Source organism: Megalopta genalis, chromosome 18 (genome assembly GCF_051020955.1).
Source record: "Megalopta genalis isolate 19385.01 chromosome 18, iyMegGena1_principal, whole genome shotgun sequence".
NCBI classification, from domain to species: Eukaryota; Metazoa; Arthropoda; class Insecta; order Hymenoptera; family Halictidae; genus Megalopta; species Megalopta genalis.
In genome coordinates, this window is record NC_135030.1 from 2,597,089 (window position 1) to 2,669,177 (window position 72,089).

Below are 72,089 nucleotides of genomic sequence, written 5' to 3' on the forward strand. Positions count from 1 at the left end.
TATTATCTAAACTAACTTATCCAAACTCTAATTATTAACTAATTATTAAATATTATCTAAACGTTATCACCTAATAGAGAATTTGAATAAAATTTTTAGATAATATTTTGGTGTCAGAATATTGCAAAAATAGACGTTCCGATAAGAGAAGCTGTACTCTATCACAGGATCCGGGTAAATAGATTTGTGGACAATCGACTTACCTTCTGCTTGTCGATCATCTGCATGATTTTATCGACATCGCCGACAACGACAGCCTGTTGTCGTGACATCTCTTCTTCAACTGTCAGCCAATCACGTATCTGAAACAGAACGGATACATCGAACCTTGCTAACTTTTCTTTCACAATCGCACAATAAACTGTGCATCCCATCCAAGCTAATTTAATAGTTGCATGCATTACTTTCACAATTCGCCCACGCAGCGTTCGAGATAATTATACCAAATATTCACACGCAAATCGCAGATTCGCTCTGAACAAACTGCCTGAACGCGTAATACTAATAAATGTGGCTAGACATCGCTCGCTGCTTCTGTTTGTATGAACTGTACACGAATCATCGCGGCAAATAACAAGAGATACCGCACTGCTATCCATGTTTGTTAACATTGAGCAGCGTGTAAATAATACACGAAATTCAACGATTCTTCCCGTGCAAGATATTTCTGGAAATATTTCTTCTGGAAAATATACTCTTGTAATAATCTTAATAATATCATAATTAGAACTACAATAATATTTTCTAAAAAGATATTTTCTCTGAAATTTAGAATAATCATCCAGAATATTAACAATCTCACATAACTGTGTGTTTACTAATGTAAGTAAACTAGTCCCACTAATTCTTCAAAAAATTCAAATCATTTCGTCGAATTTGAAGAAAGTTATTCTGTTTTAAAAGATGTTCGAATATAAGTGCGAATCATTGTGTACACAGGGTGTCCCAAAAATGTCTCGCAATCCGAAAGTAGCGAGTTCCTCGGGTAATTTGAAGCAACTTTTTCCTTTACAAAAATTTTTTCCGAGGCACCGTTAACGAGTTATTAACGGAAAACAGTGACCAATGAGAGGCGAGCTCGACTGGCGCGAGGCGACCGAGCCAATGGGCGGAACTGGGCTTCGCGCGCTGGTTGGCTGGGCCACCTCGCATCAGCCGTACACGATTCTTATTGGTCACTGTTTTTCGTTAATAACTCGTTAACGGTGCCTCGGAGAACATTTTTGTAAAGGAAGAAGTTGCATCAAATGATCCGAGGAACCCGCCATTTCTGGACTGCAAGACAAAGAAAAAATATATATATGGAGGAAAAAGGCGACGCTTTCAAACAAACACTAGTAACACCCACTGTCAAACACTCTGGCGGGAATATAATAATATAGGGTTGTTTTAATGACAAATAAAATAAATTTGTCAAATAGGCAAATAAATATATTGAATTATTAATGAAAATTGATTTCAATCAATTGAAGAATTTGGAACCGACAAAAGTCTTATGTGTTTCAACATGATAACGATTCGAAGTACACTGCAAAAATAGATAAAAAGTTTTTCGGAAAAAAATGATATTTCCATGCTCTTGGCCACCTCAGAACCCGGATTTGAATCGTACAGAGCATTTATAAGGTGAATTAGAGCGACAAATTCCAAGAAATGAAAGATCATGGTAGTACTATAAAAAGCAAACAGAATGAAATTATGACAAATACTTTAGGTAAAGCCAAGAACTATCAAATCTCTCATAAATTAACATAAAATTTTTGACGTTGTATCTCGTAGAAATATTCGTCGTCAACATAATCTCCGTTATGATGAAATACAAAAATTAATTATTTTTCGCTTTGTTCTATTTGTCGTTTATGTTTATACATTATGTATCGTCCCTATTATTGTTGTAACAATGAAATAAATGTTTCTGATCCTAATTCAAATAGTGTTTAGATTTATTACAAATTTGTTAGCTTCGATTTCCCGAAAAGTGTAATCGTCAACTTAAATTATAATATAATATAATATAATATAATATAATATAATATAATATAATATAATATAATATAATATAATATAATATAATATAATATAATATAATATAATATAATATAATATAATATAATATAATATAATATAATATAATATAATATAATATAATATAATATAATATAATATAATATAATATAATATAATATAATATAATATAATATAATATAATATAATATAATATAATATAATACAACATAATACGACGCGACTGTTCATCGCGTTCCAACACCGGTTTATCCTGCGAGGGAATAAATAAACTCGGTAGCGACGGAACGGAGATAGAAAGAAACGGCCGATCGATCAACAGGGGACCGAGGACAAGCTAGACGGGAACGAATCGACTATTTACAGCCGGAAATTAACTGGGAGTGTCCGGCCGTAAGTGGCCAACTCTCCGTATCCTAATTTCGGGCGAGGAAGGGAACAGATGGACGCGCGGGGTACGTACGTCTGTCACGTTCGAGACATTAACGCGGCCCCCGCGTATTGTTTTCCAAACGCTGTCTCCTCGATTACCGTGCATTCTCTTCGTTAACGAGATTATCGGGGCACGGTGCGCGCGCGACAATTCGACCCGCAAATACGCGCGTTTCAATATCGGAGGAAACAACGCTCCTCTCCCTCACCCTTCCTTTTGCAAATGGGTCCCCCCCCCCTCGAGCCATGTAATGAAATATCAAGAATACGGCAGTTAATTAATGCTGAATGAATACAAACAATCGAGAGCCGGGTGCGTACAGTTCGATGACCGCCGAATTGCGTGCGATGATTCCTCCGGGCAAGAGATCAATTGGCAAACTGTGCGCTGCGAACCGGTTAATTACGTTTGCGAGTCATGCCCAAGTTAAAGGGTTACGCGAACAGTCTGCACCGTATGCAAACAGGTTTTCTAATCACCAGATTCCGGACGACTATGGGTTTATGGCACGGATCCGATCTATCACGGTAACGCAAGTAGTTTAATTAGGTTTTACCTTGTCCGAGACCTAATTTAGAATCGAATTTCATTCGAACCGGTTATTACGGGAGAGATCGTCCAAGTGTCTAATTTATTTTTGAAAAAATTAACGATTAGAAGTCATATTCGATCAATCGGAACGTTATTATATTTCGTTCTTTCACGACAAATTAACCCTTCGCAGTCGGAGCTATTTCAATGCGAAATCCAAAAGATGTTTTCTGATCTGCAGTATTTTCGTTTTATATGATTCGCTGCAATTTATGCATCCGAAATTGTGCCTATTGGCAAGTACAATAATTGCAATTTTAACAGTTCTTTAAATACAACAAATCGGGCGCTGTTACAATTATTCGATGAAAAGTGGTGTAACAATTTTTCGTGGCGCCTCAGACTCGCCGCTCGAGTGCAAAGGGTTAATAGACGATTTTTTCGTGTTCGGAGTAAAAAAAAGCACTTCGTGACATGTTTCTAGTCGTTTCGAAATCTTACGCTCGTAGAAGTCCTGTTCTGTATTGGCAAAATACTGAATCAAGTGCTTTCTTAACACTTCCACGACCGCGCTAGAAACCTCGAAAATGTTTGTATAAAATTAAAATATTTCATTCGATTAAACACAGAATTACGAAGCAAACTCATATGACATCAATTGACTTCTTCAGCATTCGTACCTCTTGTAAATCTTAATTAAATTAAGCAATCGTTCTTAATCTTTCGTTAAAAAATCATTCATTCGGTCATCAATCGACTGAATTTAAAACGGGGAGATCTCCCCGTTCGGTTGGCTAAGTGTTAACGAACTTGCAAAATGAAATTTGTTTGTAAAACGAAACAGCTATTTAATTAACTAATTCATTTTTTTAAAAAACGAGATTGTTTGCACCTAAAATGCTATGAAATAATGGCAAGTTTAAATTGGATGTACATTGAATAAATACACGACACACGATTAATTAATTCCTTTTTTTGAGAAATACAAAGAAAACGATGCTTGTAAGAAAGTATTTCGCCAAGCGAGATCCTAGAAAAAAAGTATTTGGTCATTCAAATTTCCATAGAGACCAGCAATAATTTGCTTTACATTCGTACGAAACGTATATTAGACAATATAAATTAATATAAATTAAATTAAATATATATAATTGAATAAATATAAATATAAATATATAATATAAATATAATATAATATAATATAATATAATATAATATAAATAATAATATAAATAATAATAATAAATATATATAATAGATAATAATATAAATAATATATAATATAATATAAATTAATTGAAAGATAGACTGCAGATTTTAGACTATCATAAATAATGTCAATAAGTGAATTCTTCTCTTTTCATTTGTTGTTGTGTGCTTAAAATCGCATCAACGTTACAAGTGTTATTATCAACTTTAAATCGTTCTAAGTTCAATTTTCCAAATGAAATTACTCTGAGGTGTGTTGCATAAATTTTCATAAAATTCAATAAAGATTCTGTCTCATTGTTCTAAATCAATGTCATAAATATTTGTACAAAGAATGAGATACAAATCATTATTATTTAATACAATTATTTCATACAAATAATTATTTTAACATACTTTGAAAAATATACAACACACGCGTTTCTCACCCCATCGGAAACATCGCAGAGTTACGATTCAAAATTTGGAGCCACGCCGTCTATAATATCCCAAGCTACGGACCAAGTAGCCTACAAATAAGGAGCGTAAAGTTTGTCACAACGTCGGGGTTTAAAGCGTTACGACTAAAGACGTGATAGTATAGACCGTACTGTCGGGGGATGTAAAAACACAGGCCAGGGAACAGGGGTTGAAACGTGTCCTCCATAGGAATAAGTTCGGAGACTCTGCTGGTCCCATGAAGTGTCCGTGGCTATTTCGACAGGATTTGTTTAGTATTATCGGGGTACACGTGTGTGTCGGCGGAGGGTGGCTGGAAATATGCATTTGGGAAAAAGTCAGTCGTGTGTAAACTGCGGAATAAAGAACCTCCATGGGATAGAGTTCAGTCACACGGGACACAGATTTCTTGCGATACCACCATGTATATATGGCATTTTTTTTCATCTTTCGCGCGCAAGCTTGCTAACGTACAGTGAGACACGAAATTGAACGAATGAACGCCAGATCCTCATAGTTTCTCATAGTTCACTATGATTGGAAACAGGTGAATTGCCATTATATTAGGTTGACAAGGATGAAATTTGTAGTCAATAATATTGCCAACTTTAACAATTTATTATTTGACGTTGGCTTAATATCTTACCGTTCTGTTTTTTTTTTTTAATTGGACAGTTACAAATCTCGCTTGTTTGAAGAAATTATTTTAAGCTCTAAAAAATATTGAAAACATTTTTAAAAATTAATTTTGATGAAAATGGAACGGTCGAAAATTCGCACTATTATGAAGTGTGAGTTCTTACGTGGAACTACGAAATAGACGCGTGAAACATTAGTATTTGGCTCTAGTGTAACTAAACAGCAGACAGTGTCAAATTGGTTCGCCAAATTTCGTACAGGTTATTTTGACCTCACAAATGAACCACGCGGTTGCTCAGAATCAAAGGTTATCACACTGGCTCACCGATCACAGCAGAAATATACTGCAACCAACTGGACGAAATGATGCAAAAACTGAAAGAAAAACAACCTAGATTGGTCAACAAATCGACTCCCATCTTATTGCATGATAACGTTAGATCACACACTGCACGAATGACTGTGGCAAAACTACAGGAATTGGAGTTGGAACTTCTTCGTCATCCTCCATACTCATCAGACCTAGCCCCACTGTCTATCACTTCTTCCACAATTTGAACAATTTTTGAATAGGAAAACAATTTCATTCCGACAATGCTGTAAAACTGGTCTGTCAGGAATTCATTGAACAACCTGCCGCTTAAATGGCAAAAGTGCATAGACAATACGGGTGCATACTTTGACAAATAAAATAATTCCTCATATTTGTAAGTTACGAAGCAACTTCGCCTTCTTTTCTACAAATTTCATACTTGACGAACTGATATGAACCTCCTGATTGCGCGAACCAGCTCGTCTCCCGGCAAGATTCGCCGAAATGAAGGTCTACCTTCCACCATATTCGAATCTGACGCGACCAGATCGAGGAACGAATTACAATCGTCGCGACGCCGCTCGATAGCTAAGAAAAGCCTCGCACACGTGACACACCGGTCGTCAACGTCGCTAACATTGTTACTTTCCCCGATCGAATTTACGAATAGCTCACACTTGTCTACGTCGCGACAGGATCTTCGATCCGCCGCGTCGGTCGCCTTCATCTTCCGCGGCGCCGCGTCGTTGCTGTTTTACGGCACTCTAAATTCCCATGCGACGGACGCGTAACAATAATCACCATCATTCCCCATATTTCAGCGGGTCAGATATCAAAGTTACTGTCGCGTGAAAAGAGACCCGTGGCATATATACGAAGACACGCTCGAACAATTCCTTACACGCGCGTACACGCATGTATGTATGAATACGTATGGAATATGCACACATGTATATATGTATTGTATCTGTCTACACATGTATGCATGCATTGCATGTATATACATATATGTGTGTGTACGTATTTATTATAGGCATATGTGTGCACGCGTGTATATGTATATATTTTTCTACCCTCTTTTCGCGGCGTGGTCCCCCGGGACACGGGACCGGGATACCGAGGGGGACGACGTCTAGGTCTTTCATTTTCATCGGGCTTCCCCGTCGGAGTCTTTTCAAGAGGGGGGGAGGCAAAGGGAAAGACGGAAAGAAAGAAAGAAAGAAAGAAAAGCGGGGAAAGAGGAAGCGAGGTCCACCGCGAGGAAGACCACACGAGAGAGATATGATCGTTCTTCGACAACATGCACTTAATCAGGCCGGCTTTATGTGGGAACCGGGGGCTAAGGTGAAAGCCAGAGAGTGGAAGGACAGTGGCTCAGAGAACCCGAAGCCAGAGAAGAGTGACTTGGGGGAAGTCGAACCGAGCCGAGACCTTAATTTCCTGTAGCATACCGACTTATCTCTTTCTGCGATTTATCGACCTAACCGAAACTTACACGCTTCCGCGCTGGCTGGATACACCGCCGCGAACAGAACGACCGTTTCCCGTTACCCTTAAAGAGGCGAGCCCGCTACTAATTCCTCGGTCTCCAGCCCCGCCGTTTAGTCCGAACAGATTTAATTAGGGCTTCGTTCGTTACACGGGAAATGACGTTTCCCGCGCGCGGCACAATGGAATTTGTCCGCTAATTTGCAATTTAAGTCTCCGGCCACGAGCCCGTATCGCTCGTTTGCTGTGTCAATAAGGCGCTGCAGTTCGCGATAGCCTGCAGCCACGCGGATCGATCGGCTTGCGTCGCTGCACCGGCATTCGAAAAATGTGGCGATAAACCATTTCGCATTAACGTAATTCGAAGATCGAACGATCATTTCGTCGAGTCGTTTGATTGAAATGGTGAATTGTTGGATCAAGTTGTTGAAAAAGACGAACGCGTTGTAATTTGATTTTGAGCCTTAGGGTGAAGGTACCCAATTACTATGGGTGTATGTATTACCACGGAATATTTTTCTATTTAGATTAAAATGCGTAGAAAATTTCTTCTCTGGAACAAATTTATGTAATTGAAAAAGAATATCTTGTTGCTCGAGGAATAGAAATATTGTTCTGTCATTCTCATATTTTTCATGTATTGTATAAATATATATATTTTTTAATAAATTGGATGTAAAATACATCAAAATTTGCTCCTATTCTGACTATTATAATAATAATATATAATAATATATATAATAATATATAATAATATATAATAATATATAATTATATATAAATGATATATAATAATATATAATAATATATAATTATATATAAATGATATATATATAATAATATTATATACATAGTATAATAGTATAGTATAATAGTATAATATATAGTATAATAGTATAGTATAGTATAGTATAGTATAGTATAGTATAGTATAGTATAGTATAGTATAGTATAGTATAGTATAGTTAAGTATAGTATAGTATATAGTATAATATATACTATACTATAACTTATAATATACTATATAATATATAGTATAATAGTATAGTATAGTATAATGGCATATGGTCGTTAATGAGAGCATACGGTCGATAATACAATCTTATAACATTTGCGTTATACTTCGATTGAAATGGAAAAAAAAATATTTCAAACCATTTTAATTTTACTTTTAATATTAAAAGTAAAAATATAACATTTATAAAAGATATGAAATATGCGGGAAAGGCAATTTTAACCCTTTGCACTCGATTGCACTAAAATTGTTATATCACGTTCCAAGATAATTTCTTCACTAACTTAGTTCAGATTTTAAAAAATTGCTGAAAGTGTAACTGTTGTACGGATCACCGCAACACACAATTTCATGTGCATAAGATGCACTTTGTCATATAAAATGGAAATAAATTATCATTGTATATATTATTATTGTATATATATATATATATATGTATATATATATATATATATATATATATATATATATTCGATTATAATATGGTATTAATTGTATTAATATTGTATTAATATTGTATTAATGCAATAATATTGTATTATATATATTCAATTGTCAAATCAATTATTTATGATTTACAGTTAAAATGGCTTCGAGTGCAAATGCTTAAGACATGATCGTTGACAGTTCTGTCACGTCATCTCACCACTGCAGTTCATTGATTACAGAAATATCTGAACGGAAAAAGTAATCAGTAGCTCCAGATTTTTAGTAATTTCTTACGCATGGAAAACGGGACGAGGATGTTTTGCAGATAAGTGTTCTCAATGATCGAGCGAACGGTGATTTAATTAATAATATCGGGGACACGAGAATATAACCAGAGTTCGGTCTGACCTATATCGCAGCACCTCTACTTTCTCAGCCGCGCCACTTCTAATAAACGAGCTGCTTTGTTTGAAACAAAAACACACAGTTAGTGAAACGGACTATTGGCGATGAGAAGCAGATCATAACCGTTTCAACAGACACGACGATAATTAAGCACGGCGAAGAAAAGTGGGCGCAGCGTTCCGCACAGCGTGAGGAAAGTATTCAGGATTGATAAATACGTTCGGGAATAATTTTTAATCACGCAGATGTCATTATTTTCTCGAAACATTTATAAAATAAAATATATAATAATAATATATTATATATATTATTATATTATTATATTATATATATTATTATATTATATATATTATTATATTATTATATTATTATATTATTATATTATATATATTATTATATTATATATATTATTATATTATTATATTATTATATTATTATATTATTATTATATATTATACTATATATAATAATATATAATAATATAAAATATTGGGACACCATTTTAAAACACTATGTTTTAAAAAGCAGACCGAATGACTTAAATCGTTTTAAGATATTAGAGGCGAAAAAAATAAAAATGTTAAAGAAAATAATTTTTTTAATAATGATCTAATAATATAATCATAATTATCATCATTTTTTTAATAATAATAATAATGATCATAATGATCTCGATAACTTAGATGTTCTTTTTATGTAAATATTAAAATTCTAATATAAACGTATGTTGCATCGTAAAAATCGAAGCTAATGTTTCGATGACCTGCTTCAATCGAGACACTCTGAATTGTCACACATGAGCCCAAGTTTCATCAAATAAATGTCACATAATGTTTAAACATCACAACCAAACATCAAAATTGTTTATTTCAATTATTCTAAATAAATTTCTCACTAAATAATATTAGCCATGATACGACATAAATAAAAATATACGTTATGCCAAATAAATTCCTCATTAAGTGACATGACACAGGCATTAATACGACATAAATAAGAACACGTGTTTTTAGAAAACTAAAATATTTAAATAACCATGAAATCCTTTTTGCCGAAGATAATATAATAGATAATAGATAATATATATGATAAAAAAATGATGATATATAATAGATAATATATATATATATATATATATATATATATATATATATATATATATATATATATATTATATATATATAAATATATTATATATATATATATATAAATAGATAATATAATTGCTACTTAATTAAAAATCTCGTTCCGCAGGTACATAATTTCTCGAAATCATTACCGTCGAACTTTCCGACAATAAAAGTGGTTCGTGCATTTCGAAACAATGGGGTTTCACCTCAACTACAGCCCATTTCGGTTTACCATTAGCTCGCTCACAGCTGATACGGTCAACCACTCAGGGAATCGCGCAACAATTATCCGCATCGCTGCGAACTACTTTCGATTCCCTTTCCAATGACCATCTCCCTGGTCAGAAAATCTCCGTACGTAAGATATCTGTTAACCCTTTCGCTACGGAGCCCTTTAAACACTGCTACTGTTCTATGGATAAAGATTCTCGTCGAATAATTTATTATTCTATTCGGATAATTTATCACACTTAGACTGGTATCTGGATTTCACTGCTAAATGCCTTCGAAGAGAAGAATATTCGTAGTGCAACTCGTGTCATTTGCAAGGAAAAGAAGTTAGATTCGGATGGATTTCTTCTTACGATTTTAACGAGTCGAAAATAGTGCGACAATATTCTTAAATCATAGTAATGTCTTCATAATTTGGTGTTTTATCTGTCCATTGTTGTCGTAAATCCATCGAATCGACGGTCTATTAACCCTTTCGCTAAGGAGCGCTTGCGTCAAAATGTGATCGCTGTGAACGGAGCGTATTATCGAGTAGTTGGCACCGAAGTACGGAATATATTTCCGGTTCCAAGTTTTCCGTAGTCCAAATATATTCAGATTTTCGTGATCTCGAGCACGTTACTGTTTGTCTTGCCTGGCAAACGCTTTCGGTATCGGTATTTTCACTTTCAGTATCTTCACTATCACTCGTGAAAAATATTCTCCTAAATTTTCTTTTCCCCGTGATTCGATAATGGGTCTACAAAAATGAAATACTTAAAAACTCAACGTATTATCGCAAAGGCAGAAATTGAGTATTTACCCGCGAATTATTAAAATTGAGCCAACAAAATTATTTTAGAATTATAAATTCGTGTAAACCTTTTAATCGCTACTATTATAAATTGCTGCTATATATTCGTCGCTGGCAATGTTCTAAAGAAGACCGAAACTGTGTATCGTTAGAATAAAACACAATATCGTCTTGTCGATAGCGTTATATTTCATGATAGTCAATTGTTTAAGGCATGCAGCGTTGCCAGATACTCGATTAACAAAAGTATCTCACGTAAAGTATGAAATAAAAGTATATATATATACGGTATGGACGTATATATACGCTCTTCGTACCCGCGCGCCCGCAATGACTTGAATTGTTTTAAAAGCCGGGAAAAACTGCGATTTTCGCAATTTTCAACCGTTCGCAGTTCACAACCAGGACAATCGATATCGATGAAATTTTTAGCATGCATAGATCAACAAAATGCATTGTTTAAGTTTTCGTTATAGGCTCGGATGGAAAGTTAATCAGTTAACAATTTTCCTTTTTTCGTCGTTGTAGGGCAATTTCAATTTTCGCAAAAGCTTTTGTACTCGTTATTCAGCAAACAAGTCCCTCGAACATCTACAAAATTTAAGTTACTTGGCATAATTCTCAACAAATTACAGTAATTTCTTCCAGAAATTTTCGGAGATCAGAATTGAAACCAGCAGATCTGAGAATACTAAGTCGCGATACTTCGAGCCTCGCGGCTCGTTTTTATAGAAACTCAGTTCGCACTTTTCCAGAGCGTATATATACGCTCTTCCTATATGAATGGTCATTCTTCGAGGGCGCATATATACGCCCATCGGAGCGAAAGGGTTAAAACAGCCGCGACATATGCAGCAAGAGACTACGAACAGCCTTGAAAGATCAGTCGAGAATCTCAGGGAGCGTAAATAGTCGCGAATACCATTGGCACGTCCGATATTAAATTCTTTGGTAACATTCGGCGAAGTTACTTTTCCCAGCTTCGTCCTAGCACTTGTTCGATCTCTTTCTTTCCAGCGGAGGCTGCGAAGCCTCCGCATTCCGAACATACCTCCCGCAGAGTTTAACAACTAATTCTTCAACCATCGGCCGCCTACCATCCAGCATCCCGTTGTTTTGCCCCCGGCGCGCCTCCGTGAAAAGGAACGAAAAGTGGAAAAAAAAATGAGTTGTCCCCCGACGGCACCGGGTCCGCCCCCGCGACGAAACGTTTTTGAGGCGAACAATAAATGAAAGCGAATTCCAAGGGAAACAGCGAATTTAATATGGAAAAAAAAGACCAGCACAGGGACAGTGTCGCATTCTTGGAGTGCTGAGGCCGCGCGTCCGAACGTCGAATAGGAAAACATTTCGCTGCGGCGGCCGGCAAGAGAATCTAATAAGCTGGATACCACGATCGACTCAAAGGAAAATGGAGTACGAAATAGTTCGTGAACGCCGGCGAGACACGGGGACGAGATTTTTCCACGGAACGCCGAACCGAGGAGACGCTGCGCTCTCGAAACGTGACGCTCGATTGAGAGGGAGCGGACGAAGTTGCTGCTGCAACAGGAACCGGGGTGTATCCGCGCGTGTTTTGCTCGGACGAGGACCTGGAAAAACCTCGGCCGAAGGAACATAATTTCGGACGAAGGTTCGTCTAACTTTCAGGGAATCGTGGATCTTGAATTCGAGGCTGCAAGGACGGTACCTCGATTTTCCGATCTCAATGTTAATGAAGTTTCCGGAGACTGCTGTGTGTAGAGGGTAGTTTTCGCTGTCGAAAACTATCGATTCTGCTTCGATGATATATTTATTTAAAAGCTTCTACTATTTATAAGTGGATAGAAATACCTTAAACCCTTTGAAGTCGGAGCTCTCTCTCTCTCTCTCTCTCTCTCTCTCTCTTTCTCTCTCTCTCTCTCTCTCTCTCTCTCTCTCTCCCTCTCTCTCTATTTGAATTCGAAATACAACAGATGTTTTCCGATCTACAGTATTTTTATTTTACATGATTCGGTGCAGTTTATGTATCCGAAATTGTGCCCATTGGCAAGTGCAATAATTGCAATTTTAACAGTTTTTTAGATACAACGGATCTGATACTGTTACAATTATCGAATGAAGAATGGTATAGCAATCTTTCGTGGCGCTTCAGACTCGCCGCTCGAGTGCAAAGGGTTAAACCCTTTGCTGGAGTTATGAAAAACGTATATTTGCAAAAGCAATAGTTGATGTCATAATTTGTAAAATAGTATTGCAGATATTTGTATTATATCAGGTCTACCGGAAAGTGTTCTGTCCGCTTTTGAATCGAAATATAACACAATTTTCATACATTTAATAATATTTATTGTAGAATATACTTTTCATCGTTACTTATGACTTCTTGCCAGCACGATGGCAGCAATCTTTACTCGATTCTTTAAACTATTTTTACTTTTATTTTAGTATCTCTATATTTATTTCCATTTCATGCACGTATTATACTTACCATGTTTATTTATACGTATGTATCATGTTTGTAAATAATTTTGCTATAAGATACGTACTCTTCTTGATCTCCATACTCCGACCACGTAACGCTGTCATATTATTCATTAAAAGTACAAAATCTTACGTGTGCAGAAGTTCGAAACAGCATACACGTGTGCTATCTTTTTGAGTGCATAGCAGAACTGTCATATTATTCATTAAAAGTACAAAATCTTACATGTGCAGAAGTTCAAAACAGCACACACGTGTGCTATCTTTTCGGCTAGGAATGTGGGCACAATTCTCTCGTGACAGAATAAGGCGAGCGTATGTTACGGAAAAATATTGTAATATCGAAATATTAGGTCTATCGGAAAGTTCTGTACGTCTTTTAATCGAAATATAACACAATTTTCATACATTTAATTATATTTACTGTATAATATACTTTCCATCGTTACTTATGGCTTCTTGCCAGCGCGATGGCACCTTGTAAATGCCATTTTTAAAAAATGATTTATTTTTAGAGGCGAGGAACTCGACTAGTGCTTGGTTGACATCAGCTTCAGTTCGGAAAGTAGAGTAGTAGTTTTAAGTAGTAGTTTTTGGATTGAAATATAACACAATTTTCATACATTTAATAATATTTATTGTAGAATATACTTTCATATATATATGTATATACTAGAATATACTTTGAATATTAGAATATACTTTGAATATTAGAATATAGAATTTGAATATTAGAATATACTTTGAATATTAAAATATAGAATTTGAATATTAGAATATAGAATTTGAATATTAGAATATAGAATTTGAATATTAGAATATAGAATTTGAATATTAGAATATAGAATTTGGATATTAGAATATAGAATTTGAATATTAGAATATACTTTGAATATTAGAATATAGAATTTGAATATTAGAATATACTTTGATATTAGAATATATTATATATATAGAATATACTTTGCCATTTTTAAAAAATGATTTATTTTTAGAGGCGAGGAACTCGACTAGTGCTTGGTTGACATCAGCTTCAGTTTTGAATTTTTTTCCTGTAAAAAGTTTTGCAAAGAGAGAAACAAGCGATAATCGGAGGGTGCTAGGTCCGGGGAGTATGGTGGATGCGACAGAATTTCCCAGCCTAGCTCTGCGATTTTCTGACGAGTCGCCAAAGCAGCATGTGGTCTGGCATTATCATCGGTAGCCATGTTTTCACGATCGCGTCTCGCTTAATAATGACATGAGACATCTCTGTTTCAGTTTATTTAGGAGAGTACATGTGTGTAAATGCAATGATAAAGAGAGATAGTCATATATGTCTCGAATCAACGTGTGCATATGGATTGAAACTTGAAGCGACACTATCGGACAGAACTTTCCGGTAGACTTAATATATGAGCATCTTATTTGACAAATCTCGTTTCTTAGTATTGTAAAAATTCGACATTTGCTTTATCGTTAAACTTTTCCTCGAGGATTTTTATTTCTTCGACTTTCCAGTGTACATCTCAATGACCTTTGTACCAAGAAAAATGCAAAAAAAACTTTCCGGTAGACCTAATAATAAGGAGCCGAATTCGCGACAGTAGATTGCAAGAGCCGCCCTGGTTAATTTGGAAATAGTTAACGAAGCTCTTCGTACAACGTCCACCGTCGTGCGCAACAACGTGCAACAATGTGCATATGGATTGAAACTTGAAGCGACACTATCGGACAGAACTTTCCGGTAGACCTAATATTTGTTATAGTGGACACATCTTCTGGAACCCGATATCCCGCACGAATTAACCGTTTACGCGGGCAATTTACTTTCCGCCGCTCTGGCCAGATTAAAATCCGTAATCATTCTCCCCGGGCAAGTTTTATTGTCGTCTAGCCTATTGTGTCGACCCTACCGGGGTACGGTTTTCCTATTTGCCGAGTCAACAGACAGACTCCAGCGAGTCCGACGTCATAACAGCTATCTCCCTTCTTCCACTTCCGGCTACGCTGTCTCGCTGACAAGTATTGTGCTGTTTGCATAACGCGATGAGAGGCACCGAGGTAACGAGACCGGAGCAGGAATCGAGTTGCCAATGAAATTCTATTTCGCCCCGTACCGTGATACGTCCTACCTGTAGAAGCGATTGCGTCGGCTCGGTTACCTTCTCGAGAAGACTCGAAAGACTATGCATGTTGACACAGAGCACAAGGCATCGAGTAGATCTTCACGCAAATTACGCGAAGATATTGTTCGCTTTTAGGTACAGCGTAGATGCGGGGTTGCGCTTTGATGTTACGCTCGTTGGGTACAGGTCGTGCGGCGTTACGCTAAGAATTTGTACGAATTTTAACGCAAATATTATGAAGGTCTCGAAACACATAAGAAACGCGCGAGCTTTAGCAGATTATTTAATATCTTTAGTTTTGATATCTAACTCGCGATACGGTAATATAACAAGGTAGTAATAGGAATTTCAAATGATTTTGTCATCTTTTAAATTTCGAATGTGACATAAGAGAGAAATGTGATCTAAAAAGTACACGATTCTGACAAAATTTTACATCGAAAATGTCATTAATGTTTATAAATAAGCATGATTTGCAGACGTAATTATATAAGTATAAGAGTTATAATAATACGTACGTTATTAGATACGAATAAGGTAGACTCGAGAAATTGCCAGTAGTACAAGCATATAATAAAGTAGGCATGGTAGATTCTCACAAGACGGTCGAGATTTAAAAGTGAGTAAAAGATTGCAAATAGAAAAGAAACACAAGATAAACGAATAATGCTATGAATTGTTCATATTTTCACTTGAAATGAGATCAGAGAATGTTAAACTAATTTAAACTCGAAACGTTTAATTTTAATGAATTATTGCAGATATATGTGTATGTTGAAAAAAACCATGTTATACAAGAAGATATACTAAAGAGTATAGAAAACTTAAAACCATGTAGTACACCAAAATCGTATTTCACCTCATTGTAAGTAGAACAACTGTACCATGAGGGAAACCTGATCCACTATAACGTTGCAAAGTAGAATTATAGTACAATAAATGTGTAAAAAAAAGAAACAGTAATACAAAAAAAAACATTTACACAATATTTTAGAAAATTAAAGTCAATATCGTGTTGAGCAATCTTTGTTCATTATTTTACACCTTACAAGTAGTATAACCATATAATAGAGACGACGGAGTTTGTGTTATTAGGCTATGAAATTCATTGCTTTCATATAACGTCGTATACATTTTCACATATAAGGTTATTATAAATAATTATATAATAGGTATAAATAATTATTCTAACAAATATAAACATATCAATCAATAAACGATTTAATTTTTTCGACAGTAAAGATAAAACTTTTTGTAAGTTCTCGAAACGTTTCGCGAATGATTTTTATAGTGATATTTTAGTAACCAACTTATTTATTATTTTTTAAAACTTATTATTATTTTGTACTACATCCAAACTCTGCCAAAAATGGCAAAGAAAAACGAAATAAAAACCAATTCCTTGTTGAGTGGATCTCAAAATCCAATTTCCGAGAATTTCGGGCACATTTCGAGAGTCCTCTCTTTGCGAGGGTATGAAGATTTCATCGTGGTCATGGGACGAATGAAGATCAGAACAGCGCGAAGGCAGAGGAATAGGCGAGTAACTCGATAAAATTGACCGAATTATACGGCTACGCGAGCAGTTCGGCTTCCCTGGCGCCGCGACACCGTTTCTGCGCTGTCCACCGACGTCACACAAATCTAATTCCTATCCCTGATAACCGAACTCGTGCCGACCGTGGCAGAATATTCTGCCAGCCTTACGTTTCCCGGAACTCTCCGACGTATACAGGGTGTCTCAAAAATATTTCGCAATCCGAAAGTGGCGGGTTCCTCGGGTCATTCGAAGCAACTTTTTCCTTTACAAAAATTTTCTCCGAGGCACCGTTAACGAGTTATTAACGAGAAACAGTGACCAATGAGAGGCGAGCTCGGCTGGCGCGAGGCGACCGAGCCAATGAGCGGAACTGGGCTTCGCGCGCTGGTTGGCTGGGCCGCCTCGCGTCAGCCGTACTCGATTCTTATTGGTCACTGTTTTTCGTTAATAACTCGTTAACGGTGCCTCGGAGAAAATTTTTGTAAAGGAAAAAGTTGCTTCAAATGACGCGAGGAATCCGCCATTTCCGGATTGCGAGACATTTTTGGGACACCCTGTACATAAACGTTTTAAATTCAAAGGGACACTGTACAACCTACGAAAGAAAATAAAAACTATTGAAAATGATCAAGTTATGACTTTTTCAAACACTTCAGTTTTTTAACGACCAACCTGTATAAATATATCAGTTCAATCAAATCAGATTAGTCTCTTGATTTCGATAACGTTCGATACCGTTACATTATGTTCAATTTATTAAAGTTATTAAAAGGAGAAATACATTTTTATTTAGCTCCAGTTTCATACAATTGCTGAAACAAAATTTTACGTTGCATAAAGCTCCGCCGTGTAGTAATAAGAATTCTGTTAACAAGAGAGTTACTAAAAATGTTACGCGACACAGGTAATGAGATAAAGGTCATTAAAGCTATATTTGTCAATGGGACATATGTCTTTGGTCGACCGAAAATCAGTCGATGCCCGAACGCCAAGCGTCGAAGGGAAATTAATTTCAGCGACACACTGGTAATCTAGTTAGACCGACCCTCCTACTTTGGAAAGCATAGAACGCGCGTTGCCCCTTATTTCCAGATCCAGATTGCCCGATGCCACGGCGTGTGAATTTAAATGTACTCGACGAGCTACAGTGCACGAAATTCCTCGTATTTCTTGAAACGCTCGCTGAAAGAACTTTCCGCTCTCGATTCGGAATAATGTTTGCCTTCGCTGACTCCGTCGAAGTACAGTGTCAAGATTACGAAAGTACAGTAATCGGTGATCTTTGTCAACGTATACAATCACTGTAAATACACACTAAATACACGTTATCTAAACAACTGAATTGTTTTTTTTTAATACCTTTCTGCTTTTACCAACGCTGCTCTGCTTTTTTTACCAATTCGTGGTATTCAAATAATTACAAAATAAGAAGAGAATGTTCTTACCTTTCTTAAGAAGAGTTTTAATATTATAACTATGCGGTCCAATTTAAAAAATATACATCTACACTGTATTGCAAAAATTTATGCACATTTTATCGATCACACTGTGCGCAAATTTTTCCAATCCTATTTTTTAATCTTTTGTCCTTTTTTTTATTTCGTGCATATCTTAAACTATTCTGGAAGATCTGTAATGCATAGATATGTTTCAGTTTTTACAGAAAATGTTATTCGAATAGCTAATGCACAATTGAAGCACAATGCATAATTAAATGAAAATAAATTCGGAGAAAAAAAGATATGTCATCGTGGTTAATAAAAATACAGAAAAGAAACGTTAAAAGTGTTTTCGAAACAAGATTACATATATGAACATTATAATTTTCACATCAAGTACTTGTTTTTATCCGCCTGCACCTTTTCGAATCCAAATGAATACTTCAAAAATTAAATTATGATGATTGCATCATAATTTAATTTTTATTGAAGTATAACTTCCTTCCTTCCGGAAGTAGAGATCATAGCCTCGATTAGATTATATGTTCGACTGTTCCCGATTCCTGCCTAACCAAAACGTTTCTCACCACAAAGGCGTTTCTCGGCTAAAGTTCAAGAACATTTCTCGCTTTAGCTTAATCTTTCAACTTTTAAATTTTTTCAACATGCAGATAAAAAAAATTAAATTCCGGTAACACTGTTACCAACTGGTAACTGGAGTCTAAGAGACTGGGCTGGTCTAAAAAATTTCATTGCCCAGCCGAAAATGTGACGTAACGCATTTTTCGTCAGCATTCGGGTCCTATGCACGCGCTTTGCCCGAGCCTTCGGGCACGTCCGTCCGTTACGGTGGCATATTCTCGTCAGTCTGTTTCCACGTCCGCGTAATTTATGAGCTTTAATTAGTCGAGGTGCCCCGAGGCGAACCAGGGCTCCTCACTATCGTAACTAACTCCACTACCATTTCCGCTACCACCCCGAAACTACCCTCGGCTTCTGCTCCCCGTCTTTCTCCAGAGACGACCAACTTTTACATTGCGCTTCACGCGCGCTAATTCTTGATCTGCGATCGCCGGGTCATTTTAACCCAGTGTATTTAAAGCGTTTCCCAATTTCCTGGCAATTATTGGATCGGCAACTAAGTAATTGCCGATTTCAGTTATAGATGTCTCTCACTCCCATTTTTATGATGTCCGTAAATGTTATATTATAAAATTATTATTATTATTATTATTATTATTATTATTATTATTATTATTATTATTGTTATGTTACCAAGTGTACGAGTACAGTAATTTCTCCCTAATTTGCGCTCAGATTTCGCATAAAAAAGGACAATTTTGGAAAGAGGAGATACAATTATTGGGTTGGCAACTAAGTAATTGCCGATTTCAGTTATAGATGTCTCTCACTCCCATTTTTATGATATCCGTAAATGTTATATTATAAAATTATTATTATTATTATTATTGTTGTTACCAAGTGTACGAGTACAGTAATTTCTCCCTAATTTTCGCTCAGATTTCGCATAAAAAAGGACAATTTTGGGAAGTGGAGATACAATTATTGGGTTGGCAACTAAGTAATTGCCGATTTCAGTTATAGATGTCTCTCACTCCCATTTTTATGATATCCGTAAATGTTATATTATAAAATTATTATTATTATTATTATTGTTGTTACCAAGTGTACGAGTACAGTAATTTCTCCCTAATTTTCGCTCAGATTTCGCATAAAAAAGGACAATTTTGGGAAGTGGAGATACAATTATTGAGTTGGCAACTAAGTAATTGCCGATTTCAGTTATAGATGTCTCTCACTCCCATTTTTATGATGTCCGTAAATGTTATATTATAAAATTATTATTATTATTATTATTATTATTATTATTATTATTATTATTATTATTGTTATGTTACCAAGTGTACGAGTACAGTAATTTCTCCCTAATTTGCGCTCAGATTTCGCATAAAAAAGGACAATTTTGGAAAGAGGAGATACAATTATTGGGTTGGCAACTAAGTAATTGCCGATTTCAGTTATAGATGTCTCTCACTCCCATTTTTATGATATCCGTAAATGTTATATTATAAAATTATTATTATTATTATTATTGTTGTTACCAAGTGTACGAGTACAGTAATTTCTCCCTAATTTTCGCTCAGATTTCGCATAAAAAAGGACAATTTTGGGAAGTGGAGATACAATTATTGAGTTGGCAACTAAGTAATTGCCGATTTCAGTTATAGATGTCTCTCACTCCCATTTTTATGATGTCCGTAAATGTTATATTATAAAATTATTATTATTATTATTATTATTATTATTATTATTATTATTATTATTATTATTGTTATGTTACCAAGTGTACGAGTACAGTAATTTCTCCCTAATTTGCGCTCAGATTTCGCATAAAAAAGGACAATTTTGGAAAGAGGAGATACAATTATTGGGTTGGCAACTAAGTAATTGCCGATTTCAGTTATAGATGTCTCTCACTCCCATTTTTATGATATCCGTAAATGTTATATTATAAAATTATTATTATTATTATTATTGTTGTTACCAAGTGTACGAGTACAGTAATTTCTCCCTAATTTTCGCTCAGATTTCGCATAAAAAAGGACAATTTTGGGAAGTGGAGATACAATTATTGAGTTGGCAACTAAGTAATTGCCGATTTCAGTTATAGATGTCTCTCACTCCCATTTTTATGATGTCCGTAAATGTTATATTATAAAATTATTATTATTATTATTATTATTATTATTATTATTATTATTATTATTGTTATGTTACCAAGTGTACGAGTACAGTAATTTCTCCCTAATTTGCGCTCAGATTTCGCATAAAAAAGGACAATTTTGGGAAGAGGAGACACAATTATTGGGTTGGCAACTAAGTAATTGCCGATTTCAGTTATAGATGTCTCTCACTCCCATTTTTATGATATCTGTAAATGTTATATTATAAAATTATTATTATTATTATTGTTATTTTTTATTATCCGTGAATATTAGCAACCGGACAAATTGAATGCAGCGGTCAAGGAAAAGCGACCAGAATTGGTCAATCGTAAAGGTGTCATTTTCCAGCAGGACAATGCTAGGCCGCACACGTCTTTGTCCGCTCGGCAAAAACTCATGGATATTGGTTGGGAATTGATGTTACACCCACCATATAGCCCTGATCTCGCGCCATCGGATCACCACTTATTTCGATCCCTGGACAACTCCCTTTGTGGTAAAACTTTTAACGATGATGACGCTGTAAAATCTCACTTAACTCGGTTTTCGGCCGAAAAGGATCAGACTTTCTACGAGCGTGGAATTTTCAAGTTGTCAGAGAGATGGCAAAAGGTCATCGAACAAAATGGAAAATACATTACAGATTAAACTTCATTCGAAGTAAAAAAAAATATTTTATTTCATTGAACAAATCGGCAAGTTGCCAACCCAATATTAGGTCTATCGGAAAGTACTGTCCGTTTTTGAATCGAAATATAACACAATTTTCATACATTTAATAATATTTATTGTAGAATATACTTTCCATCGTTACTTATGACTTCTTGCCAGCGCGATGGCAACTTGTAAATGCCTTTTTTAAAAAATGACTTATTTTTAGAGGCGAAGAACTCGATTAATGCTCGGTTGACATCAGCTTCGGTTTTGAATTTTTTTTCCTGTAAAAAGTTTTGCAAAGAGAGAAACAAGCGATAATCGGAGGGTGCTAGGTCCGGGGAGTATGGTGGATGCGACAGAATTTCCCAGCCTAGCTCTGCGATTTTCCGACGAGTCGCCAAAGCAGCATGTGGTCTGGCATTATCATCGGTAGCCATGTTTTCACGATCGCGTCTCGCTTAATAATGACACGAGACATCTTTGTTTCAGTTTATTTAGGAGAGTACATGCGTGTGAATGCAATGATAAAGAGAGATAGTCATATATGTCTCGAATCAACATGTGCATACGGATTGAAACTTGAAGTGACACTATCGGACAGAACTTTCCGGTGGACCTAATATATTGAACACGATGCTGTCACACCGGATACAACAGGAAGACTAATACTAGTCTTTCTAGCTATTTTCCAGGTTGAGAGAGAGGTGAGATGTGAACGGTTTTAAGTTGAGATGTGAACGAACTTTAATCTCTAATATTTCAGCAACTATAACTATCACTCAACTCGAAAATGTTCAGCGATTCATATCCTGATACGAACAACAATTTGGCAGAAAAATTTCAGCGAAATTCGAGGGACCCAGAAAGGGTGACATAAAGCCTCATTTTCTGCGTCACTATTTAACAAGCCGTATTTTCGCTTCGGACCAGCTTAATGGCGATCATTATTCCTCGAGCGGCTATAGTTTCGGTCCTGGCACGCAAACTGGTGACCCTTTCTTCGACGATACAGCCTGTTGCTCCGAGCAATTCGAAGGCTGTCGTCTCGCGCGGAAAATATTCTGAAATTTTGGCCGGGGCCGCTGCCTCGACGAAAGTATCCGTGACGAGCGAATCTCGCGGATGCTTTGGGAGGTATGACGACGTTGCCAACGGCAACCTTCTACGTACACAAAGTGTCTGTCGCAGGGGCTTCGTAACGAAACCCTTAAATTCTTGGAACATTTTCGTGAAACAAGAATTCTACGTGACGTTTCGCTTTTACCTTGGAACAATGAAATATCTCTTGCAAATGATTAATGTTATCAACAAAATCTCTTCGTACCTAAGTTGTTTGATATTTTGACGGAAACATTCGAAGATAGAAGTTTAGTTTTTCTTTAAGTGGTACAATGAGTCGACGAGATAAAGTAATCATCTTGTGTGCTACGTCTTCCTATAAATCCTTGCAACTTTATAATCGGCCACAAAAATTAATTTCTATTACAACCTATTAGTAACAAAAATAATTGTTCTAATAAATCTTGTCATGTGTCTTGTTGTATTACCGAACAAGTTTCTTCTGAATTGGCGCGCCTTTCATAGACGTTGGCAGTTAACGTGTTCGATGATTCCGCATCTGTGTCTACTTTTATATTTTTAAACCAGTTGATCCGATTTTGTGTGTCTTTCATAGGCACACTGGTTCTCTCTCCCTCTCTCTCTCTCTCTCTCTCTCTCTCTCTCTCTCTCTCTCTAAGCACACCTTAAATATTTCTAGTTATATATATATATATATATATATAGAGAGAGAGAGAGAACCAGTGTGCCTACAAATATATATATATATATATATATATATATATATATATATAGAGAGAGAGAGAGAGAGAACCAGTGTGCCTACAAAAATATATATATATATATATAGAGAGAGAGAGAGAGGGAGAGAGAACCAGTGTGCCTATGAAAGACATACAAAATCGGAACAACTGGTTTAAAAATATAAAAGTAGACACAGATACGGAATCATCGAACACGTTAACTGCCAACGTCTATGAAAGGCGCGCCAATTCAGAAGAAACTTGTTCGGTAATACAACAAGACACATGACAAGATTTATTACAACAATTATTTTTATATATATATATATATATATATATATATATATATATATATATATATATATATAGAGAGAGAGAGAGAGAGAGAGAGAGAACCAGTGTGCCTATGAAAGACACAAAATCGGAACAACTGGTATATATATATAACTAGAAATATTTAAGGTGTGCTTAGAGACAGATAGGTCAGAGGAAAAAGTGGCACCCAGGTCACTCTGAACTCAACGTGTCATCATGAGTAGTGTAATTGTAAGTAACGTCATTTATGTTACTAAAGCGATGCATTTGTTAGCTCGTCGAATAGAACACCAGATGGATCAGCAAAAAGGAGTGGATGTCTTACCTGTAGCACCGATTTGTCAAAGCCCGCTACGGCGGCAGAGGGCTGAGAAGAAGGTTTAGGTGACGTCGAGGAGGAGAAGGTCAAATCCGATGGGCTAGTGGTGGTGGCGGGTGACGAGGGCGTCGAGGGGGCAGGGGAAGGTGCCAACCCCCGAGGGCCCCCTGCAGTTGCACCCGCCGCCCCCGGTGCAGCTCCTACACTTCTCTCGACTTCTGCAACAAAAAGGGCAAACCTCGATAAAGATATCAAGCCGATGTTCTATAATATACTAAAATCGCTTTCTTCTACGTCCCTAACAAAATGTGTTCGATGGAACGGAACATTTGTTTACCAATATTAGACTACGAAGATTGTTATGCAAAATAAAAGTTGTTCGTAATCTATTAAAACAACACCAATTTTTGTACACATATCAATACTTTATTTATTTTTTAATCATAATCATTTTAAGGGATTCAAAATAATGCAATTGCATCGTTAAATTCTTCAAGTGTTTTCGCTATTTTGTTTTTGATCTTCTTATTTTTGTCAAAAATGCATTGGATTCGCAGTTTAGTTGTTATACGATCGTTCGGAAAGTCGTTTTGTTCTTTCGCCAGAACATGAAATACGACTTTTTAATGTCCAGAATAAGAAAACTTTTTAACAATTTTCTGATAGTATTGACATCTTATGCACATAAAGATCCTATTTTTTATTGGAAAAATACTGAATCAAGTGAATCTTTAACGCACTTACAAAATGAAATTTTATTTGAATAAACGATACAACTTTTCGAACGACATAATATTTAGTTATACTGAGTGACTTGTTTATCTCGGTCACTTAAATGTTACGATACTTTTGCAGATACGAAAAGTATATAAGGAGAAGTTATTTTGGTTTAGGCCTGCGAATATTGTTTTTCGCATCCGAAAACAACAAACCAAAAAGATAAAATAAAAATAAAAAGTAAAAATTATAAAAAAATAAAATTTATATTTTCGTTGACACAATACAAATTATCCTATGTCACGAAGATATACTATACCCAAGAATACGCATCTGTGTAACATGTTTCTTAACTTCTGTCTGTAAGTATACAGAGGGTGTCCCAAAAAAGTCTCGCAATACGAAAGTGGCGGGTTCCTCGAGCCATTCGAAGCAACTTTTTCCTTTACAAAAATTTTCTCCGAGGCACCGTTAACGAGTTATTAACGAAAAACAGTGACCAATGAAAGGCGAGCTCGACTGACGCTCCGCCCATGCCTAGCGCTGCCGCTGCGTCAGATGGGCAGCGCGACGCAGCATTGGCCGCAAGGGCGGAGCGCCGGCCATTCTCGCCGCCCATTAGCCACCGTTTTTCGTCGATAACTCGTGAACGAAGCCTCGTAGAACATTTTCGCTAAGAAAAAAGTTGCTTCAAATGTTCCGAGGAACCCGCCATTTTCGGATTGCGAGACATTATTGGGACACTGTATATTTTCCTCTACTACTAAGACATTATCACAGGTGAAAACCTCCAATTTATTTGAACTACAAAGACAATGATATGGCGAAGCTACGATATGACAGGCTGAATCAAAATCTGTGAACAGTATTTGAAAAATGAGAGAAACAAAGAAGACTATAATTGAAACGATAATAAATTTCCGATCGCACAGCGTAACATTAGCCTGATTTTCGATGTTAATCAGAAACAATCGATATCCAGCGGACGTCACTCTGAGGACCATCGAAAGCCGGCAATGCTTACGTGTGAATTACGCGTGATAAGCGTATTACAACCCTCGGTGACCCACTTGGACGAGAAACGGAAATGGACGGCGAAGGAGCATCGTCGGGGAAACTTGTAATTTTCCGGTCGGTCGACGGCATTGTGTTCTCTCTCTCGCGCGCGCGCGCGCGGCGATAGATAATAAAAACTAGAAGGGATGAAAAGGACGAGAAAACTCTGCGAGGGTGCGGAATGGTTTCGCAGCACGTACCAAAAGGAGGCGCAGTCAATTCATTGAATAGGAAAGTAACTTTCATAGTTTATAAGTTTAGCCTCCGCGCGGCTTCGCTTCGCCGCGCCGGAAAAGGGAAATCGAGACCGGCGCACAGTGCGCGGCCGTCAATGGACAAAATTCGAAAAAGTCACAGCCTCGTAACTGTTCGAAACGATGCGTTTACCAACAGAATGCTCAAAAAATTCAGCAGAAGATTAATTTCAAATGAGCTCGCTGAGCGAACGTTAGGAGGAACAAGTCGCACATTGGTTCACACCGCAGCTCGTTTACATTATCTTGTGTTGGCTATTTTATGATGTAACTTATACAGAAAATGATTGCTAGGGATTATATGATTTTAATTAATCTGTAGCAATTTTGTTATGTTTATATGCGATATAATAATTGGCATAAAATTAAATAATTATGTTCGATTTATTTTCGTGCACTTTGAATAAGGTTTTTGAAAAAATGGCTCAAAATAACCTTAATAACCAAACTAACCAAATAATAATAATAATAATAATAATAATAAAATAAATAATAGAATAGAATAGAATAGAATAGAATAATATAATATAATATAATATAATAATATAATATAATATAATATAATATAATATAATAATATAATATAATATAATATAATATAATATAATATAATATAATATAATATAATATAATATAATATAATATAATATAATATAATATAATATAATAAAATATAATATAATATAATATAATATAATATAATATAATAATATAATATAATATAATAATATAATAAAAATAATATAAAATAACTAACTAATCAAAATAACCCTGGGATTCCTATTCCGACATAATCGTCAGATAGTGCATTTTGATGCTATAAAAACCTTTTTGCGAAAGGTTACCAACAAAATATGCAGGCACAGCTTTAAACGCGAACATTCACTTATAGCGATATAATTTGATTATTCGATAAAAAATAAACAAGAATATGTTTTATGAAATCGTATAATTTTCGTATGCAGATCGATGCATCTTTGTATCTTCTTTGAGAAGGTATTAAAGCATTTCGGTCGAAAATTGATCAGCTTGGAAGTTGTGATTTTTATTCCGGATGCTCACATAAACGCCGCACTGCGCGGAGCACCGCAACGGCGGATCATGGCTCGAGAGCCGACAAGAATCCTCGAAGACGCGTTTAATATGCTTCGACTCTAATGTAATTGAAAAGTTCCCGTGGGCCGGGCTCTCTTTTTCATGGCGATCGATTCGCGACTTTTCTCGCGAGACGTTAACGGCGCGCGACAAATCACCGCGAGCTAAATGTTATTAGAGCAAAATTGGCGAATAAACCCGGCCTTTCGTTTGCGCGAATTTCAGTATCAATTGAATTTCTAGTATCAATTTTATATAGATGAACTATTACATAGATTACATAGATTAACCAGAAATAATTATAACCACATAGATTAACCTTTAAATTGTTAATTGAGGATGTCGACGATTAAATTGTTAACAGAACTGAATTGGCAATGCAAATAAAAATATACTTTCGAACGCAAAGAAAACTTCATCAGAGTTGGGGAAAAGGGGGGAATTTATGTTAATTTTAATAATTAATATTATAATATTATTATAATTAATATTATAATATTATTAAAGGATTATATTATAATATTATAATAATTAATATTATAATATTATTAAAGGGTTATATTATAATATTATAATAATTAATATTATAATTATTAATAATTATAATAACTAATGAGTTATAATTGTTAATCGTTAATCATTGATCAGACTAATATTTTCCCAACTCTGGTTTCCACAAGTGAATGTTCAGAACGTAACATTTTGTCATTCAATACTGATCGCATAACATTTAGTCGAGTCTTAAATTATTTTCTTTTTTTTAAATAATAGACTACATAGTATGTGATAATGTTTATACTCCGAGATCGTGGAAGTAATAATTAAAATTATCTTGACCATCTAAAGCAAACCTCTCCTCGTTAGAAAACATTACGGTTTGCCACCTTTTCTTTCAGCGAACGTGCTAAGCTTAAACGATCCATTTGGACCGGGCTGTTGTAGCGGTTTCCATCGAATTTTTCTTTCGTGTAACGTGCTCACATGTTTGAATTACACAACACGCCTTCCCAACATTAATTTCGTTGCCTCTTTCGTGCGTAATTTTATCTCGCCGCTGTACACGCGAGTTCGATGCAGCATACAAACTGCTCTTTTCTATTTGATCAATACTGAATGGTAGGGTAGTTTTCCTCGGTCGTGATTAGACATCGATATTATTCACGTAAGTAACCGCACAGAAAATTCTACGGTCATGGTGAAAGTTCTAACAAGACAGAAAGCTTGAATTATCGGAGAAATGAATTACTTGTTCAAGTATACCTACTCGGAACTTAGAGAAGACGCGTCGAATTAACGTTTAATTAGTGAAATGAACGAACGTCCTCAAAACGATGTGTCCTCAACATTGAAATGTAAACAATTGTTTTTAACTTTCATGTAACCGCGTGTTATTTAAAAGAATATCTGTATATTCATTAATATATATATATATATTATATTATATTAATATTAATCTGATTAATGATTATCGATTATAACCCATTAGTTATTATTAATTAACATAAATTCCCCCCTTTTCCCCAACTCTGATGAAGTTTTCTTTGCGTTCGAAAGTATATTTTTATTTGCATTGCCAATACAGTTCTGTTAACAATTTAATCGTCGACATCTTTATTATATAATATATATTATATTATATTATGTTATATTATATTATATTATATTATATTATATTATATTATATTATATTATATTATATTATATTATATTATATTATATTATATTATATTATATTATATTATATTATATTATATTATATTATATTATATTATATTATATTATATTATATTATATTATATTATATTATATTATATTATATTATATTATATTATATTATATTATATTATATTATATTATATATAAAATAAATATTTTCGGCAATTACGAAGTTCTTAACTCATTAAAAATAATTAACCGGTTGATTGAATTTTTATCGACACCGTCTAGATATCAATGACAATTACTGTAGGTGAATTATGCTTAGTTGCACGATATAGATGCGCGCTGGAGTTTACGACAGAGTAAAAACATTTTTGGGCGGACGTGAAAATATGTTTCACGCTCGGGACAATATCTCCATACAGAAATTTACAACAGAAAACTCTGGCAACTCCTTTTTTTTACGTGAAAGTTCACAGTTTTGTGCGACGATAGACAATGAACATCGCGATACGATATTTGTGTTTTCGAAATTGTACGAAATATACTGCTCGATTTATTATATTCTTATATTAGACAATGCTGCAGTTAATTGTGAGGTACATAATGATAAGTTACTATGTAATATGACAATGTGATGTATTTATATTATATTATATTATATATATTTATATTGTATATATTTATATTTTTGGCTTATGAGACGGTGCCATGTTTTTGATAATAAATAAATAATAGTAACACGACTAATAAACGTAGTAATAACTGTGGAAAATATTTTTTAAACAAAATCGTTTAGTTCGATATGAAAATAAAGTAACGGAATGTGAATATTATGTTCTTGTTGCTCGATATTAACTTACACAATTAATCCTTCTAAAACTCTACAGTTCTGACACAATAATTATATTACGTAAAGAGAAAGAAGCAATGGGGTAAGAGATGGAACAGCGAGTTAGGGGAGAACTGCCATGAATGGGACACATTGAATGGGACATTACCATTATCTCAAAAATTATGAAACTTTCTGAAATAAAATTATACTTATTTCGTAATTATATTGTTATCTATTAAAAATAATAAAATATCATAATTTTGTTATCTATACAAAATTGGTAGTGACTTCAAATTAAGCGTGATTAGATATAATATATATATATAATAATAATAATAATATATTATATATATAATAATATATATATAATCACGCTTAATTTGAAGTCACTACCAATTTTGTAATACGTAACTATGTCAAACAATTAATTTCTTTTACGCCTCAAAGTAATATGTTTTCTTTTTTCTCATACTGTTACTTTTGATTGAGTTTCTATTTATTGCATTCGATGAAGCATTTCATTCGATTCAACTATATTAAGATATAGCATCGGATAGTTAAATTTTTCATGTTTAATTTTAATTAAACAAGACATGCGGCCATAAAAAGTGCCTCAAACTTTCCCGCTTATTATGTCATTAAGTTTTAAGATATTTCTATTGAGAAGTGTTTTTGTTAATTTTCTCCGTTCTATCTATTGAAAAGATTATTTTTTGTCATGAAATATTAAAATGCGGTATCAACTAAAGATCTAAGGGAGATTTATGTAATTTAAGATCAGTATATGTATAACATTATATTACATGTACTTACGACGAATAAAAAGACAGTATTTATAAGATTAATGCGAATATTACACTATTTTGTTACAGTGTCCCATTCAATGCAACCAATTGACGAACGGGTCAAAATGCACTTAATAAAACAGTTAAAAATCAAATAAATAATTAGACAGACCGATTAGTTTCCTCGTTGTCTTCCCCTAAATAAAAGTGTCGCATTCGTGGCATTTATTTTAACCCGAGAAAGATAACCTACGTCGCAGAGGCGCCTGCGAAGACTGTTGATTTTTGTTAATTTTTCATAGAGGTCTAGTGATTTAAGTTTAAAATTACTTAAAATATAAAAAAATATAATATAAATGCATTTTATTTTTACGATAATGCCAAACCTTTAAAATGACTAGATTAACTGAAATAAATATCCATTGTTAGTATAAAATTGACGCCTTAGAAAAGCATGCGCCTCTGAAGCGTATGGTTATCTTTTACGTACGTTGTCATATGGTTATCTTTCTAGGGTTAAGCATGTAGCAGTTTTCACCGAGTCACCCTTATATATTCGAGTAATCGTAGCCGAAACTTGGTAAATATTCGATGGAAATATTCATCAGGGTTTCTTTCGCTCGCCAGAACTGACTGCGCCAGACTGTCCAATTAGAACGACACTGTGAATCGCGTCTGGTATTCTCCTGATTTATCGTCTAGCTACGGAATGCTATCCCCACCGCTAATAATTTCCGCGCACGTATCGTCAAAGCGAACGTATTCACCGCGATCGCGGGGTTGAAAATGGCATTAAGCCCTAGTAAGAATAAAGTCGGAAAGGCCGCCAGGCTCTCTCCCCTGGCATCGTTTTATTATGCCGGTTTTCTGCTAGCAGATATTCTCAAGTCGGTCTTCCCGTGTTTATGATCCTCCTACTCCGGCCTCGCGTTTCGACGGATTAATCTCGTTAACGGTTAGACACGCGGTTCCCGACCGGCATTATAACGCAGACTGGCAATATCTATTAAGCAGCCGTACAACTGTTCCCTCCGCATGCAATATGCCCGATAATAAATTATGCGCGGCTCTTGTGAAATTCATTTTCGTTATTGAACCGGATCCACTGTGCATCAAAACAGTCTACGCACGCGCTCAATCTGCCGCGACAGTGTAAAAATTACAACAGTGGCATATTGATACGATTTAGTTTTCTTCACTTTTAGTAATTTATAATTTCATACATGAAACTATTACGCTATATATTACACTATATATTTTTTAACCATAGGTGAAAACCATAGCCGAGCCGGCAGGACTTGACTAGGATAGATGGAATATTTTTTAAAGGGAAAATTCCAATGGCTAAACTTCGTCTAAGAGGAGTTCGAATATTTTGTTTTATGTAACAATTTTTCAAAAATACTCGTCGCACTATATTAAGCTAAATCATATCGTATGAAACGAACTCAGCATACATTTTCGATTAACAATATGCAATAAATGGGTAGACTAATTGAATATGTGACAAACACTTGTAAACTTGATAAGTATACGCTTTCTCGACAATAGGATGCTATAAAACTTATTACTAAACATAAAACACCATCTAAACTGAATCAGCGAGTGTCCTAATCATTTTGGAGGATGGTGTACGTAATATGGTAAATATTATTATTGCTGAATAGTAAATAAATAATAAATAAATAAATAATAATAATAGTAAATAATAATAATAGTAAATAAATAATAATAATAGTAAATAAATAGTAAATAAATTAATAAAATTTTGGAGTCACGGGTGGTTTAAGTATAATTGTCTTTGATTAGCTAGTTTCTTATCAAGAGATTTTTAGTCTTCGTGCGGATAATGTTTCAACGTTGTATAGCAACGTTACATACTCCTATGTAATTATAACGCAACGATGTTTAAAATATTATTTAAAGGGAAACACCAATCGAATTTAATGAGACATTTTGCATTCCTTATAGTTTACTGAAATCCTTTACAGTGGAAATCAAATTCGATGTAATTTTCGTCTCTGGAAATCGACCAGGAAGAAAATCAATTTGGATAAGCTGGCAATATTAACTATACGTACATTATCTATGGAAATCCAATATTACTTATACGAGGTGTACCAAATTGAAAAGCTACTCTGGCCGTACTATTCCTGCAGATCAATACCGATTTACGTCAATAACATATATCTACATGTTGCTAATTGGAAGGACTATCTTATTACAGAATTAATGAGTCACTGAATATTCAATTAATTTACGAGCGCTTCGTTGCATTTTATTTGCAAATTGAAATTTATTGAAATTTACAATTTCGATCAATTAGCGTTATTATTATTATTATTATTATTATTATTATTATTATTATTATTATTATTATTATTATTATTATTATTATTATTATTATTATTATTATTATTACTGTCGTTTGTCGTTTTTTTGTTATCTATCGTACTTGTCGTTTTTTAAATCCAGTCGATTTTATCAGTTTTGTCGTTTACCGTTTTGTGATTATTACGTTGCAAATTATATTCCATTAAAGGAAATATTCTTACATTCGAAATCATTACCGGTGACAGTTTCTTTGAAATAGCATTAACGTGAAATTGTTTCCAGTAAGAGGTTTTAAAAAATGAACAATCAGATTTTGTGAAAAATTGTTTACCAAGTTATTAATAACTTCATTTCGCTTCCTGCTTTCCCAAACTACACGACTTCAAATAGAAATTCAAACATGTGTACAAAAGATATTCGACAGTAACATCCTTAAAATAATCGATTATTTTGCTTGATCACTATATTGTCGATTATGCATTTTCACGATAAAAAATATAATTAGACAACGCACGTTGCAGAATCATATTCTTGTAGTCGCAGTTTCTAGGCATTGTTATACAATTTTATTACAACTTTTACTTCATTGAATTTCCTAGATATTTTTTTTAATTGTTTGAAACACAACGGAATAATTATATACCGAACGTATGAAAAGAAGCCAAAAAAGAATGGATTTCATATTAAAAACCTATTTACCAATTCTTTTTACTTTGTTACTAAGCAGCAGAATTTTCTTTTCTGTATTTTTTAATAGATTGCAAAAGAATACGTATTTTAGTTCTTAAACATGTATCTACTTTTAGCAAAACTATTTTTAATCGAAAATTATGATTTAAAGAAAGAAATGGGCCTCATATTAGGCACCTCCTCTTATTTGTACACCTAATAAATGCTGTATTAATAGATTGCAAAAGAATACGTATTTTAGTTCTTAAACATGTATCTACTTTTAGCAAAAGTATTTTTAATCGAAAATTATGATTTAAAGAAAGAAATGGGCCTCATATTAGGCACCTTCTCCTATTTGTACGCCTAATAAATGCTGTATTAATAGATTGCAAAAGAATACGTATTTTAGTTCTTAAACATGTATCTACTTTCAGCAAGAGTGTTTTTAATCGAAAATTATGATTTAAAGAAAGAAATGGGCCTCATATTAGGCACCTCCTCTTATTAGTACACCTAATAAATGCTGTATTAATAGATTGCAAAAGAATACGTATTTTACTTCTTAAACATCTATCTACTTTTAGCAAAAGTGTTTTTAATCGAAAATTATGATTTAAAGAAAAAAATGGGCCTCATATTAGGCACCTCCTCCTATTTGTACGCCTAAATAAATCCTGCATCTAATCTATCATTGAAATCTGAACTGCTCCAGCTTGTATCCGCGCGTGTTAGAGCCTGATGCAAAGAATGTCGGCAAACATGTCGCGTGGAATTTGGCGCGCGTCTGATACAAGATACGCTTGGCTCCCTAGATCGTGAGTTATGCACGAATCGCCGTACGATCCAGCTTTACGAAAGCCATTATATTTTTATTCCGGGGCTTCTGCGTTCCAGACAGTACCAGGGCCATGGCATTATCTTAACAACCGGCGTTGGCTCGTTTTATTGCTGAATTTCGTTACACTTTAGCTGCAGACGGCAATGGAGAACGAGAAAAAGCCGGAAGAAAATGGAGACAGGAATAAAGGGAGAAAAATACAGAGAGAGAGAGAGAGAGAGAGAGAGAGAGAGAGAGAAAGAGAAAGAGACGAGAGAAAAGGGAGAGAATTGGAAAGCAGAGGGAGCGGAGCGAACGACAGAAACTCGTTTCTTCGCATAATTACTCATGAGCAGCGAAACTTTCACGGACAAAGAAATGTTTCTCGGTCGCGACGATGTGTCTTAATCTATTCGCTGAACCCGGTGGGTCCCTGCAATAAAGAACGTTCTGCCACGGTTAACCGAGGAAGAAAATCATTTGTACAAACTCTCTTATTTGATATAAATCCATCGCTGCAAATTGCGCCCGTATGCTACGAAACGTCCTGCATATTTTATAAGCGACCATAAACGTCGAGGCAGCTCAAGTTCGTGCAAAGGCTCGGTCTTCGAGGACAATTTTACAGTTGCGACGAGTATTAATGTTCGCGTTAAAACTGAATCGAACGACTTCAGTTTTTTTTTTTAAGAATTCCACGAATTAATTGACTGAACGAGCTTTGAAAATAACTTAACTTAAAATAACATACGTTCTCGCAATATCTGCCTTAAGTCAATAATTAAAAATTTTATTGTTCGACGTGCGCAAGTGAAGTTTGTTTCAAGGCGTTTCTTTACGATTACTATTATAAAACGTCCGAAATTTTGCCTTTTTGTTGCAAATTAATCTTTAGATATTATATTATTACAATGTGTACAAATTTCACTAATTTCCGTTTTATTCTCTCGCTTGTAAAGATGCAATGTAAAAACGTTCGAGCTCAATTTCGATTCTCCCAAATTGACTGGACGAACTTTGAAAATAATTTGGGAGAATCGAAATTGAGCTCGAACGTTTTTACATTGCATCTTTACAAGCGAGAGAATAAAACGGAAATTAGTGAAATTTGTACACATTGTAATAATATAATATCTAAAGATTCATTTGCAACAAAAAGGCAAAATTTCGGACGTTTTATAATAGTAATCGTAAAGAAACGCCTTGAAACTACAATAAGCCCGAAAAAAAGCCCTAAATATTGACTGGACGAACTTTGAAAATAATTTGGGAGAATCGAAATTGAGCTCGAACGTTTTTACATTGCATCTTTACAAACGAGTGAATAAAACGAAAATTAGTGAAATCTGTACACACATTATAATAGTATAATATCTAAAGATTCATTTGCAACAAAAAGGCAAAATTTCGGACGTTTTATAATAGTAATCGTAAAGAAACGCCTTGAAACTACAATAAGCCCTAAAAAAAAGCCCTAAATATTGACTGGACGAACTTTGAAAATAATTTGGGAGAATCGAAATTGAGCTCGAACGTTTTTACATTGCATCTTTACAAGCGAGAGAATAAAACGAAAATTAGTGAAATCTGTACACATTATAATAGTATAATATCTAAAGATTCATTTGCAACAAAAAGGCAGAATTTCGGACGTTTTATAATAGTAATCGTAAAGAAACGCCTTGAAACTACAATAAGCCCTAAAAAAAAGCCCTAAATATTGACTGGACGAACTTTGAAAATAATTTGGGAGAATCGAAATTGAGCTCGAACGTTTTTACATTGCATCTTTACAAGCGAGTGAATAAAACGAAAATTAGTGAAATCTGTACACATTATAATAGTATAATATCTAAAGATTCATTTGCAACAAAAAGGCAGAATTTCGGACGTTTTATAATAGTAATCGTAAAGAAACGCCTTGAAACTACAATAAGCCCTAAAAAAAAGCCCTAAATATTGACTGGACGAACTTTGAAAATAATTTGGGAGAATCGAAATTGAGCTCGAACGTTTTTACATTGCATCTTTACAAACGAGTGAATAAAACGAAAATTAGTGAAATCTGTACACATTATAATAGTATAATATCTAAAGATTCATTTTTGCAACAAAAAGGCAGAATTTCGGACGTTTTATAATAGTAATCGCAAAGAAACGCCTTGAAACAAAATTCACTTGCGCACGTCGAACAATAAAATTTTTAATGATTGACTTAAGGCAGATATTGCGAGAACGTATGTACAATACATGATGCTGCATAGTCAGGTGTGTCGATCAGAAAATATTAACCATGTTACAATCGACACTTCGTTTCGTCTCACTGTGTACACGGAAACATTCTGAACACATTAAATAAAACGCGTCGAAGATTGTTACGCGATAAACGAGCGTGTAAAGATCGATGATTAACTACGTTCGAAGGATATAAATGAGGATACAGATAAATCGAGACGCTGGATACTTTGGAACAGTAAATCTACGTGCTCTTGACAGAGTTGTCCAGTTACCTATCTCATGCGTTTCGGGGAAAAAATGATGGGACGAGGTGTTAGCACTAATACACCAGACTTTGTAGAACATTATTCATCCGAGTTGCCAGCGATCCTATAATTTCAACACGTATTTATTACCGGTAAGTATGGCTTCGTAAGTAATGTCCTCGAATATAGTAATCGATGTAGAGGAGTCTGATAAACACCTTGTGTAAGAAATGATTAATCGCGTTTGAAAGGTCTAAATAAATGGGAATAAGTAAATCTGCAAGAGACTAACATCCTGAAACAGTTAATGCTCGTAGTTCTGGCTGAGTTATGGCTGCGGTTCCAGTTACCTAGTCTATTTTATGCGCAACAAGAAATATGGAAGTGTTGGTAATAGCATGTAAGGCTTCGTTGGACATTCTTCAGCTTGTTAGTTCGATATTCCAGCAGCCGGCTAAGATTCTCCGTGCTCGTTTCCCTGTGTTCCTCTCGTTGGGGCCCGGTATTAATGAAAAGATTTTTCGCGCGTTAGAAAAGTACGATCTCACGCTGGACGATGGAACAAACGATATTTTTTTTTTTTTGACTTCGACGACTAATTAAAATTTTACAACTTTTCTCGCATCTCCGAGGCGCTTTTAGTTCGGTCGAGTCTGAAATTAATGGATCCAACTTGAAATGCTTGGGATACTTCGACGATATGGTTAGTGCTCTGCTGGAGTATCGAAGTTATTTCCGAGAAAACGGGTAATGGGTAATGGGCCATAATTATTTGTAGACTAGACTTATCTAAAGTCCGTGCGAGTTCTGTGAGATTGTTTTATTCCGAGCATGATTCGAACGTAAATCAGTAAACAAAAGAGAATTATAAGTAAATAATAATAATAATAGTAATAATAATAATAATAATAGTAGTAGTAGTAGTAATAATAATAATAATAGTAATAATAGTAATAATAATAATAATAAATAGATAAAGTAAATAATAATAATAATAATAATAATAATAATAAATAGATAAAGTAAATAATAATAAGTTGTTGTCAAAGACGTTAACCTTGAAAAGGAATGTTACAACCAAGAATTTTTTTCAGAAAAATCTGGCAATCGTGAATTGTATCTGAACTGTATGTTGCGATTTTATCTGTTTATAATGGAAATTAATTAATGCGTTCGAAGTTACTGTGCTAACGTGTAGCATTAGTATGAAATATCGGATTATTCGAAGAGAAGGTCTAATTGTTTTCTTCTAAATTAAATAAATATGTCGTTAATAAAAATATGGTCTGATAACAAATATGATGGCAAATATTGTTGAACACATTTCTGGAAACTTTCTGCTTTAGGGTTTCCTCAAAAAATTCCTCTTTCAGAAAAGTCGCAAAAAATTTAACATTTCATACCGCAAAGCCTAATCATTTGTTAAAGAAGAAGCATTTCTTTAATTCTACTATTACTGAATTTCTTGTCAAACAATATCATAAGAATATCGATTAGTTACGTAGAAGTATGTAAGATATTTTGCACTTTATGACACTTTATGACACGCGTTTTTCTCGAAAAATACATATCTCCAACTGGCTGACATTATATGTTCTACTCCATTGGATTGTTGCAAAAGTGATTTCGGCTTTCCAAATAGACAGCTTGCAAAAAGATCGAAATGACTTCGCGAAAACCCAATATTTCAACTATTCTAGTTCTTGATATTAAACTTCACAAGTGTTGACATTGCATCCCGTTCGCAGACAACTGAAATTTTTTCCACAACGCATCGAGCGAATTCCCACTCTGAATAGAACGGATATCAGCTTACTTCCGGGAACGCTATATATTTTTTAACCATAGGTGAAAACCATAGCCGAACACCGACAGGACTTGACTATGATAGATGGAATATTTTTTAAAGGGAAAATTCCAATGGCTAAACTTTGTCTAAGAGGAGTTCGAATATTTTGTTGTATATAACAATTTCAAAAATACTCGTTACAGTGTATTAAGCTAAATCATTTGATGACGTTATTAGATTTTTACAATTTTTTATTAGAAAGCTGCAGATAGATAAAGTGTTAATCGGAAAGTTCTGTCCGATAGTGTCACTTCAAGTTTCAATCCATACGCACATGTTGATTCGAGACATATATGACTATCTCTCTTTATCGTTGCATTCACACACATGTACTCTCTTAAATAAACTGAAACAAAGATGTCTCGTGTCATTATTAAGCGAGACGCGATCGTGAAAACATGGCTACCGATGATAATGCCGGACCACATGCTGCTTTGGCGACTCGTCAGAAAATCGCAGAGCTAGGCTGGGAAATTCTGTCGCATCCACCATACTCCCCGGACCTAGCACCCTCCGATTATCACTTGTTTCTCTCTTTGCAAAACTTTTTACAGGAAAAAAAATTCAAAACTGAAGCTGATGTCAACCAAGCACTAGTCGAGTTCTTCGCCTCTAAAAATAAATCATTTTTTAAAAATGGCAAAGTATATTATATATATATAATATATTATAATATCAAAGTATATTCTAATATTCAAATTCTATATTCTAATATTCAAAGTATATTCTAATATTCAAATTCTATATTCTAATATTCAAATTCTATATTCTAATATTCAAATTCTATATTCTAATATTCAAAGTATATTCTAATATTCAAATTCTATATTCTAATATTCAAAGTATATTCTAATATTCAAATTCTATATTCTAATATTCAAATTCTATATTCTAATATTCAAAGTATATTCTAATATTCAAATTCTATATTCTAATATTCAAATTCTATATTCTAATATTCAAATTCTATATTCTAATATTCAAAGTATATTCTAATATTCAAATTCTATATTCTAATATTCAAAGTATATTCTAATATTCAAATTCTATATTCTAATATTCAAATTCTATATTCTAATATTCAAAGTATATTCTAATATTCAAATTCTATATTCTAATATTCAAAGTATATTCTAATATTCAAATTCTATATTCTAATATTCAAATTCTATATTCTAATATTCAAAGTATATTCTAATATTCAAATTCTATATTCTAATATTCAAATTCTATATTCTAATATTCAAAGTATATTCTAATATTCAAATTCTATATTCTAATATTCAAAGTATATTCTAATATTCAAATTCTATATTCTAATATTCAAAGTATATTCTAATATTCAAATTCTATATTCTAATATTCAAATTCTATATTCTAATATTCAAATTCTATATTCTAATATTCAAAGTATATTCTAATATTCAAATTCTATATTCTAATATTCAAATTCTATATTCTAATATTCAAAGTATATTCTAATATTCAAATTCTATATTCTAATATTCAAAGTATATTCTAATATTCAAATTCTATATTCTAATATTCAAAGTATATTCTAATATTCAAATTCTATATTCTAATATTCAAATTCTATATTCTAATATTCAAAGTATATTCTAATATTCAAATTCTATATTCTAATATTCAAATTCTATATTCTAATATTCAAATTCTATATTCTAATATTCAAAGTATATTCTAATATTCAAATTCTATATTCTAATATTCAAAGTATATTCTAATATTCAAATTCTATATTCTAATATTCAAATTCTATATTCTAATATTCAAAGTATATTCTAATATTCAAATTCTATATTCTAATATTCAAAGTATATTCTAATATTCAAATTCTATATTCTAATATTCAAATTCTATATTCTAATATTCAAAGTATATTCTAATATTCAAATTCTATATTCTAATATTCAAATTCTATATTCTAATATTCAAAGTATATTCTAATATTCAAATTCTATATTCTAATATTCAAAGTATATTCTAATATTCAAATTCTATATTCTAATATTCAAAGTATATTCTAATATTCAAATTCTATATTCTAATATTCAAATTCTATATTCTAATATTCAAATTCTATATTCTAATATTCAAAGTATATTCTAATATTCAAATTCTATATTCTAATATTCAAATTCTATATTCTAATATTCAAAGTATATTCTAATATTCAAATTCTATATTCTAATATTCAAAGTATATTCTAATATTCAAATTCTATATTCTAATATTCAAAGTATATTCTAATATTCAAATTCTATATTCTAATATTCAAATTCTATATTCTAATATTCAAATTCTATATTCTAATATTCAAAGTATATTCTAATATTCAAATTCTATATTCTAATATTCAAAGTATATTCTAATATATACATACATATATATATATATATATATATATATATATATATATATATATATATATATATATATATATGAAAGTATATTCTACAATAAATATTATTAAATGTATGAAAATTGTGTTATATTTCAATCCAAAAACTACTACTTAAAACTACTACTCTACTTTCCGAACTGAAGCTGATGTCAACCAAGCACTAGTCGAGTTCTTCGCCTCTAAAAATAAATCATTTTGTAAAAATGGCATTTACAAGTTGCCATCGCGCTGGCAAGAAGTGATAAGTAACGATGGAAAGTATATTCCACAATAAATATTATTAAATGTATGAAAATTGTGTTATATTTCAATTCAAAAACGGACAGTACTTTCCGATAGACCTAATAATTGCCAGGAAATTAGGAAACGCTTTAAATACACTGGGTCAAAATGACCCGGCAATCGCAGATCAAGAAATAGCGCGCGTGAAGCGCAATGTAAAAGTTGGTCGTCTCTGGAGAAAGACGGGGAGCAGAAGCCGAGGGTAGTTTCGGGGTGGTAGCGGAAATGGTAGTGGAGTTAGTTACGATAGTGAGGAGCCCTGGTTCGAGGCATTTTTTAAAAATAGCATTTACAAGTTGCCATCGCGCTGGCAAGAAGTCGTAAGTAACGATGGAAAGTATATTCTACAATAAATATTATTAAATATACGAAAATAGTGTTATATTTCAATTCAAAAACGGACAGAACTTTCCGGTAGACCTAATACTTCCTCTGTATTCCTCAGGATTTTCCCATTTTCTGAATCCCCTTAGCTTTCCTCCGTGCTGTTTCCTGTTTCTAATGTTTTCCTTCCGCAGTCTCTTGTGGGCCCGGCCATTCCTGGGGTATGGTGAGCGACTAGGCCCTCGGTAATACCTGCATTGTTTCGTTTTATAGCTTTGCCATTTTCTTTGCGCCAACTTTCCGGTGCCCTCTTCTTGCAATTTCCGCGCCAGTTATCTCATTCTATCACATTTACCACCCTGCTCGTTATCTCTCTCTCTAACGACCAGCATTTCCTATCCAAAATTAAGTTCCTGACTTAGTGATCTGGGACTACATTGTCGTTCTATTTGTTACATCTTTTCACGTATACGTTGCTGTAATTTCTTTATTAAATAATTTGAAATGTTAGAAAGCACACCATTTGGATACTTTAACTGTCGCCCATATATGGGGGACAGAATTATTTTCTTAGACAAGAAAATTAAGTTTTGCAAGGATCAGTTAAACCTTTTTAATTTGATTCGGATCGGCGAAGCGTCAGAATGCTGTTGAGATAATCGATGTCGTACAACTGAATTTTTTAATTTTAATTTGACTAAATAAAATATTTAGTTGCATGAAATTTTCCAGGTTGTCGGCGTGGCAAACGAACTGTAAAAGGGACAACATGCTGACAAAACTATTCGTTACGAAATTACATTTGTTAATAGGCACTTGTTATCGTCTAAATTTCGCAAAATGTCAAGACAGGGAAAACTTGAGAAAACTCTAACATATTTTCACGTTTACTAAAATGTTCGCGAAGCTCTTGTCATTTCCTGCATAGTGGTTTCCATCACTTTTTTTAAGAAATAAAAACTTCCCACGAAACTTATGAAACTTCTACGACTTCAAGAGAGCATGTTTTCTGAAAACGGTTCACGTTCCCGTAGTTCTTCTACGTGAATTAGTGTTTATTCACCTACCTATCGTGCGAAATCAAAAATTCACTTTAACCAACATCAGTTCCATCGAAAGACCGCTATACTGAAGCTGTTGAAAATTCACTTCGCCATTCGATAGAAAAAGTTGCGGACACCCTTTAACCAGATACGGTAAATTCTCCCTAATTGACACTCAGCTTGGAAATAAAAATGAACAATTTAGGAAGTGCAGAAACGATTATTCGAGCATTGCAGTTCGAGCATTGTACAGTTACCGATTGTCAACAACTATAACAACGAGTTGCAAGGCTCGAATAATCGTACCCCCTCTTCTCAAATCGTTCATTTTTGTTTCCAAGTTGAGGGTCAATTAGGGAGAATTTACTGTAGCTGTTACAATCTCTTTGAAAACTGTGCAAGTTACTGTAATTACACTGTATATGTTTAATTTTCTTCATATTTTGTTTAAATGTGAAGACTTCTTTAAAATATGTAATTCAATAAAGAATACCAAAGTATACAGGGTGTTCCATTTAAGTTGAGATTGTACAAAATCTCGTAGACACGTGATTTAAAAAGTAAAATCGGACAACCAGTTTTTCAAGGCGTGGGCGTTTTCGAGAATATTTCAAAATCATCTTGATTTTCTTTTTATCATAAACCCAGATTCTATGTTTTGGAATCATATTCTATGTTTAGAACATTGTTTTGTAATATAATATTCTTAAATGAAATAAAACACCTTCGAGAAGAAAGCAACGTCGCCATTTTAATCAAAAAAAAGAAAAAATCAAAATTATGATCGACATAAACATGAAAATTTTTTACATGAAATATGATTCCAAAATAAAAGATATAGAATTACTACAACATGAAAAGAAGACCTTGAAAATTGAAAACGCCCACGCATTAAAAAGCTAATATTGCCACCTGATTGCCCACTCGAAATATTAAAGAACACGTGTCAGTTCGTCTTTTTTTTTTTTAATTGCGTGTCTGCGAGATTTTTTACAATTTCAACTTAAATGGGACATCCTGTATATCCTTCTTAGTCAGTCAGCTGTTTATGACGAGTATGCTCGTCGAAGACCGCTAACTGGTTAACACGTTCCGTGCCGAGCTTTTTTTACTCGAATCTTCACACTTTGATATTCTACTAAAACTTGATGTACTACGTGCAATTATTAATTCTCGTACACATAACAACGTAACAAAAACTTATCAACGCCCATTCTTGCGGTGGAAATTGATTCTTCGGTTCTAAATTTCTTGTAAACAATTTGTTCAGTTCACTAAGTAATCATGCAAGCGTGTACCATCGATGGTACACGTGGCACGGAACGTGTTAAGAAATACCCAGCTATTGATCTTCGATTTGAAAAGGACTATCAGAAAACTGATGGATGAAGTATTACGAAATAATGGTCTCGACCCCCAGCAAGAATTCGCTCCAAAATCGCGGACTGCAATTCGCTGCTTAGGCACGTGTGTGCGCGGGAACGAATGTTTCTTCTGTGCCGCATACACCGCAGAAAAATATCGGTTTACGACACGGGTCACGTATGACTCCGCGTCACCCCCTAAACCCCTTAAAGAATAAAAGCCGAGGTGAATTTTAAGCGGTGCCCATGCGTTTCGTTTTCTCTCGCCAACGGGATTTCCTCCTTGATTAGCATAATCTAACGGCTGCGGTGCGGCGAGTTGAGTCGGCGATGGTGGCACGGCCGCGTAGACAGGCTTTATGCGAGCATTGTTATTACGTATTTAGCATGTAACTCAAGTTGCTCGACTAGTTCGGAGACTATCCCGAGACGTACGGAGGACTTAGCGAGAGACGGGGCCATCTTATCATGGAACTTCGCGAACACATCGGCGCAAGTCCTGTGTCTTACCCTCTACCTGTTGGAAACTTTGTTTCCATCCGGTCGGCGCGCAGGTGCGCACGAGCGTGTGTTGCGCCGCGGAGTTTCGTGCCAGCCTATAAATTCGCTCTTAATTTCCGGTCTTAATTTCATCGTTGAAAGAACGACGGCCAGTTTCGTTGTATTTATGCATTTCCACCCGACGTCGTCAAAGTGCATTCTCGCCCGTGAGTTGAATTGCATTAACTTTCATTTGATATTCTGATAACAAGAAACGTTAGTACATGATGAAATTTAAAAAAATAAGACGGTAATTTTATTAAAACTGAACCCTTAAATGCATATTGTTGCCAATTGTCTACATTCCAGTTCCACTTAACACTTCATCGACCGCTAGCCTATTTATCGGCTTTTCGATTGCCTATGTTTATCGATCGCTAGCCTATTAATCGGCTTTTCGATTGCCAATGCTTATCGACCGATAGCCTATTAATCGACTTTTAGCTATCGACGGTTTTCACTTCTTTACTGTTTTGTTAGTAGCTGACCTCCTGTATGCTGACCTCCCCATATCCTTATGAATTATAATTATAATAATTATTATTATTTATTATTATTTTTAAAGGAATAAGCACAACACAATGAATAGCGAAAATTTAGCCGGTACTGGGAGCAAATGCGCGCGCGACTAAGACAGTCCTTACTGAGTGGCAGCCTCAACCACGACCGGACGATAAAGTGTTAATTTTATTCGAAAACCTGAGTATGCGCGTTTCCGAACACACGTTGATAACAATAGACAATAGACCATGCGTGAAATTAAAGATTTGACATTACTTTTGGCGAGTAAGTTATATGTTTTTTGACATTTGAATGTGGTGGGTGATAACTTCCAGGTTGCAAAGGATTTTCACGGACCGAGTGCATCGAATGCAAGGTTGCTTTGTGTCGCAACAAAAATCGCAATTGCTTCGCTGCATTTCGTTTATAAATAATGTGAAAATTCCTATACTAATAGATAATATAAATATATGATCATTTGTTTACGTCTACAATAATTTTAGTAATAAACGCATATCGTTGCCAAAAGTCTACGTACAACTTTTTTTCAAAATAAATACTCGATATTATTACCTAGATTTCTTTATTTATTTTTTACGTAACCTATGACTACATTCCTATAAAAAACGATTTTTTAAAATTCAAAACAAAAAATCATGCATTTAAGGGTTAAGCCACACGTGCATTCTTCAAAGAAATTGCAACAGCTAACTGGTGAACGAATTGTTCAAAAGTGATTCATCTATAACAGACGGAGGCACATTTGAAATTACATTATTTGAAATACTGTTTCAAGTAACATATTAGCTTATTCCATAACTATTTTTGAAATCATTATTTGAAACAATTGTAAAATTTTTTCTGGAAATTTTACATCAAATTAACTTTTCACTTCAGTTTCCGTTTCTTCTTTTTTTTCAATTTCGTTTTCTAAGAGCGTTAAAGAAGCACTTGATTCAGAAATTTGTCAATAAAAAACAGGACTTCCACGAGCATAAGATTTCAAAGTTAAGACAGATAAATAAAACTCCGTTCTCTTATATCAATATTTAAGCATTCAAGTAAATGTAATATTGAACTACGTTCGAAGAGTTCGATACGAATTCAAGTTAATGTAAATGCGATATGCAAGTGTAAATTTTTATTTTCTTCGAAGAAATTATTACTATCGAATTATTCCAACCGCGAAGAAGATTCGACGACAAAGGGTTAATTAAAATGATTTGTGATATGTAGCAACAATTAGCAACATTTCTCGGAAGATACTTTGGAAGATTGTTCAATAGAAAAAATAGAAAATCACTGTTGCAGCTACGATCTCAAAAATCGTATGAAAAGCATACTTTTCTGATATAAAAGCATGCAGTTTATATTGCAGTAAATGCAGCGTGTACTTCTATTAACGATAAATAAAGCGAATGTTTGATTTTAGAGGAACTAGATATTTTAATTGGCCCCAATTCCACCAAATAAATCGAAACAACGAACAACATTTGCCTCACGTCTTTCTGTATCACTTTCGATGAAACAGTAAAGGGTGATATGTTACCTTGACATCGAGTAAACGTGCGAATTCGGAACCGGAAGTAGTAATTATAAACATCTGAAAATAATATATCTAAATATAAACATCGCTGCGAGATAAAACAGCACTGCGAGCTTTAAACGCAATTTTCCACGAGCTACGTTTTTCAAAACGGTGAACATAAATATCGAAATCGCTTCAACGGCGTGGATGAAAATTTACAGAGAGATACGCGAAACCATTTTCCACAATGTATCGGGAACAGATATACGAGAAGAATTCTTTAAAAAAAAAAATAAATAAATAAATAATACTCTCCGTGCAAAAAACAGTCGGTAGAACTGTATGTTTCCACATAAAAATTATATTTCGTTTTCATTTCAACTTTTATATCGCAGATTATATAAACACGCTTTCGTTGCGTGCGCTTTTCTGGAACGATGTACACCATCAAACAGTACTTTTTTGCATTAAAAATCATGTAATAACGGCTACAGTATCCGCGTGAAAAGTTTAAAGCCCCCTTGGATTTAACATTTTACAACTAACATTTGACGAAAAGGCAATTCGTTCTCCTAAACGTATCTTATTATGATCTCGTGCTTTCGTTGTTTCTAGACAATGCGAGTAAACAACAAGAAATGTAATAATAAATAAATTACGAAAAAGTTATAATACAGTAGTTATAATACAAGTTATAATACAACGTTAAGTATAACAAAGTTATAATACAACGTTAATTATAACAAAGTTATAATACAACGTTAATTATAACAAAGTTATAATACAACGTTAATTATAACAAAGTTATAGTACAACGTTAATTATAACAAAGTTATAGTACAACGTTAATTATAACAAAGTTATAATACAACGTTAATTATAACAAAGTTATAATACAACGTTAATTATAACAAAGTTATAATACAACGTTAATTATAACAAAGTTATAATACAACGTTAATTATAACAAAGTTATAGTACAACGTTAATTATAACAAAGTTATAATACAACGTTAATTATAACAAAGTTATAATACAACGTTAATTATAACAAAGTTATAATACAACGTTAATTATAACAAAGTTATAGTACAACGTTAATTATAACAAAGTTATAATACAACGTTAATTATAACAAAGTTATAACACAACGTTAATTATAACAAAATTATAATACAATACAGATGCAAAAGATATTATTTTAATTTCAATATTTATTATAATTGACGAGATTACTGTAATTTTCATTCCTTCCTTGTTTTAACACTTCCTTGTTTTAAACACCATTCGTAAAAGTTTGTATAAACACCGTAGAAAATCTAAAAAACGCACCAACAATTTTGCATAAAAATCCACAGTAGTCTAGTAATAAATAACAATAAACAGATGTATCCAGGAAAACCGTTCCGATGCATTAGAAATGCCCGGAATTTTCAGTTTGGACGGATTTAATACTAAAGGGAGCTATTTCATTCGGCTCTTTAAACAAGAACCGCGTCTCTGCACGGTCCCTGCGAAATTGTTCCTGGATTCCCGGCTCGCAGGAAATATATATCGGAGGGCAAACCGCACATATTTCTCCTTTAATTTCGAATCTGTAACGCAAAGTCCGGGCCAGAGAACGGTGGCGAAAGCGAGGGTGCTTTCTGAAGAGGACATTCGTAACACTTGTCGCCGCAGCAGCTGCCAAGAGGGAGTTATTGCTCTCGTAACAACGGCAAAAGGGGTGGAACTTTTCCAGCGTCGTACCGTCAACGGGAATCACACGGTTGCCCCGGTGTCGTCGGTCTTTCAAAACGCGTCAGCTCTTTATCTACGCTAACAAGAACCATCGACGCGCGCGCGTCCATCCGAGGTGCTCGACGCACGAGAAATCTATCTTCTCGCGAGCCAATAGCGAATACGAACTTCCCTGTCGCGTGGTCTGCCGGCGGCTCAACGGGCAAATGCGCGAAAAAGAGCAAGACAAAGGAGAATGCACGGAAAGGTTTTGTATAGGTGACTCGGGTCGGCGAACGGCGGACCATTTTTTTATGACGATTCTCAGCTTTATTCGTCAATTTTTCGGAACATATTTTCACAGATACTTCATTTAGCAAGCGATTCAAGTTTTTTCGAACTTCAACTTATTGCACAGGTAATTATAATCGTAATTACATCGTGATAGGTGTCGTTTTAACCACTTGACATACGAATAAAATGTGCATCGACGCGTCCGAAGAATACTATTTAATTTGGCTCAACTGGACACTCATGTACAAGCTCAGAAACAGGGCCTTTTCTTTTTAAAGTTGCATTGCTATATAACATTCAATAGGGTTGAAGTATAGTGTTAGTGTACAACAATTAAGTAATAGTATAAAATAATAATTTAATAATTTTGTAATGTGTGATACATCTCAAAGCATTTAGTAATATGTGGCGAAACGAGGCATATTTTACACTGCCAAGTTGTTTCACTTCTTATATTATGTTTAAAAAAAACTTAACAGATTATTACCATAGAAATCTCCATCACGATACAGACTCATCAAAGTACAATCAGGGGTCAAGGGTGAATTGCAAGTGCTATGTCGCGGAAGCAATAAATTCGCGTAATCATTATACATATATTATATTATATTATATATATTATATTATATTATATTATATTATATTATATTATATTATATTATATTATATTATATTATATTATATTATATTATATTATATTATATTATATTATATTATATTATATTATATTATATTATATTATATTATATTATATTATATTATATTATATTATATTATATTATATTATATTATATTATATTATATTATATTATATTATATTATATTATATTATATTATATTATATTATATATATACCTCTTTATTTCATCGGTAAATTAACATCAGAACAGAAACACGATCTATTCGTGGCTCAATAAGAAACTACTCGAAAATATTTCATCACAGCTAAAAGAAGTATCTCGAAACTAAAAAATTTACTAGTTTGGAAAGTAGAAGCTCTATACTCTGTGGAGTATAGCTCACGTTTAGCTAGAATTATTAATGCTGACACGAAGACACCTGCGACTCTCGCTGCCGACAAGCTTTTGCCGTAAAAGCATTACTCTTTCATGTTCGAATTAATTATGTATATATTTTTCGGTTGAGACCATTTGTCATCACGTGTTCCGACGCGTGAAATATGCATTTTCCATTAGATCTCACCTTAAAGCTATATCGGATGGTTCTAAACAGTGGTCCTTTCTCCGACATTTTATATTGTTTATACGTACAGACAAAATAGGCAAAATGATTCGTAATTTAATGATTGCCCTATCGACATTTTTGCTTCTCACGAATAATAACCGTGTCTTATAATGGACAAATAAAAAGTAGGATCAAATAAATCTACTACATGATTTTCCTGACATCTTATTTTCTCTTAATTCGATCCTAATTATGAAAAGGGTTCGTACAAGCTCGAAACGCGTTAATGCATACTAACAATGACAACACTGGATTTATTCAAACTTCGTACTACTTTGATAATATATACTTTATAATAATATTACTATATAATATATACTAAATAATACATATGTACTAATAAATAATAAATAATAATAAGTAGTAATAAGTAATAATAAGTAATAATAAGTAATAATAAATAATATATATGTATACTATATAATATATAATACTAATATATACTATATACTAAGAAGTTTTTTTTTATAAAAAAATTTCTCCTAAAAAGATTTTTATAATTTCAGTAATTGTGAAAGAAAAAAAATCAGAAACCAGTAATCTTGACTGGTTTGGTAGTTTTAGTGTTAAGGCCTGAATCTCAGTCGAAGTCTGTGAACATTATTACTTTAAAAAATTTATATAACCACGTGTTCGACATTTTTCTCTTCGTCTAAAAATATCTAAAAATTCTTGAGAATTGTTTCTTCTTGCTCCCACTCTCGTTGCGTTAAATGAGTAACGCTCATATGCTCACATCAAATACAAACAAAATAGTTGATTTCAGCTTAAAAATCTCTACTTATTGTTCGAATTCGTTATTAATATTTCTTTCGCAAAGCCCTGACACAAAGGAAGCTTCAAACATTCAAATCGCAAATTAAATGTGCCCGATGTTTTCACCATTTGGCCGTCGCATCAGTCACCCTACGAAAAAAGGATCACGCTCGGTTCCGAAACAAGTTGAACGAGCTTACTCCCGCCTAATCCGTGGAAGCCGGGCGCTTATTCCTCGCGAGTTACACCACGAATAAAACCTCCGTCGCTTCTCGACTAATTAACTACACTGCGAAACATTCCGTAGAATCGCGTACCGCATAACAAAAGAGCGATGTACGTGGCTAGAGATAAAACGTTCTAACCTAAACTATGTCTCCTAGGATTGCTGTTACTATACCGACAATCATGAAAGTACGAAAAAATATACCGACACAGAGTGTCCCAAAAATGTCTCGCAATCCGAAAGTGGCGGATTCTTCAGGTCATTCGAAGCAACTTTTTCCTTTACAAAAATGTTCTCCGAGGCACCGTTAACGAGTTATTAACGAAAAACAGTGACCAATGAGAGGCGCGCTCGGCTGACGCTCCGCCCATGCTTAGCACTGCCGCCGCGTCAGATGGGCAGCGCGACGCAGCATTGGCCGCAAGAGCGGAGCGCCGGCCAATCTCGCCGCCCATTGGCCACTGTTTTTCGTCGATAACTCGTGAACGAAGCCTCGTAGAACATTTTCGCTAAGAACAAAGTTGCTTCAAATGATCCGAGGAACCCGCCACTTTCGGATTGCGAGACATTTTTGGGACACCCAAAGGTACAACAGGGGTTGTATACAATACTGTCTCGTCACTTCGATTTTCAAAAGCCTCGTCATTCAACGTCGTTCACGACGGTCTGAACCACACCGGTGGTACATTCACGTACAGCCCGTCGCGGACGTGTTAAATACTGCAGCCGGTTTGTTTGTTAAAAGAACAATAATAATAATAACAGCTGAAAAAGCAAACACGGAGCAGTGCAGTGTGCAGCGTTGGGAAACAGTGGGAACGAGAACGGAAACGGACCGCGACAAAAACGAGGGACTCTCTCTCTCTCTCTCTCTCTCGCGCGCGAGTCTCTCCCCTGCGTGCGGGAAGCAACAAAAATCCCCAGCAACGCGTCGCCCACGCGCGATTTATCTCGCGCGCCGTTGGAAGACGAGCTTCGTTCGGTGTGGCTCGAAGAGGAAACGAGGGATGAAACCAAGAGAACCAAGAGAAAAGAGACCAGCCGCGAAGGGGGTGGAGGCGGGACAGGGGGAAGCCCGGTTGGAAGCTGAAATCCCTTGTTAGCGGCGGACTGGGTCCGCCGAGACAAGTGCTGCGGGTGGTTCGCGGTGAAAAATAGGACGAATTTGCAGCGGGAAACATCAATTCTCGGTGGCAGCAGTTTTATTCCGCGGAGGCGGCCGCGGAGAGGGAAGAAACGCAGAGCAGCCCCCCGGCTACTTGAAGCCCACTTTACGCTGGAAAATAGAAAAGCTGCGCCGCGAACTTGATTCGGCCATCCGTTCGCCCGTTCGCGTGTCTAGAAACAGCGGTGTCCAGCATTGCCTAGACACGTGCTAAAATTTCATCCGTGGTTCGAAAGCGCCGCTGCTCTTGGGATATTTATCGCTACGCTATCGTGCAAAAGTCTGCAGTTGCAAGGAAGATCACCGCGTGTCGCATGTTCTCAGTTTCGAGATATTGTTGCTACAGGCTGGTTTAGATACCGCTAACAATTTAATAGAGTAGCGAATGCTTATGCTGCTTCTTATCTGCGAATACCAGGATTTAGTAGTCGATTAGGTCACTAACCAATTCCGTCCAGCATCATTCGCTAATAACAAACTGAAGCTACAGACTTGGTTCAGGACACCGCCAAATTTAGTATAGCGATAAGTATGTCGGTAGCTTTTTGTGAGTGGACAACACTGATATATATAGGTAATTTGTGCAAATCTTTAGCTCTATCGGACAATTGCTGGATGAGCCTCAAACGCCTTGAAGTTGGAACATAGTAATACAGTAAATTCTCCTTAAGTGACGCTCAGCTTGTTACATGAAAATGGACAGTTTGGGAAGAGGAGATACGATTATTCGAGCCTTGCGGCTCGTTTTTCTAATTTTTGTAATTATAAAAACGAGCCGCGAGGCTCAAATAATCGTGTCTCCTCTTCCCAACTTGTCCATTTTTGTTTCAAAGCTAAGCGTCAACAATATGTTTAGAGAAATTTATGTGGACACCTCAAGGCAGTCTCAGCAATTGTTTAGAAATATTCTGAATCAAATTTTCCAAAAATAAATTCGAGAAACTCCTGAGATAATATGAAAAATGTAAGAAATATTAATTTTTGTTTAACAATGCACACAACTTTCGTGAGAGAAACGTATTTTTCTTTATACTAATTTCTATAGAATCAGAACATAATGTGAACAAACGAACACTGAACATTATCTTTTCTTTAGAGAGGATTTAATAGCAGTTGGGTATTTTTTACGGTCTCCGGCAACGATCTGTAAAACATATTGTTTCTCAGTTTCATCTTTTGTGAGAATACTATTATAATCCTGAATGAGTTTGACACCTCTTTCTGCAACGTCATTTACAACAACTGTCTTCTCAAGTTTTTCAATTCCACTTTTGTAACCAGGATCGTCCTTTCATGTTGAAGAGTTTTTGACGAGAAAATTGCTGCCGATAGAAAATCTCGTGAAGCATAACTTGAGGCATGTTTGTTGTTTCGCCCTTCAACAGAATTTTCGTGGTGCGTCCGCCTAATTTTCTCCGGGACGAATTACCTTTTTCTTGTATCCCTAAAAAACATTTATTGACGGGGAATCTTCGGCTCGGCGAGACAAATCAACAGTCCTTCAACGAACGACGTGCAATCGACAAAAGGTCACGTTCGTTAGGCTTTCAATTTCGTAGAGCCGTAGCCTTCTTCGTTGCAGTTTCTAAGTTTATGATTTTTTCGAGCCGTCTTCTTTCCGGCGATAAAGTCATTTCTGCACTTTCGAATAATGCACACCTTCATCGGCAGCATTTTTTATAACAGGATCGCTAGCACCCACCGCTTCGGCGCCCATCCAGGGTTTCTTGCTACATGCGGCACTGCGTGCTACGTCACTTTTACATCCCCTTCCATCGCGTCACTGACCAATCAATTTCTAGTCTTCTGTCCACGAAACGGTATAAAAACTCGAAACCGATTCTTCTCTTAGTCATTTGTCAGTTCACTCGTCATTTAGTCTTTAGTCACTCGTCGGTCATCGGTCATTGGTCATTCGTCAGTCAGTGTCAGTTAAACTCAGTCATTCTCGCTCGGTCTCTAGTCCGCGACTCTGTTTCATCAGGCACGCGCTGTCCATTTCAACTAAGTACTGAATCGCAGTCAATCCGCTTCAGTCAACTTCAGCAGGCTCCAGCTCACGCTAGTCTACTACACTCAACTCTTCAACTTCAGTAGACTCCAGCTCACGCTAGTCTACTACACTCAACTCCTCAACTTCAGCAGACTCCAACTCACGCTAGTCTACTATTCAGTTAGTCAGTCAACTCAGTTTCAGTCAATTACAGTAAACTCCAACTCACGCTAGTCTACTATTGAGTTAGTCAGTCAACTCAGTTTGAGTCAATTACAGTAGACTCCAGCTCACACTAATCTACTACACTCAACTCTTCAACTTCAGTAGACTCCAGCTCACGCTAGTCTACTGCACTCAACTCTTCAACTTCAGCAGACTCCAGCTCACGCTAGTCTACTATTCAGTTAGTCAGTCAACTCAGTTTGAGTCAATTACAGTAGACTCCAGCTCACGCTAATCTACTACACTCAACTCTTCAACTTCAGTAGACTCGAGCTCACGCTAGTCTACTGCACTCAACTCTTCAACTTCAGCAGACTCCAGCTCACGCTAGTCTACTATTCAGTTAGTCAGTCAACTCAGCTTCAGTCAACTACAGTAGACTCCAGCCCACGCTAGTCTACTACTCGGATAATCTTTCAACCTTCGACCATCGAATCGAGTGCTTTACAGTGCTTCAATTCATTCTTCAATTCATTCTTCAAAATTAAAACAGCTGTTCATCTTGAATTAGACGAACAGCGACACTAATCAATTCCGTCGCTTAGCGTAATCGGTCTTACAACCCGAGAGATTTTGTAATCGCGGAGTTTTAGTATCGGGTGTACTCGCTGTGCACCCTACAATATGCAAAAAAGAAACATCGGTTGACTTAGAAAAATATATTTTGCTATGATTTTTTTCAAACTATTTAAATAGTATGCAAAATATTTTTGGTAACTTTCCAATTTGAGGAGACATTTTCGGTGACCTTACTTAGGCGGACCGCCCCGCATATGTTAAGGAAAATAAGTCCCCTAAAAATATTCCCTACATATCGATAACTTTTCGGAACTTGGAAGAATATCCGAATCCTTTCGTGTGTGCGACTGTATACCGGATGTGCCTATCGGATAAGGCGGCCCTTGATCCCTTCCGTCAACTGCGCGCTCGGGATCGGAGGAAACGGAAGGAACCACCTCCGTGAGAATAGTCTCCGCGCACAAGTGGGGATAGCCAGTGAATGAGAATGATAGATTGCGCGTCGTCATCCTCTGACACTCTCTCGCTAAAGGACGGCACCGGCCATTGTATTCCCGCAGCTGGAACACAACGCTCGGACAATCTAGACTTCCGTCCTACTAAACACGACTATCCTTGATCCCCCTCCGGCAAACTCTCTTGTTTGTCTCTACTCCCAAGGACTTTATATTCGGGATTCGCGGCCACAGTAAAGCGCAAGCGGCTTTTGTCGCGCTGGGTCAACCCGTTAGTTGGTTCGGATCCTCCTTGCGACGAGGATTTTGCGCCACTTCTTTTTTTATTTACCGCGCGCAGGCTGATTCACTGCTCAAGATTCCTTTCTTTCTCGCGTAAAAAATGATAAAACAGACCGAGTTACCTTTTCACGCTTAACCCCCCAATTACAGCATACGTAGAAAATATTCTGAAATTATAATTAAATAAATAAATATATATTATATTTATAATTATAATTAAATAAATTAAATATTCTGAATTATAATTCATACTTTATGCAATAGTTTATATGAATATAAACTGCGGATTTTATAGACTGCGGATTCTATGCACTTATGGCGAGAATGCGTAAGTGAAATACAAAACCGAGTTGGGTAAATAATTAATCGACGTCTAACGATTGAATTATTGCTGTTAACGGTTAATCACAATTAACGAGTGAATTATTGCTGTCTTTTTTGCCGACTGACCCGAACTTCGTTTTCTCTCGCTCTCTCCCTCTCTCTCTCTCTCTCTCTCTCTCTCTCTCTTCTCTCTCTTCCCATTTGCCTCTCTCTCTCTCTCTCTCTCTCTCTCTCACTCCCCCCTCTCTCACTCTCTTTTTCTTCGTCTCTCCCTCCCTCGTTGCACCACTCCCTCTCTCTTTCTCTCTCTCTTCTCTCTCTTCCCATTTGCCTCTCTCTCTCTCACTCCCCCCTCTCACACTCTCTTTTTCTTCGTCTCTCCCTCCCTCGTTGCACCACTCCCTCTCACGCTCTCTTTCTCTTTCTCTCTCTCTCTCTCTCTCTCTCTCTCTCTCTCTCTCTCTCTCTCTCCCTCTCTCTCACACTCTCTTTTTCTTCGTCTCTCCCTCCCTCGTTGCACCACTCCCTCTCTCTTTCTCTCTCTCTTCTCTCTCTTCCCATTTGCCTCTCTCTCTCACTCCCCCCTCTCTCACTCTCTTTTTCTTCGTCTCTCCCTCCCTCGTTGCACCACTCCCTCTCTCTTTCTCTCTCTCTTCTCTCTCTTCCCATTTGCCTCTCTCTCTCTCTCTCTTTCTCTCTCTCTCTCTCTCTCTCTTTCTCTCTCTCTCTCTCTCTTTTTCTTCGTCTCTCCCTCCCTCGTCGCACCTCCCTCTCTCTCTCTCTCTCTTTCTCTCTCTCTCTCTCTCTCTCTCTCTCTCCCCCTCTCTCTCTCACGTAGTGTCGACAACTATAAAAGCGAGCCGCTGAGTGTCCGAGTGTCCGCCGATTACTGCTTTGAATTCCCAACTCCGGGCCTTCTAGGGAGAATTTACTTTACATTTTCATCGAACTCTTGTTCTGTGCAATTCGAGCAAACGATGCTTCTTTCGTATAAAAATCCACGGTCAACTAACAAAAAACAAAACGAAGTTACATCACGTTGAATAATTTCGAAGTGAAAATTAATACTCAAATAGTCGAGAGCCAAATTATCATTGGCAGAACAAAGAACTGAGGCAGACAAAATCGACGTCCTTCCTGAATTTTTAAACCGAGTCCCCCGTTCGTCCGAGTCACGAAAGAACGAAGTAATTCAAGCGAAAAATCCGGCAAGACTTCAACGACAGAACGGCGTTCTTTGTTCAAAAGATATTAACACGTTTAATTCTTGCCGTTGGCGATCACGTTATTCACCGTGCGACACAATGAACGCCGGGGAAGGAAGCAGGAACGAAATTATTGAACCAGATAAACTTTGCCGAGTCTCTACACCGTGGCAAGCAACGGCTGTCAGCTATACGCAGTCATTGTTTTAACTTCGTCGAAGCACCACAGTTCATATACACGGTGTGAAATCGACCGCAATAAAATTGGCGCGGGAGATAGAACTGGGACACCCGGTGTATGCGCAGAAAAAGCGATGGTCTATAAAAGTTACGTAGTTTGTGTCACATTTCGTGTCTCATAGGCGGTTACAAGAATAGTCTATTCAACGCTGGTCGCTGGACGGCATTTACTCTCCAAGAGGAAACTAAGACGTCTGCTATTATATTAGGTCTACCGGAAAGTTCTGTCCGTTTTTGAATTGAAATATAACACAATTTTCATACGTTTAATAATATTTATTGTAGAATATACTTTCCATCGTTACTTATGACTTCTTGCCAGCGTGTTAAACGCATGCACAAAGCAAACATTCTGTGTCATAATTTTCTTCGCAATCACTTTTCCATCATTTAGAATAATTCCTTCTTCATCATCTGTCGAGCTATCACTTCTGCGCGTTCTCTTTTAGTGTTCCTTTTGGAATTGTCTTTCTTAGTTTCGCATTACATTATAATAAGAACTTTCAATGGTCCCATATTTGTAAACAATAACATGTTACATATTATAAGGAATCTTCAGGTTCATCTTCAATCTTTAACGATATATTAGGTCTACCGGAAAGTTCTGCCTGTTTTTGAATTGAAATATAACACAATTTTCGTACATTTAATAATATTTATTGTAGAATATACTTTCTATCGTTACTTATGACTTCTTGCCAGCGTGATGGCAACTTAAAAAATGGCTATTTTTAAAAAATGATTTATTTTTAGTGCATGATGTTCGACTATTAAAAGAATTGCGTCACATCGACGCATCACTTTCAACTTGCTCCAATAATTAGAAAAACAACGAGTTACATTAATTATATTAATTATAATGCGAGACTATTTTTACTTTGCGTATAGGTTCGCTATCTGGTATTATTATACAGGGTTGGGCATTTTAAACTGGTCACCTGAATAACTCGCTTGTTTTTGAAGATAGGAGAAAATGCATTAGACCAAACTTACTTGGTATCGGGAGGCTCATAATCTGGTATCACCAATTCTTCTGTAGGTGCAGGCGTCAAGGAGATATGAAGGTCAATTCTGTTTTTTTAAATGGAACAGTAAGTTTTCATATATATATATAATCTGGTATTACCAATTTTTCTGTAGGTGGAGGCGTCAAGGAGATACGAAGGTCAATTCTGTTTTTTTAAATGGAACAGTAAGTTTTTTTACTTACATTCCGATAGAGTGTTTCGAGGCGAATACAATGAACTATTATGAAGCTCATTCAAGGTCACCCAAAGTGACACAGAAAAGCAAAGCTAAAATACAGTAAAATGGCAAATAATCGCACAAATTTGTTCATAAATCTAATCAAAAAATAATGTCATCTATTTACTTGTGTGCAGTTTTTATCGTCATAATGTAAAAGCTAAAATCAAATCCGATGCAACGACCACAACACTATGACTATATGACGTTTAGTACGAAAAGTCCAGAAATATTTACGACATTTCTAATCCTTCGCTGAAATGTATAAATCTCTGAATTTTTCTTCAAATTATTTTCCAAAACAGATCATTTAAAATTACCAATAATGTTTGAGGATACAGATAAGCGTACAATGTGACTGAATGTTTGTTTATCTTTTGTGACCCGTGTCACGTAATACACACACGCGACACACAAGTATTCTAAAAGTACTCTGAGACAATTTATTTTCTCTCGCAGTTGACTTTCGGTGACCTTGAATGACCTTCATAATAGTTCATTGTATTCGCCTCGAAACACTCTATCAGAACGTAAGTAAAAAACTTACTGTTCCATTTGAAAAAACAAAATTGACCTTCATATCTCCTTGACGCCTCCACCTACAGAAAAATTGGTAATACCAGATTATATATATGAAAACTTACTGTTCCATTTAAAAAAACAGAATTGACCTCCATATCTCCTTGACGCCTCCACCTATAGAAAAATTGGTAATACCAGATTATATATATATATATATATATATATCAACCTCCCGACACCAAGTAAGTTTGATCTAATGCATTTTCTCCTGTCTTCAAAAACAAGCGAGTTATTCAGCTGACCTGTTCAAAATGCCCCACCCTGTATTAACAATCGAACACGTCGGAAATCACATTCTCACCTTGATTATAATGGACGAAACTGTTTCCCTAATTCCCGACTCTTCAAATGGTCCGTCTAGCGGGCATGATTAAAACAACCGGGTATGGGGAAAAGAGGATCTCCGTCGATGGAGCTGGACCGCCATTATACCGTCATTAGCAAATCTGTATAATTAGAGAGACGTGTCTCCTCTGCGGCGAATACGAAAGCGTGTCCAGCAATTCAATCTCGCTGAAAGGCGCGCATTTCGCGTGGCTTCCGACCAGTTGCCACGGTCGTTCGGTTAGACAAATCGCTGTCAATAAACCGTGCGAATACACTGATGCGAATGCAAATATATTGATAAAATCTTGACGGACGAGGAACGGCTGGCAACAAGATTAAAAGATTTCCGTGGATAAACCGTCGAATAACTCTTTCTCCCGCGGGGCGTCACAACAAACCGCCGCGCTCCTCGCCGCTCTTCGCCAACCCCGACGCGCCGCAACTCGCCGCGACCGAAGCTACGCCGTGCTGAATTAAAATAAAGCAGTCGGCTCCACGAAGAATACCAACTTGCCGGCGGAAGCTTAAACCCCCTAGCTTCCAGTTAATACGAAGCGAAATTTAAATTTTTAATCGCGCTTTTCGTTACAGAAATTTAGAGTGTAATTTAACACCGTCGTGTGCTGCGATCTCGTTACTTCAAACGAAACAAACTACGAGCACGTTTTGCACGTAACAGCATTCGTTATAGAACGGTGAAATTAAATTTTCCTACTTTAGGCTGGGATTCTTCCCCCTTTTTTTTAAATAAATTTCAGCTTGCTTGTATAATAAATCATGAAAATCTGTTAAATTATCTCCTTTACAATTAATTCGCACGGATGAATTCTTCGCTTGGTTTTCTGTGTGTCATAATACTGTGAATGAATAACAGAAGATAATATTAAATTACATGAATTTTTCATAACGCATAAAAATGAGGATCGCAAGGATTTTATTGAGTGAACAATAAAGCATAATTTTCGTTATTGTATATCATGCGACAATCGAAAGTATTTTAACCCTTTGCACTCGAAGCTATTTTAACTGAGAATATGAAATCATTTTTCTAACTTCTAGTATTTGTACTTTATATATGGCAAAATGCATTTTATACATTTGAAATTGTCTCTTGGGACTAGCACAACAGTTACACTCTTAAGAATTTTTTAAATCTGAATTTTATTGGTGTACAAATTATCTTAAAACGTGATGTAACAAATTTCAGCGGTGCCTCAGAGTCACCACTCGAGCGCGAAGGGTTAACAGATTGAAAGCACAAGGTGTAAATAGAATTGATCATCGTAACATCATCGCGACCATGTCTATAAAACTATAAACATCGTAAACTATAAACATCGTGTAAAAGAGAATTAATTAGAATTAATAAAGTTTAATTAGAATATTAGAATATTATTATTTAATATTAGAATATTTTATTAATAGAATTCATAAAATTTAATTATTTAAGTTTCATTAATTTTCTCCGTATGATTGTATAACATCTCCATCACCGCATTGTTTAAGATCCATCTGTTTAAAAAACATCGTGTAAAAGAGAATTAATTAGAATTAATAAAGTTTAATTAGAATATTAGAATATTATTATTTAATATTAGAATATTTTATTAACAGAATTAATAAAATTTAATTATTTAAGTTTCATTAATTTTCTCCGTATGATTGTATAACATCTCCATCACCGCATTGTTTAAAATCCATCTGTTTAAACAACATCGTGTAAAAGAGAATAATTTTTAAACAGACGGATCTTAAGCAATGTGGTAATGGAAAAGTTACACAACTATGCAGAGAAAATTAATTAAACTTCTTCGCTCGATCTTCACCCTATATTAAATCTGAAACTCGCTACACTCCGTAGAGTACCGCTAAACCAACGCAACTCAGAACATATTAATTAACCCTTAACGGACCAAAAGTATTTCCAGTTTACATTTTGCCAATTCCAAGCTATTTCTCATGCAAAGAGAAATTTATGTACTAAAGATTATTATATCAAATATGGAAGGAGAACATTAGATCAACTCTAGCCATATATATATTATTATTTTTAATATATCATCATATATATAATATATCATTATATATTTATATATATATATAAAAGGATTATTTTATATAAAAGTATTAACCATATCCTTTTTTGAAAAATATTTATATTTTAATCAATTAATTAATTGCTTTTCTTATATAGAAATGCTATTTTTAAAGAAGTTCTGGACTTTTGATCGTATAAAATCGACATATAAACAAATCACACGAATCTCCGCAGAATTCATACTCATACAAGACTCAAAATAAATAACAAAAACGCAGAAATTCTTTTATGGCAAAATACGACGCTGGCGATGCACAATAAGGCTGTAAAAGAGGTGACATCATGAACAGCAACGCAGCATAAACAGGAAGACAAATATTTGCATGTAGTAAAAATCCGTCATTTCATATGCACCGATCTAATACAGTAAATTCTCCCTAATTGACGCTCAGATCGTACACAAAAGTGGACAATTTTGGAAGAGGAGTTACGATTATTCGGGCTTTGCGATTCGTTTTTTTTAGTCACCAACTGTCAACAACTATGAAAAGGAACCGCAAGGCTCGAATAATCGTATCTCCTCATCCCAAATTGCCCATTTTTGTGCATAATCTGAGCGTCAATTAGGGGGAATATACTGTATTTATTTTACAAACATGAATTTATATATTTTCGTCAAAATCATCGCGTCTATTTTTCCAAAAGTTTTCTGTCAGATTTCAAAGTTTTATTGATTTTTGCCGCGAATATGACGGCGTTGGACCGTTAAGAGCTGAAAAGTGTGTTACCAATGAGAACCGAGCTCAAATGAGAGATACTGCCGGCTTCGTTACAGAAACCACGAGGAACCGTGCGAACGTGTTGTCAACAACACCGACGTGCTAATTTGCTGAAGCGTGCAATTTTGTCCGTTGGATGTGAAACCTGTTAACTATTTCATCAAAAACGAGAATAAAAAGAGAGAGAGAGAAAATAGAAAGAGAGAGAGAGAGAGAGAAAGAAAGAAAGAGAGAGAGAAAGAAAAGAGAGAGAAAGAAAAGAGAGAGAGAAAAGAGAGAGAGAGAAAAGAGAGAGAGAGAAAGAAAAGAGAGAGAGAGAAAGAAAAGAGAGAGAGAAAAGAGAGAGAGAGAGAAAAGAGAGAGAGAGAAAGAAAAGAGAGAGAGAGAAAAGAGAGAGAGAGAAAGAAAAGAGAGAGGAAGAAAGAAAAGAGAGAGAGAAAAGAGAGAGAGAAAAGAGAGAGAGATAAAGAAAAGAGAGAGAAAGAAAGAAAAGAGAGAGAGAGAGAAAAGAGAGAGAGAAAGAAGAGAGAGAGAGAGAAAAGAGAGAGAGAGAAAGAAAAGAGAGAGAGGAAGAAAGAAAAGAGAGAGAGAAAAAAAGAGAGGGAAAGAAAAGAGAGAGAGAAAGAAGAGAGAGAGAGAGAAAGAAAAGAGAGAGAGAAAAGAGAGAGAGAAAAGAGAGAGAGAGATAAAGAAAAGAGAGAGAAAGAAAGAAAAGAGAGAGAGAGAAAAGAGAGAAAGAAAGAAGAGAGAGAGAGAAAAGAGAGAGAGAGAAAGAAAAGAGAGAGAGAGAAAGAAAAGAGAGAGAGAAAGAAGAGAGAGAGAGAGAGAGAGAGAGAGAGAAAAGAGAGAGAGAAAGAAGAGAGAGAGAGAGAGAGAGAAAAGAGAGAGAGAAAAGAGAGAGAGAGATAAAGAAAAGAGAGAGAAAGAAAGAAAAGAGAGAGAGAGAGAAAAGAGAGAAAGAAAGAAGAGAGAGAGAGAAAAGAGAGAGAGAGAAAGAAAAGAGAGAGAGAGAGAGGAAGACAGAATGACAGTCAGAGAGAAAGAAAAGGAGAGCACTCTTTTCTCTTCATAGAATGATCGTGGCAAAGGACGAATTAATCTGACTTCGCGCAGAGCTAGGCGGCCATTTTGCCCCGCGTTTTCGATGTAATTGAATCTCTCGTCTTTGCCAAGGCAATTGTTCCGTCCCCTCATCACCCACGGCCGAGAATTCAGGGCTGCTCTCTTACCGCGAGAAATTAATCTTCTCTTCCGCAGAAGCGGTTCCACTACCCGCGGATGGGAAAAAAACAGAAGTAATAGAAGTCTATTCGGTGCTCGATCGCCGCGAGAACCGTTCGCGTACAGTTCTCGGGTACAATTGAAAATAAATTCCCTAAACGAGCTTCTTTGGACTGTGATAATCTCGTAGGGTTAGCCACGCCGCACAAATGGGGTATTTGGCCCGAAAATGCGGACGCAACTGTTTCAAAAATAGATCAATTTAATGAAGTTTGAGATTTCTACTTTCCGACGATATAAACTATTTTTACTAAAATAGAGGTGTTTCGTGGACGAGATCTGTCCTTAAAGTGGAGCGTATCAGATCGTAAAGTTTGCTGATATTTTCAATCGTCTAGCATAACCGGGATTAATATGGAACTAATATGTAGATTCAGAGTTATATTACGAACTATATATCTCGAACGGTTATAAAATAGTCTCAAATAAATTTGGAACATTCACTATGGATACTGCGAAACTGTGTGTGTGTTAAATTACACTCGTTCACGGACCATTAATTACTGAAAATGCTATTTTACCTGTTGGAAGACTATCAGAAGAAGAAGCCGAGGCAAGAAAAAAAACACTATAACTTTATAGTTATAATTAGAGTTATAATTACAAACTGTCTCGAACGGTTATAAAATAGTCTCAAATAAATTTGGGACATTTACTATGGATACTGCGAAACTGTGTGTGTTAAATTACACTCGTGGTACCCTATATCTCCAACTAAGCATAAGTTATTCGTTCACGGACCATTAATTACTGAAAATGCTATTTTACCTATTGGAAGACTATCAGAAGAAGAAGCCGAGGCAAGAAACCAAAAAAACACTATAACTTTATAGTTATAATTAGAGTTATAATTACAAACTGTCTCGAACGGTTATAAAATAGTCTCAAATAAATTTGGGACATTTACTATGGATACTGCGAAACTGTGTGTGTTAAATTACACTCGTGGTACCCTATATCTCCAACTAAGCATAAGTTATTCGTTCACGGACCATTAATTACTGAAAATGCTATTTTACCTATTGGAAGACTATCAGAAGAAGCGGCCGAGGCAAGAAACAAACACTATCGTCGTTACAGGATTGTAAATTTCCAATAAATTGCAGAGCTTGATGGCTGCGTAAATGCGAAAAAGGAAGCCGATAATTAGAAATTAGAAACAACAGTTTTACGATTTAAGTTAAATTTTAAAAATCAACTTTCGTTCCCAGGTTGGGAACGATAGAACTTTTCGTGCGTGAAAGCTTCAAACTTTACACTTTTGGAACCAAAGCTCGGTAATGTTACGCTTCCATTTCATGCGCTGCACATTAACGGCTTTGTTCGTTCATAATTACTGCTGCAGCTCGAACATTGCAGGACGATAGATGCTTGGATCATACTTTGGATCACCTCGACTGTACGCGTACGTTATTATTACACTGCGGAATTTTATGCAAATGTAATATTCTCACAGGAAATAGTGAAAAGAATGGAGCCTGGATAGAAATTTGTTTTCTGATTACAGGATTCTAAAAATATTTATATTTTTTATTATTTTACACTTTCTGCATAATGCATATGCTTTGCATATATTTGTATTTAAGAACATATGGAATATTATGTTCGTAATTTATTGCTACACAAACGTATAATGTATTGGAATAATTCTGAAAAACCTTTTTACACAACATACTAATATATCGCTCGTTATTCGACCGTGGATTTGATGCACTTATGATAAAATGAGCAAATCAAATTCAGAACAGTGAAAATGTTTCAAGAATTTAGAGAGACTGTTTTATTATTTATTTATTAAAATTTATTTATTAAATATTAAAATTATTACTTATTAAACTGATTATGGAAAAAGAATAAAATTCAAGCAAAATAATTTACTTGAAAATATAAAAATAAAGGAAATGTTCACTCTTGCTTCGGAACGAAGTTCTTCCTTGATGATAGTTTAATTTGATATCTTAATTTCTGATTAAAGGGTTTAAAAACTATTTAAAAAAGAAGGAAAGAATAATTGACAGATCAGCGATTAAAATCAAACGTGAAGATGAAATGATTAATAATAAAGTAATTAATGAATATATATAAAAAATAAATATATAATAAATAATATATAAAAGATAATAATACATAAATAAAATAATATATAAAAAATAATTAATGATAAGGATAATTTACAGTGAAAGTTGCATAAAGAAGAGAACATTTGAAATAACAATGCGTTACGATAAATTAAGTATTCTATAGAGTTAAAACGAGAATTTGTTTTAACGTCGAGTCCGATGGAACACTTCGGTGGAATAAATAAAATTTTTGTTCGATTCCCAATATCTGCAATGGGGAATCGTCCCACTTCAAATCCATGAACTTCTCATTTTAACGGTTCGCAGGCTTCATCCTCGGCAAAAAACAAACTTCCAGGGGATGGAATCGTGTCAGGAAATCGCGATTACCTTTCCGGAGGGTGTAAGAAAGAGGGTAGCTGAGCTTCCACCGAAACTCCATTAAACCTTATCATATTAGGATAATAGGATTGCTTTTATTACAATGTCCTCGAACCAGGATTTCTGTTTATCAGCACAAGACACTCCCATCTCATTCTTTTAGATTCCTCGCCCGGTGACGGGAGAACGCGGTGACGAGAAACGAACGGGAGACGAACGAGAGACGAAGGACAGAACGGAGAAAAATTACTTTGGCGGCAAGACGTGACGGAAATGCCGGAGCAAAGAGTGCAAAATTACGGGGCGTATTTAAATATTGCGGAGGCCCGTCGGGGAAAGTTTATCGGCAGAAGAGACGACGGCCCGTCTCGAACGGGGACGCAAGTTTCAACGTAAAAGATGGCACATGCAGCCTCGAAATTGCCCGGATTTAATAAATCTCGGCATCTTCGGAACGCGGTAAAAACTTTCGCGAACAATCTAACGCGGCGGCGAGGCAACGGCCCCGGCGAAGATGAAAATCGAAAGCGGCCACACTTTAGTTAATTACTCCGATGACGCGCGTGAAACTTCGAATCGCAACTTTACAGATTTCATATTTGAAGTTTTTCACACGCAATGGCCGACGAAAGTGTTCGTACACCTTTCAAAACGCAATAAGTTTTTAAACTATGATGTAAGGTTCATGTTATCAACTCTTTGGGCTTCGATGTTATATCAATATATATTATAATTAATATATATTATAATTAATATATATTATAATTAATATATATTATAATTAATATATATTATAATTAATATATATTATAATAGACCAAAAGTTGAATTGAAATAAGAATCATTAAACTGCTGTGAAATTCTACAAGAATTAATATTAATATATAAGTATTTATTTACATATTTTACATGATTAATAACTTAGCGACCTCGTATCGGCGACATGAAAGTGCAAAGTGTTAACATTACGAGATTATTTTCGTGTTAACACTGAAACTACCAAACGGATCAATATAACTTGTTTCTGATTTGTTCTATCACAGATGCTGAAATTATAAAACGATTTCTACAAGAAATTTGTTGATAAACCTGTTTATTCGAGCATATGTACAGTAAGAAATAAAAGTGAGCACGGACTTTTAAAAACGGTAGAACTTTGTTTAAACTGGTCTAAATGATATGAATTTTTTTTTTAAATCCTACGATGATTAAAATACACTTTTATATACAATCTTGCTATTATTATACTTCGAATGACGGAAAAGATTAAGAAACTCGCGCATTTTTACTTTTTTATCTGAGACTGTAACGCATATTTCAGAAATGCATTTTTATGCCAAATATCTTTGAAATCTGTTGACGCATACAGCCACTGAAAGACGTAAAAATTACGTGTTTTTTTAATGAAATCCATAAAAAAAACTGCAATTTTCACGGTCTTCAATTGTTTGTAACTCATGAATATTCATAAACCGATTTCGATAAAACATGCATATAAGTTACCGAGATCTACAAAACGCATTTTCAAAATTTTCACTATATGATCGCATAAAAAGAAATTAGGGAAAACATCATTTTATTCCGTTATGTTTATTGTTATTTATCGCTAATATCTACTGAAGCGACGACGTCCATTCTTTTGGATTATTGATATTCCGTCCGTATTATTACACATTAAATTATTAGGTCTACCGGAAAGTTCTGTCCATTTGAGAAATGAAAGGAAATAATAGATTTTTCATAAATTTAGTAATATTTATTGTACGATATAATTTCCGTCGTTACTTATGCCAGAGGCAATTTGATGGCAATTTGTGAGCAACATTTTTCAAAAATATATGTCTCAAATGAACATGTGCCATTGAAATTTGCAAAGACATTATCAGACAGAACTTTCTGGTAGACCTAATAATAATAATAATAATTTTTTTATATATAATAATATATATAAATATATTATAGTATATAATAATAATAATAATAATAATAATAATAATAATAATAATAATAATAATAATAATAATAATATATGAGGATCATATCACGCCAAATCGATCACTTCTTCCCCTCGAAGTCTGAGGTTTTGTTTATACTGAAATACGATGTAAAGCTCTAATATATTAGATTCATTTACAAAAACTCCCTACTTATCTTACAAACTCTATCAGCAAATATCTGCGTTACCTTCCAAATGACTATGAAATATTCGTTACTCCTTAGAACGTATAGAATCACGGCACACAAAAAAAAATCTCTCGTCTTCAAGGCGATCCTTCATTCTCCTGCATCGAACGCTGTGTACGTTCCTGCTGTAAAAATTATGCTCCCGATCGGAACAGCGGCATCGGATACGTCGTCGTCTCAATATTTCCTAAGATCGAGCACGTTAGTATGCCGGGAACGAGGGGATAGTTTAATACCGGAAGCAGTTCATCGCCCTTAGAAAGTTTTCACAGGCTGTTACACGGTCTCGTTCCCGTTGAAAAGGATCTGTCAAAAACCGCGAATTTCGCGAGCACGGACCCGGCTGGCTCGCCAAACCACCACCTAATACATCTCCGGGCGTGTTTCATAAACGATAAAAGAAAATGAAAAACGTACCGGGGCGCGGCGGGCGCCGGGTCGGGCCGAGTCGGGCTGAAGCGGGCACAGAAGCGTAGGAGAGCGTACGCGCGCGAGCACGCTCGGGGGATAGAAAAAGAGAAGCGGAGAGTAAAAGCCAGAGCGAAGCAGAGCGGAGCGGAGCGGAGCGGAGCAGAGCAGAGCGAAGCGGTGTGCAAGCAGGACTTCCTTCATCTCGCTCGGCGGCGAAGAATATAAATCATATGCTTAAGGAAGTCGGTCCGCTGGGCACGCCGCTTCTTTTGTAAAGGAGATTACGGTGCAAAGGAGTTTCCTCATTTTTCGTGGCGACGCCGCGCGAACCGGCTTCGAATTAACATATTCATAAGATATTTATCACCGTATCTCTTTGACACCTATTTTAAGAACGCGGGTCGCTTATGAAAACGAATAAATTGCGATCGGGCGGCGGGGGAGGAGAGAGCTGTTTCCACCGCGATCCGCCGTGTGGATGACGACCACACGACCACGACGATGACGACGAAAAGAGAAATCCGCCCGCGAGGACGCACTATATACTACTGTGATCAAAAAGTAAGGTGAAATTGTCAATTAAAACTCCCGGACATTAGGAAGGCAGGCAATTGTTTTTTCCCTAGGTTGGTAGGACTGTCTATAACAATTGCCAAGCGTCTGTTTGTTAAAAGGTTTAATTATCTCCGAGTTACACGTGTTTTAGTAAACGACCAAAAGTGAATTTTTCGATTTTTACAATGGGTGATTTTGTTGAGCAAAGAACTTGCATCAAATTTTGTTTGCGGAACGAATATTCTTGTGCGGACACGTTGAAAATGTTGCGGAAGGCCTTTGGTGATCAAACTATGGCACAAAAAAACGTTTATAAGTGGTACAACGAGTTCAAAGCGGGCCGAGAACGCGTTGAAGACGAACCGCGCTCTGGACGACCATCAACGTCTACCGACGAGGGCCACGTCCAAAAAAATCGAAGATTTGGTGCTTGAAAATCGTCGACTGACAATGAGAGACCTTGCTGATAGTGTTGGAATATCATTTGGCCCAGTCCAAACCATTTTGAAGGATGTTTTGTGTCTCAAACGCGTCAAGTCTCGATTGGTGCCATGTCATACTGCATTGGTTCTTCGCGACTTTTTTGCCAAAAACTCGACTCATATCGTTCCGCAACCACCGTATTCGCCTGATTTGGCTCCGTGCGACTTCTGGTTATTCAGCAAACTCAAAAAGCCAATGCGGGGACGCCGTTTTGACACGATTGAGGAGATAAAAACCGAATCGAAGAAGGTCTTGAAGGCTATACCGGAAAAAGACTATTCCGACTGTTTCGAGGACTGGAAAAAGCGTCGGAAACAGTGCGTTTTATCGGACGGGGATTACTTTGAAGGGGATGAAATTGATTTGGAAGAATAAATAAAGAATTTACATTTTATAAACAAATTCACCTTACTTTTTGATCACAGTAGTATCGTCGCGTCGCACGGTAATGCGAGCAATGAAAAAAAAATCAGAATCTATATTCTTTTTCATAACGTGATCGTAATATTTAGAGTCTTCGTTCGTACGTGAACATTGTAAAAGAAAAAACAACAAGAAGAAAGTAATCCTGAACACCCAAGAAACACGTTAACACTTTCACAACCGCTGACACCACTGTGGTGTCATGGGCAGACCAGTCGTTGTATGCCGGTGACACTCATGTGGTGTCATTGGTAGACCAGTCGTTATTTGCCGGTGACACTCACGTGGTACCATTGATAGGCCAGTCGCTATTTGCCGGTGACTCCCACGTGGTACCAGTGGCAAGCCATTTGCAAAACTTTTCTTAATAACGTGCGGTTGTGAAAGTGTTAATATGGATAACGGTCTACAGTAATTTCTCTCTAACTCGTGCTCAGATTGCGCACAGAAAAATGGGCAATTTGGGAAGAGAAGATAAGACGATATTCGAGCCTTATGGCTTTTTATGGTTACCGATTGTCAACGACTCTAAAAACGAGACTTTCCATTGAGATTTGTCCCTTTTTCTGTGCGCAATCTGAGCGCGAATTAGGGAGAAATTACTATACTCCCCGGCACTAAACCTACGAGAGCGGTTAAATGAACGGTTTTTAACCCTTAAATGCGTGAGTTTTTGTTTTGAATTTTAAAAAATCGTTTTTTATAGGAACGTAGTCATAGGTTACGTAAAAAATAAATGGAAAAATCTAGGTAATAATATTGAGTATTTATTTTGAAGAAAAGTTGTGTACGTAGACTTTTGGCAACAATATGCGTTTACTACTAAAATTATTGTAGTCGTAAACAAATCTGGCATAAATCTGGCATATATCCAACAAAATTTTCAAATGCAATATCAAACATTCATAGCTTGCCTAACACAACACAGATGAGAAGTAGTTTTTTTTCAATTAGGTAAATCATTCCTTTATAGGAAACTCGAAAAAAGAAAATATCTCTCCATCGAACATATCTCCATAACACATCGAAGGTTATCACCCACCCACATTCAAATGTCAAAAAACATATAACTTACTCGCCAAAAGTATAATGTAAATAATAATGTAAATAATTGGCAACAATATACATTTAAGGGTTAAAACGCTTTATAATACGGTCTTCAAGGTCACTGGCCGCGAATCTAATGTCAAATTAATTCTTTAATCAACTTTCAATAACAAATAAATTTGTTTAATAAAATACTGAATTTAAGTATATAATAGTATAAAAGTATAAAGTGGGACTGGAATGTAGAGACAATTGGCAACAATATGCATTTAAGGGTTGACCCTAGAACGAACGGCGAAATCTGAAAATATTTTAAACGCCGAGCTTATGCAATAATATAACCTGCGAAACTTATAATTACTACATTATTGATATCTTTGACTTGATCGCATTATAACTGGTATCGAGACGAATTCAACCACCCCTACTATACTTACAGCCTCAAACCTTGAAACGACGCTAACATAATTTTCGTCACAGAAAGCGAATTCCCCAGTTACTGTGCGCCGGTTCCGCGTTTATTACGCGAAGAAAAAAAGAGAGCCGACGCAAACCGGCGCGGCGTGCGCGTGTGGAACGGGAGGGGGGGGGGCGCAGAGAAAAAAATATAGGA